General features: G+C 36.6%; 1 protein-coding gene and 1 pseudogene across 1 annotated transcript; one reads left to right on the plus strand and one right to left on the minus strand.

Annotated features, from left to right (window-relative positions):
- Window positions 1-15,968: 15,968 nt before the first annotated feature.
- Window positions 15,969-17,560, minus strand: LOC148192176 (uncharacterized; annotated as a pseudogene).
- Window positions 17,561-65,205: 47,645 nt separating this feature from the next.
- Window positions 65,206-67,931, plus strand: LOC148192177 (putative membrane protein At4g09580). The gene is made up of 4 exons (XM_088100988.1): window positions 65,206-65,505; window positions 66,699-66,969; window positions 67,048-67,218; window positions 67,476-67,931. The coding sequence occupies exons 1-4, from the start codon at window positions 65,306-65,308 to the stop codon at window positions 67,599-67,601; spliced, it is 768 nt and encodes a 255-aa protein (XP_087957114.1). The 5' UTR covers window positions 65,206-65,305; the 3' UTR covers window positions 67,602-67,931.
- Window positions 67,932-72,089: the final 4,158 nt, after the last annotated feature.

Consider the following 72,089-nt stretch of genomic DNA (forward strand, 5'->3'; position numbering starts at 1 on the left):
ATTGAAGGACTTTTGCTGCTGTTCTTTCTCCATTAAAATGTCCTCCATAAGGTGAATCATGACAATGCCAGAGAATTCCTTCTGCTTCTTCATTTGTAACACATCTCCTTAGAAGATTATCCGCTCCAATTTTGAACAAATACGGATCATCCCATACAAACTGCTTGGCATCATGTAGAAATTTCTTTCTCTGTTGCCAAGTTAAATCTTCTGGCATGACTCTTGCAGCTTTGAAATTGGCCATATCAGCAAACCAGGGCCTCTGCTGAATATACATGAGTGATTCATCTGAAAAAGATTCCCAGATTGCAGACTCCTTGCTAGTGACCTCATTGTTGACTAACCGTGACAAATGATCAGCAATTAAGTTCTCACTTCCTTTCTTATCACGGATTTCTACATCAAATTCTTGTAATAGTAGTACCCATCTAATCAGCCGTGGCTTAGAATCTGGTTTTGTCAACAAATATTTGATAGCTGCATGATCTGTATAGACAATCACCTTAGACCCAATAAGATAGGGTCTAAATTTCTCTAGAGCATATACAATGGCAAGAAACTCTTTCTCTGTAGTAGCATAATTCAATTGAGCATCATTCAGCACCTTGCTAGCATAATAGATTGGATGAAACTTTTGTTCCTTTCTTTGGCCGAGAACAACTCCCAATGCATAATCACTTGCATCACACATCAATTCAAAATTTTGATTCCAATCTGGTGCTACAATTACTGGAGCTGACACTAGCTTCTTCTTCAATATATCAAAAGCTTTCAGACAATCTTCGTTCATCACAAAAGGCGCATCCTTCATCAAAAGATTACTCAATGGTTTAGCAATTTTTGAGAAATCTTTGATGAATCTTCTATAGAACCCAGCATGACCAAGAAAACTCCTAATCCCCCTTACATCTGTTGGGGGAGGCAGTTTCTCAATGACTTCTACTTTGGCTTTATCCACCTCAATTCCTTTAGCAGAGATTTTATGCCCCAGTACAATCCCTTCAGTTACCATGAAATGACATTTCTCCCAATTCAGAACCAGATTTGTCTGAACACATCTTTTGAGGACAGTGTTCAAATTAGCTAAACATCTTTGGAAAGAATTTCCAAAAACTGAGAAGTCATCCATGAATACTTCAATGCATTTTTCTAAAAGATCAGAAAAGATTGCCTGCATACACCTCTGAAACGTAGCTGGAGCATTACATAATCCAAAAGGCATCTTTCTATATGCAAAGATACCAAAAGGACAAGTAAAAGCCGTCTTCTCCTGGTCTTTTGGATCTACCACAATTTGATTATATCCAGAATATCCATCCAGAAAACAATAGAAAGCCTGCCCTGATAACCTTTCTAGCATCTGATCCATGAAAGGAAGAGGAAAATGATCTTTCCTGGTAGCTTTATTCAGCTTCCTGTAATCAATGCACATGCGCCAGCCAGTAACTGTCCGAGTAGGAATAAGTTCATTCTTATCATTATAAATTACTGTCATCCCTCCTTTCTTTGGAACCACCTGTACTGGACTCACCCATTCACTGTCAGAGATTGGATAGATGATACCAGCTTCTAGCAGTTTCAACACTTCTTTTCTGACCACCTCCTTCATGACAGGATTTAACCTTCTCTGCGGTTGAGCACTTGGTTTATAGTCCTCTTCCATAAAAATCCTGTGCATACAATAAGTTGGGCTAATACCTTTGAGATCTGATATTGACCACCCAATTGCTTCTTTGTTGGCTTTCAGAATTTCTATCAACTGCTCTTCTTCTTGTAAAGATAAAGAGTTGTTGATGATGACTGGCTTTGTTCCACCCTCTTCTAGAAACACATATTTCAAATGTGATGGCAATCTTTTCAATTCTGGCGACTGTGCTTTGATTGTTTCTTCCTTATCAATTGTTTCAAATATTGTATCTTCCTCTGGACCCTTTTTCAATGTTTCCAAGTCCATCAGACATTCATTGATCAATTTCTCTTCTTCTTCATCCAAATCTTCACATGCATCAATGAGCGTTTTTTCCAATGGTGAAATATTACGCACCATTCTTTCTTGAACCATACAAACTTCATCAAATTCATCAAATTGAAAGCATGCTTTGTCATCATTTGGATACGTCATGGCCTTGGATACATCAAAAGTAACTTCCTCATCATCAACTCTCAGTTTAAGCTTACCATTCTCCACATCAATCAAAACTCTAGCAGTCTTCATAAAAGGTCTCCCCAGAATAAGAGGAACATCACTCGCTCCTTCCATCTCCATCACAATGAAATCTACTGGGAATACAAATTTGTCAACCTTCACTAGAACATCTTCAACCACTCCATATGGATATTTAAGAGACCTGTCTGCCAATTGAAGAGCCATTCTGGTTGGTTTAATTTCCAACCCCTGAATTGTTCTGCACATGGATAGCGGCATTAGATTAATGCTAGCTCCCAAATCAATCAATGCTCTTCCAACTTTCACATCTCCTATGGTACATGGAATGGTGAAGCTTCCTGGATCTTTAAGTTTAGGAGGTAGTTTCTATATGATTGCACTGCAATTGCCCTGTATATTGATAGTTTCCTTCTCAATGTACTTGTGTTTCTTTGTGAGAAGTTCCTTCAAAAATTTTGCATATGCTGGCATCTGTTGCAATGCTTCAGAGAATGGTATAGTGATCTCCAACTTCTTAAACAGTTCCATGAATCTTTCCAACTGCTTTTCTTTCTCCTTCCTTGAATAACTCTTTGGATAAGGAAGTGGCTTTTCATACTCTTTTTCTTTCTGTCTCTCTTCTCTCTCATTTTTTTCTCTCCTCTCCTCTTCTTCTTTTCTTTTTTTCTCTCTCTCACATGTTTCTTTTTCACTCTCACTCTCATTTTCTTTCTCCTCTCTCTCTTTTTGTCTCTCCTCTAACACTCTACCGCTTCTAGTCACAACAGTTTTGCACTCCTTTCCAAGATTATCCTGTTTAATTTCGTCAACTATTCTCTCAACATGAACCTCCATTTTTTTAAATGCAACATCCACATTATGACAATAGGACACATTTGTCTTCAAGAATCTCTGGAAAGTCTCTTCAAGCTTTGTTGTTTTCTCAATTGGAGTGACTTGCATCTGCCATTTTTGTCGTTCTTGAACCATTGAGACCTGTTGTATTCCCTGTGGTATTCGAGAAAGTTTCATGGTTACTTCCTCAAGCTGTTGAAAGAGAGTTTTATTTTGTTCTAGCAGAGCATCATGTAATGGTAACAACTCCCTCTGATGAAAGTCTCCTTTTTCAATATTGAGTTCGTTGTCACTAGTAGCCATATTTTCAATAATTTCAGTTGCTTCCTCTGGAGTCTTCCATTTGATATTGCCTCCAGCTGAAGCATTCAGTATCATCTTGGTTTGTGAACCAAGCCCTCCAAGGAAAGTTAGGACTACTTCTTCTTCTCTGAAACCATGCATAGGAGTTTTACGTAACAATCCTTTGTATTTGTCCCATGCATGTCCAAGTGATTCTTCCATGCCCTGCTTGAATAAAGATATCTCTTGCTTGCCCTTAGTCACCTTAGATTGTGGGAAGTATTTGTTTAAAAACTTTGTAACCACTGCTTCCCACTCTGTGCAACTTTCTGCTGGAAAAGAGTTCAACCAAAGCTTAGCATTGCCTCCCAATGAGAAAGGAAACAAGCTAAGTTTGATAGCTTCGTCTGGCACCCCATTAATCTTGACCGTATTGCAGATCTCATTAAAGGTTGTAAGGTGCTCATATGGGTTTTCATGTGATAACCCATTAAATTGATTACTCTTCACCAGTTGAATTAATGCTGGTTTGACCTCCATGTTGGTTGCATTGACTCTAGGTCGAGCTATGCTGTTAAAGTGTTGAGGTCCAACAAGATTAGTATAATCTGCAAGAGTTCTTCTAGCATTATTATTGTTCTCCATACTCCCTGTGCTGTGAACAGAACCTTGTGGTGATGATTGTAGGAGAGTTTCAGGAGAAGGGAAAAGTTCTCTGGACGTTCTGATTCTTCTCCTCCTTCTACTCTCGTCTAGTCCTTCAAGTAGTGGTTCTGTTGTTTTCTTACTTCTAGTTCGAATTGCCTTCTGCATGCACAAGAAAACAAAACCCTAGAAAAGATTTGTTAGCACAAAAAGATATAGAAGAAAGTAAAGATTGAAAAGATATAAGAAGATAAAAGATTTAGAAGATAGAATCAAATAAAATATAATAAAACCTAATCTAAAAAAATAAAATCTAATCTAAAAAGATAAAAATAAAATCTAACCTAAAAGATAAAAATAAAATCTAATAAAATCTAACCTAAAAAAAAATAAAATCTAATAAAAACCGAAAAATAAAAAACAGAAAACAGAAAAACAGAAAACAGAAAAATAAAATAAAAATTCGAAATTAAAATAAAATCTAATCTAAAAAGATAAAAATAAAATCTAACCTAAAAGATAAAAATCAAATCTAAAAAAAATAAAATCTAATAAAAATAGAAAAAATAAAAACAGAAATTCAAAATTAAAGTCAAAGGTAATCAATAATCACACAAATTAACCAGTTAAACCACGAATCCCCGGCAACGGCGCCAAAAACTTGATGGACAAATTTGTAAGCACCAAAATATGATGTCACAAACTTGTTTCACAATCGGCAAGTATGACCGAATCGTTCAAGTAATAAAACTTGGTAAGACCAAGTATCGTTCTTCCCAAAGGACTCACGGCCTAGTTTAGTTATGTGATTTCTTGATTAGCTAAGACTTAAGAAAACAATGATTGAAATTTTAATATGCAAGACGAAAATAAACATGTATGCATGAATTGATCAATGGCAAAGACATAAGATAAACACTTTCAATGGATTAAATGAATGAATATGTTGTTGGGGGTCAATTTCATCTCATCCACTCTCATATATTTTAGGAATTCCTCTTTCAAATCATCATTGTTAATGCCACTCTCTAATGTACCATTCTAGATGGCTTCTCCCTAATCAAATAGTTCATACAATTCCTAGCATTCCTAATGATTAGTTCATGAGTGCAGGAGCTTAAGGCAACCAATATAATGTTGTCAGTAAAATATTGGGAGAAATTCCCCGGATCTAGATTTCCCCGTACGTGTCCGTATCAACAAAACCAATAATCATGCATTAGAATGAGTTAAACAATGCAAGCATTGAGCAAAGAGGAAAAACCCTAACTAATGATGAAAAGAAAGCATATGTCTTAATTCAAAGATGTATTCAACAAATCCATATATGAGAGCTTCAAGAGATTACATTGATTCCCCAACAAACATACAAGGTTTAGTTCACCATATTCATGGTGAACCTAGATGAATAACAATGAAAGTATGAAAGAATAAACCCAATAAAGGTGAAGAGGTAGCCTGAGCATCCAAGATCCTCCTTCAAAGGGGTGAAAGAGAGAGTGTTTGCCTCGTTTCTGCCAAAGATCTCTAACTAAAGGACGTGCAAGCCCTTATATACTAATCTAGAGTTACAAAAGATTACAAAAGCCCAAGCCCAAAAAGTGCCGCTCAGCGCCATTTACCGCTCAGCGGTGATTACGCGTCTTCTTTCTTCCCCTCAGCGGCCATTTGCCCCTCAGCGGTTCCAACGCCACCTCTTGAGTGCCGCTCAGCGGTAGTTTGCCGCTGAGCGGTGCCTTCGACTTCTCTTTTTGCACTCTTTCTTGTCTTTTCTAATGTCCTCTCTCTCATTCTTCACTTCTTTCACCAAATTCACCTCAAAATCTGCACAAAAACACTCAAATCAAGCATAAACCTGTCCAGCTCTCTTATTTCTGAAAATATAAACAAAATGCATGATTTCAAGCTAGTTTCTAAGTCTAAAGGTTGCTTTTAGTATCACTTTTAAGCATGAAAATAACAGTTTTTCAACTGTTATCACCCGCTTACATTCCTTTTTCTTCCCAGTTTTTTTTGTTTGAAAGCTTCCATTGTCGTCGTAGTGTGAAGGAGTGTTGTCCAGAGCGTCGACCAACGTGAGGAAGTAAAAACACTTGGAACGAATTATATGGATGAGTATGTTGTTGGGGTTTATCAATTTCATCTTATCCACTCTCATATATTTAGGAATTCATCATTCTTTTCATCAATGTTAATGTCACTCTCTAAATTACCTTAAACTCGTTGTCTTAGTGAAGAAAGCCTAATCATAATCACTAGTTTACAATGTCTTGTTTTCCTAGCAATTAATCATGCATTATAATGAACAGAAGGTTAAAGGCAACCAACCATCATACTCCTATGTCTAGGTTTATACTACTGTTGGGAGAGTTTCCCCAGATCTAGATTTCCCCGTATGTGTCCATATCGACAAAACCAATAATCATGACATCGAATGAGTTAAACAATGCATGCTTTGAGCAAAGAGGAAAAACCCTAACTATTGATGAAAGAAAGCATGTATCAATTAAGATGTTTAAACACAAATTCCATATATGAGAGCTTCAAAAGATTACATTGATTCCCCAACAACAATACAAGTTTAGTTCACCATATTCATGGTGAAACTAGATGAAAAATAATGAAAGAGTGAAGGATAAAACCCTATAAAGTTGAGTAGGTAGCCTTAACATCCAAAATCTTCCTCCAAGGGGTGGAGAGGTGTGTATTTGCTTCGTTCTCTGCCAAAGATACTAACCCTAGGTCACCTAAAACCTTATATAGAGTTCTAAAAATTATAGAAAAGTAGGCCCAAGCCCAAAATTATGGCGCTCAGCGGTAAATACCGCTCAGCGGCACCAGCGCGTCATCAATTCTTCCCCTCTGCTGCATTTTTACCCCTCAGCAGTGCCAACGGGTCTTCAGAAGTGTCGCTCAGCGGTAAATGACGCTGAGCGGTACTCGCGACTTCTCTTCTTTTGCACTTTTTAAGTTCTTTTCTGATTCCATCTTTGTCCTACTTCACTTCTTTCATCAAAATCATCCTAAAACCTGCATAAAACAAGGAAATCAAGCATAAACCTTTCCAACTCTCTTATTTCCAAAAATATAAGCAAAAGCATGATTCCAAGCTAGTTTCTAAGTCTTAAAGGTTGCTTTTGGTATCAATTTTAAGCATAAAAATAACAGTTTTTCAATTGTTATCAAGCGTCAAACTGAAGAATAACGCTTACCGCTAAGCGCCATTTTTATGGGCCTTGGGCCACTTTTCTGTAATCTTTAGGAAGCTATATAAGGCTTTAGTCGAATTAGGGTTAGTATCTTTTGGCAGAACGAAGCAAAATCACACTTTCTTCACCCCTTGGAGGAGGATTTTGGATGCTCAAGCTCCACTCTTCAAATTCTAGGGTTCTATCTTTCATTCTTTCATTATTTTTCATCTAGTTTCACCATGATTATGGTGAACTAAACCTTCATTGTTGTTGGGGAATCAATGTAATCCTTTGAAACTCTCATGTATTGAATTGGTTCTTTAATTCATATGCTTTCTTTCATTAATTGTTAGGGTTTTTCTTCCATACTCTATGCATGCTTTGTTTAATTCATTCAATTGCATGATCATTGATTTTATTTGTATGGACACATATAGATAAATCTATATTTAATTTTCAGTATTTGCATTTAAACCTACAAGAATTTATTCACAAATCTAATTTAATCAACAAATCACATAACTGTTTAGGCCGTTAGTCCTTTGGGAAACGATACTTGGTCTTACCATTTATTATTACTTGATACGATTCGGTTACACTTGCCGAGGGTTCCACAGGAGGCACGACCCCATTGTAGATCCTCTCCACCTTCACTATCTGGCGTCGTGGTATGTTATTTTTCATTGCTTATGTTATTAAATTTTCTTAACCATGTTTATTTATTTGTTTGATATAATTATAATGCAGGCTAGATTTAGGCGAATGGCGAGAATGTTACAATCGTTGGTATCGTGTCGTCATGTGACCGAGGGTACTGTTGCACATCAGGTGCCGATGGACCTGCTTCAAATTGCTAATGAGGCCATCGACGAATATTCTCCAACTAGGAGAGGGTAGAGGCATGTGCGTGGTAGACAGTCGACGTCTAACTAATAGGACTTTGTATTTCATTTTTTTAACAAATTATGACTCACGAGATTATGTGTTATTTTGGATACACTAATGTTCTTTAAATATTTTTCTTTTCCAAAATTTGGCCTTAAGTAAATTACTACATTTTGTATGTTTTTCATTTCTTAAAATTTTTTGTATTTCCTCAATATGCAACTAATATTATGAGAGTAGAAGTCTTTTGTGCATCGTTGTTACTGGGTTGTGCATGCTTAATGAATGTTGGAAGGTTCCTTTTGGACAAGTTGTAATATATTATGTCATTGACCCTATTTTCATTTAATATAATTTTCGTTTTATAAATATGGTGTAGAGGTTTATTTCAACTAATGGCTGATAAAAGTTGAAAAACTATTATTTTCATGCTTGAAATTGACACAAAAAGCAACCTTTACACTTAGAAACTAGCTTGAAATCATGCTTTTATCCATATTTTCAGAAATAAGAGAGTTGGACAGGTTTATGCTTGATTTTAGTGTTTTTGTGCAGGTTTTAAGGTGAATTTAGTGAAAGAAGTGAAGAAGGAGAGAGATGGAATCAGAAAAGTCAACCAGAAACCAGAAAAGTCAACCAGTCAACCAGAAAAGTCAACCAGTCAACCAAAAAAGTCAACCAGTCAACCAGAATACGGAAAAAGTCAACCATACGAGTTTTGAGCCAGTTTTCTGCGATTTTTATGATCTGTTTGGGCTTGGACCCGTTTTCTGTTATTTTTATGTCCTATTTAAAGACCTAGATGTCTTAGGGTTTGGTATCTTTGGCAGAAACGAAGCAAACACTCTCTCTTCCACCCTTTTGAAGGAGGATCTTGGATGCTCAGGCTACCTCTTCACCTTTCTAGGGTTTTATCCTTCATTCTTTCATTATTGTTCATCTAGGTTCACCATGAATATGGTGAACTAAACCTTGTATGTTTGTTGGGGAATCAATGTAATCTTTTGAAGCTCTCATATATGGAATTTGTGCTTGCATCTTAATATAAGATTTATGCTTTCTTTCATCATTAGTTAGGGTTTTTCCTCTTTGCTTAATGCTTGCTTTGTTTAACTATTTCTTTGCATGATTATTGATTTTGTCGATATGGGAACGTACGGGGAAGTCTAGATCCGGGGAATCTCTCCCAATATTATATTGGTTGTCGTTAAGCTCCTGCACTTGATGAACTAATTATTAGGAATGCTAGGAATTGTATGAACTCGTAATTAGGGAGAAGCCTTCTTGAAAGGTACTTTAGAGAGTGGCATTAACAATGATGATTTGAATGTTGAATTCCTAAAATATATGAGAGTGGATAAGATGAAATTGACCCCCAACAACATATTCATATATATATTTCATTGAAAGTGTTTGTCTTTTGCTTTTGCCATTGATCAAAACCTCATGCATACATGTTTATTTTCTGTTTTGCATATTAAACTTCAAATATTTCGTTCTTAAGTCTTAGCTAATCAACGAACCACATAACTAAACTAGGCCATGAGTCCTTTGGGAGAACGATACTTGGTCTTACCGAGTTTATTACTTGAAACGATTCGGTCATACTTGCCGATTGTTAAACAAGTTTGTGACATCATATTTTGGTGATCATAAATTTGTCCATCAAGTTTTTGGCGCCGTTGCCGGGGACTCTGGTTTAACTGGTTAATTTGTGTGATTATTGATTATCTTTCACTTTAATTTTGAATTTCTGTTTTTATTTTCTGTTTTTATTTTTTCGGTTTTTATTTGATTTGGTTTTATTTTATTTGATTTTATTTGATTTTATTTTATTTGATTTGATTTGATTTTATTTTATTTTATCTTATTTGATTTGATTTTATTTTATTTTATTTTATTTTATTAGATTAGATTTTATTTTATTTGATTTGATTTGATTAGATTAGATTTTATTTTATTTTATTTTATTTTATATTATTTTATCTTATCCTCTGAATCTTTTATCTTCTGAATCTATATCTTCTCCTATATCTTTTTGTGCTAACAAATCTTTTCTAGGGTTTTGTTTTCTTGTGCATGCAGGAAGCAATTAGAACAAGGAGCAAGAAAACAACAGAACCTCTGCTTGAAGGTCTAGACGAGAGTAGACGGAGGAGAAGAATCCGAACATCTAGAGAACTTTTCCCTTCTCCAGAAACTCTCTTACAATCATCACCACAAGGTTCTGTTCATAGCACAGAAAATATGGAGAACAACAATGTTAGAAGAACTCTTGCTGACTACACCAATATAGCTGGACCTCAGCACTTTAACAGTATAGCTAGACCTAGAGTCAATGCAGCTAATATGGAGGTCAAACCAGCACTGATTCAACTGGTGAAAAGCAACCAATTTAATGGGTTATCTCATGAAAGCCCATATGAGCACCTCACTACCTTCAATGAGATTTGCAACACAGTCAAAATTAATGGGGTGCCAGACGAAGCTATCAAACTTAGCTTGTTTCCTTTCTCATTGGGAGGCAATGCTAAGCTTTGGTTGAATTCTTTCCCAGAAGAAAGTTTCATAGAGTGGGAAGCAGTGGTCACAAAATTTTTAAACAAGTACTTCCCACAATCTAAGGTGACAAAAGGCAAGCAAGAGATTTCTTCATTTAAGCAGGGTATGGAAGAATCACTGGGGCATGCATGGGACAAATACAAAAGCTTGCTAAGAAAAACACCCACGCATGGCTTTGAAGATCAGGAAGTAGTCTTAACTTTCCTTGGAGGGCTTGGTTCACAAACCAAGATGATGCTGGACGCCTCAGCAGGAGGCAATATTAAATGGAAAACTCTAGAGGAAGCAACAGAGATCATAGAAAACATGGCTACTAGTGATAATGAGCTACACAATGAGAGAGGAGCTCCTATGCAAAAAGGAGTCCTCCAATTACAGACACATGATGCCCTGCTATCTCAAAACAAAATTCTAACTCAACAGCTGGAGACTCTGACCAAAACTCTTGCACAATTACCCAAAGAGTTGAAAACTGTTGCACAGGTACAAACCCAGTTGTGCGAATTGTGTGGAGGCGACCATATCAATGGTCAATGTGCCTTTCCAGTTGAAGCCGTAGAGGATGTAAACTACATGACCAACTAGACTTCACAGAATTATTCAAAATGGTGGATAATGATGCACCTTGGGAACAGATTCTACAACAGATTACGGTTTACACTAAATCTAATGAAGAAATCTCTACAAAGAAAAGACGTAGAGATGATGAGGCAAAGGAGTGTATAACTGTTAAAAAAGAGTCATTCCCTCCTAAAGCAACAAATCCAGGCAGTTTTTCTATCCCTTGTACCATAGGGAAGAAAAAGGTGAAGAAAGCTCTCCTTGATTTAGGTTCAAGTGTTAACTTGATACCTTATTCTTTACTGGAGCAAATCGGCAATGTAAAAGTGAAACCTGTAAAGGTTAATCTAGTAATGGCCGATGGATCTTCAAAGGAGCCATGTGGGATTGCAGAGGACATTATAGTTTGTGTTGGCAAACTTCAGTTCTTGGCAGACTTTGTGGTGATGAAGATGGAGACAAAGAAGATACCTATCATACTTGGAAGACCGTTTATGAAAACGGCCAGAGCTATCATTGATGTAAATGAAGGTATAGTAGTGCTCCAGGACAGAGAGGAGAGAGTGGTTGTAGACGTCTTCAAAAATGAGACGCAAGCACAGGAGGAAGAAGCTAGTTATAAAGCTGCATTTCAAGATGCACACATGACTAGCCATAAAGATGAAAATCTCAAGGTTGCAGGTAACCATTGTTTGTTGTTTCAGGTACACAAGGAAGAAAAGATTAGAAGAGGAGGAGAAATTCCTGGTGACTGGGAGAAAAGAAGACTCCAACTTGGCACACCTGTAAGAATTAAGAACAAGTTGTGGGTTGTGAAGGGCTTTAAAGAGAAGGAGATGATAGAGATAGAGTCTCCACATTCTAGAAGGACCAAAACAATTCACAGGAAACAGCTGAGGAGTTGGTGGGATGACAACATCAACTATAAAGAAGGAACTTGAGCTTTACTGGGTCAAGCTAATGACGTTAAAAGAGCGCTTGCTGGAAGGCAACCCAGTGATTTAAAAACTTTTAATTTTATTTTGGTTTGTAATTTTTAATCTGTTGAACATGATTTTGTGAATATTTTGTTGAACATAGCATCTACTGAAGGATGTTAGTTGGATATAGCATCTACTGAAGGATGCTAAGTATATAACACCTACTGATGGGTGTTGGTGAGAAAATTTTGCACCTACTGATGGGTGTTGGTAAGTTTTTAACACCTACTGATGGGTGTTGGTAAGTGTGTAACACCTACTGATGGGTGTTGGTGGATTTTGGGTCAGGCTCGTGACGTTAAACAAGCGCTACTTGGGAGGCAACCCGGTTGATTGATTGTTTTTGTTTGTTTCATTTTAGCTGCATAATAGGGTTTGCATAAGTATTCTAAACATTGAATTACAGGGAACCAGTGAGGGGCATGTCTAGGAGGCACTTAGGTTAAGCAAAGAAGGAGAAGAGCACATCACGAAAGTGCCGCTGAGCAGCAAATTACCGCTGAGCGGTACTATCGCAGAGTGGGCTTTGGTTACCCTTTAGCGGAACCCGAGCCCATTAGGGTATTTTTATACCCTAAGCTGCGCAAATGCTTTTATTTTCAGGCTCTTCTCTGCACACACACTCCTACATACCTTTTCAAAGGTTCTCTACAACTTTTCCCTCATCCCTCTTTAGAAAATCTCCCTTCCACTCACTTGCTCACTAGTTTTCCATCTAAGTTTGGGGTTGGGAGAGAGCATCATTGAAGGGGATGATTTCTTCATTGTGGTTTACTAATGCTTAACAATGTATCTTTTGGTTTTGTGAATTATGTTTGATGTAGGGATGGCCTCCTCATCGGGCAAAAAGAATCAAGACTATAAGATCCAAGAAGAGGAAGATACAGAGGACAGCTCAGATTGATGAGGAGCTGAGATAGCATTTACGGATGAATGCTATCATATGCTTATGCTTTTGTTGGTTTAAGTTTTCTAAACTTATTTATTTTTTGTTTTAGATTAGGGTTTGATGTACTCTATTGGAAACATGGTTTGTTATGATGGTTTGCTATTAACTGTGATTGTGTGATAAGTAATGCTTGATGATGATTAGTGATTGATTGATGTTGAGATAGATGTGCACATTAAAATGCTTATACAGGTGATTCACAAGGTTTGTGAACAAATGCAGGATATTATGATTGTGATTGTGAAATTAAGCAGGATGTGTATGTCAAATGTGAATGAGCTTATATGTGAGGTTTTGAGCTCCAGAGTTGTTATTGATTGAATGCTATTACTTTGAAAGCATGAATGATTTTGCCCAGGTTTTCTATGATTGAATTAATTGCTTGTATTGCATCATATGATCAAGGTCATTTGTTGGAACCCTTTTTATTGGCCAGATTCATAAAGTTAGCCCACTAAAAGAGAACACTTTGTGTTCTAACCTTTGAACCCTTAGCCTTGAACATACACTGACCCTTGATTGAAAATCTTTACCTCGAGTTAAGTAGAAGATCTTGTGTGGTATTGTTAAATGTTCAAGTTTGGGGTTGTTGGGAAAACATGAAAAAGGAAAAGCATTGAGCTAAGAGCTAAAAAGTAAGAATATGCAAAGAAAAAAAAGAAAAAGAAGCAAAGCTCAATGCAAATGCAAAGGCAAGTTGGGAAGAATAAGAATAATTGTGTTGTTATGATTCTCTTAACTCAAGGATTTTGTGATCCAGAAAAACCAATTTTCTTGTTAGCCCAGCCACATTATAAGCCATTGAAAAGTCCTTGTGATGATGCATGCTTGTGAATGTTTTTGATTGTGGTAAAATGAAAGGCAAAGTTGATTCATGTAACATTGTGATAGTGGAGTGAATGAGTGAAACACTTTACCTCTTATACACTTGTGTGTTGAGTGAAACACTTTACCTAGTGAGGAAATATTCCATAAGCACATGAACATCCATGCTTAATTGGTTGATCATTCATGAAAAATAGCATTTGTTGGAATTTAAATGACTTTGTGAACACTAAAGCATGTGCACATCTTGATTGAACTCTTGGTCATAAGTTTGAGTGAAGTTGTTACTTATCTTGAAAAAGAGGATTTTTGAATGAGTGAACCATCATATGAATTGGTTGAAGATTGAGTTACATCTTGTTTGCTTGAGGACAAGCAAAGTTCTAAGTTTGGGGTTGTGATAACAGTTGAAAAACTGTTATTTTCATGCTTGAAATTGACACAAAAAGCAACCTTTACACTTAGAAACTAGCTTGAAATCATGCTTTTATCCATATTTTCAGAAATAAGAGAGCTGGACAGGTTTATGCTTGATTTCAGTGTTTTTGTGCAGGTTTTAAGGTGAATTTAGTGAAAGAAGTGAAGAAGGAGAGAGATGGAATCAGAAAAGTCAACCAGAAACCAGAAAAGTCAACCAGTCAACCAAAAAAGTCAACCAGTCAACCAGAATACGGAAAAACTCAACCATACGAGTTTTGGGCCAGTTTTCTGCGATTTTTATGATCTGTTTGGGCTTGGACCCGTTTTCTATTATTTTTATGTCCTATTTAAAGACCTAGATGTCTTAGGGTTTGTTATCTTTGGCAGAAACGAAGCAAACACTCTCTCTTCCACCCCTTTGAAGGAGGATCTTGGATGCTCAGGCTACCTCTTCACCTTTCTAGGGTTTTATCCTTCATTCTTTCATTATTGTTCATCTAGGTTCACCATGAATATGGTGAACTAAACCTTGTATGTTTGTTGGGGAATCAATGTAATCTTTTGAAGCTCTCATATATGGAATTTGTGCTTGCATCTTAATCTAAGATTTATGCTTTCTTTCATCATTAGTTAGGGTTTTTCCTCTTTGCTTAATGCTTGCTTTGTTTAACTCATTCAATGCATGATTATTGATTTTGTCGATACGGGAACGTACGGGGAAGTCTAGATCCGGGGAATCTCTCCCAATATTATATTGGTTGTCGTTAAGCTCCTGCACTTGATGAACTAATTATTAGGAATGCTAGGAATTGTATGAACTCGTAATTAGGGAGAAGCCTTCTTGAAAGGTACTTTAGAGAGTGGCATTAACAATGATGATTTGAATGTTGAATTCCTAAAATATATGAGAGTGGATAAGATGAAATTGACCCCCAACAACATATTCATATATATATTTCATTGAAAGTGTTTGTCTTTTGCTTTTGCCATTGATCAAAACCTCATGCATACATGTTTATTTTCTGTTTTGCATATTAAACTTCAAATATTTCGTTCTTAAGTCTTAGCTAATCAACGAACCACATAACTAAACTAGGCCGTGAGTCCTTTGGGAGAACGATACTTGGTCTTACTGAGTTTATTACTTGAAACGATTCGGTCATACTTGCCGATTGTTAAACAAGTTTGTGACATCATATTTTGGTGATCATAAATTTGTCCATCAATGGCTTAGAGTTGTAATTTAATTTTTATAAAACTTGCATTATTAAATGTGGTATAGTACTACGATTTTCTACAAAGATTATATTATTCATTTTTATTTTGTATTAATCTAAATATACACCATTAATCATACTTTATATGGAATCCTTGCATGTAGTACTTATTTCAAGGTAAATATATGTATATATAAATATATAATATATTATATTAGGTGTTATATTTATATTAGGTGTTATATATATATATATATATATATTATATATATATATATATATATATAATATTATATTAGGAGTTACGTAAAGGAAGATATACGTCCGGCAACACTTTAACAAAAAGTAAATGTTTAGTATTTTAGTTGAATGAATTGTGTGAGTCCATCAAAAAGCTTAAAATACACTTATACAAAAAGTAATAGTGTATTTTACATATCTTTATAAATATCACGAATCACCCAAGTCAACATAAGATGTCGTTATGCTCATCAACTGTGCAAATGTTTGCATCCTACTAGTATAAATAGATGACCATGCTCGTGCCTCAGGATAACAGTGGGTTGAGGAGATGGTATTCACCATGGGCAAAGGACAATCTTCTTGTAACTTAACCTGCCATAATACAAATTACAATAGTTAATTGAGTTATAAGTAATTTTCAAATGAAATCACAAAATAATACAATTACCTGCACGAAATGACATCCATGAAAATGTCCTATACAAATTAACTGATGTTGAGTTATATCAAAAGGTGGTGTGGAACATAGTGGGAAGATAGTATAATTTTGAGATGATGACATACACACTAAGATGACATTATATCGGTTAGCAATTGCATAACCAATGTCTGGTAATGTCATCCACTTATTCATGTTAGCCTATTATGAATAAAACAAGTTGTTAGATAAAATAAATATAATAAATAAAATACATAAAACAAGAAACACTTACCGTTGACTGTGACTACACCAACAAAGAGTTCCTCAATTCTTCTAGTCTATCATACCCTCCTACTAGGCTTGCGTATTCATCGCCTCATTGACTGAGTTCTTTGTACAAATCATTTCTGATAATGGGCCATGAATCTTCTCCGAGTCCCAACGACGCAGCAATGCATCTATATCCACAGTGACCACCAGCAACAACATCAACAACGTCCACAATGAAAGGGTGAGTAATAGAATGAAACTAGTCTATCATTGGAACTTTCTTTTTCTTCACTACATTTGGCTTTGATTGTAATTTACTTTTCACAGTTGAAGATTTTATGGTTGAATGAAAGGCATCGACATACTCAAAATATGATGGATCCCGCGTAGTAGACCTTTCTCTTCGTTGAACTTTACTTTTTTTAGCACCCTTTGTCTTGACTTTATGTAATGGAGGGACCATTGATGTCAATGTAGGACAAGTAATTTCAAGTAACTTTTGCTTGATGGTGACTTTACCTCCAATGTCAACCTCATTGAATCGTTCTTGTACTTGTTTCAACTCATCTTTAATGGATAACTCGGGCTCGGTTTCATTTAATTCAACATTTGAGAAATGCAATCTTCGCCACATGATATGAAATTCACCCAGAGGGATCAATCCAACATCATACCATGCTAATTCACATGCACATGGGACACCAAATGTACGTCTCAATATGCATCCACACTTTGATGAGTCTAATCCTATCTGTTGCACTTTTTCCAATTCCTTAGCAATGAGATCTAATGCATATTGAGAGACACGCCCAATAAGTTTTTTTATATATGTATCCTTTAAAAAGGTCACTCATGAGCAACAAACTTCTTTCAAATGACGCCTTAATCTTGTTGTGTTGTAGGATAACGACGTTATGAATACTATCCCAACAAGAACACAAATCACCCATACTATTGCCTAGAACTTTCTTCAGACTCCAATGAGCATACTCAACCCTAAAATAAATAAATAAATCATCAACAAGTGCAAATAAATATTTATCTACAAAACAAATAAATAAAATAACATTACAACATACCTATTTGTGGTTGTGTTCCCTAAATGCATTACTTTGTTCGTCCAAAACTTTACAAATTATGTACTGTACGGAATAATCCAAGTTTGATTCACATATTCAAAGAACAAAGGCCATGATTTGCTCGCATATTGAAAACCATTCACATACTCAGCAAACAAGCTATCATCATTACAATACATCACATTTTGCCATGCATCCATCAACACACCCCAAACCTCAGTAGAATGAACTAACATTTTGCATTTAGCTTTAACATTTTTAAGGATGTGGAACTCACATAACATCTTATATGACTCAGGGAATACATTTGCAATGGCATTCATCAAAGCCAAGTCTCGGTCAGTGACAATAACTTTAGGACCACCCTCAAATGTTAAAAATAAACATTTCAGCTTTTCCAAAGCCCATGTGAAATTACTCTGTCGTTCAGTAGACAAGAAAGCAAATGCTATAGAGAATTTTAACCCTATAGACGTCATGCCCACAATATCAAGCAATGGAAGTCTATATTTGTTTGTTTTATATGTGGAATCCATCAAAAATACAACATTAAATGAGTTTAACAATTTCACCGCTTCAGGATGTGTCCAAAACAGGTCAGTAACAACCCTTGAATCGTCGGCACACCTACTCCAATGAATGTACTTATCCCGATCCAACAACATCATAAGTTGTTTTAGTTCAGTTCTGGACCCTCTCAATGATCGTTTATACGCTTGTCTTGCGTTGTAGATTTGTTTAATCGTTGTGACATTTCGATCATTATTTTGTTTAAGGGTTAATAAAATATTTGCAGGTGTAACTTTACTCTTTGTCATATCAATCAGTAATGACTGCTCACTCATATTTAACCTGCCATCATAAGGATGTCCAACTAAAGTTTCAGCCAACTCATGGTTGTGATGTCCACACATCACCTTCAACACCCATCCATCATCGTCTGAACATTTGTTTACCCTTTAATCTAAACGGTCACTCACATTTACAAGTGTCGCATACAATAGGCACCGCATGGACTTTGTATTTCCGATATTTCCATCCTCTTTCACATCCAAGTATGACGAACGTTTTTCTTCCCCGTACATCAGTAGCTATATCAGATCTTACTATTACCACAACAAATCCTAAATCATAAGTCATCCCTCTTACCCAATCAATTAAGTGCTCCTGTGAACGAAATATTTCATTTGTGGTAAATTTATTTGTCAAATCTCCCTCTCCAACTTTGCCAACGAATGAAGAGAAATCAGATATCAAACTAGAACCAACTTGAGAATCCATATGAAGATATTCATCCATTTTAAACAATAATCACCTATAAAATTATAATAAGTCTTATTAATATAATTAATAATTAATCAAACAAATATAAAAAAATTAATATAATAAAATTATATATTTCATATAATTAAACTAATAAATAATTTTTTATATAATTATAAAATTGTTAAAGAATACAAAAATCATAAATAAAAAATATATATTATACAAAAACCCTAACTATATATAACGTGCAAAATAAAAAAATCTAAATATATACTAATAACAGATCTTCAAAAATACATTATTAAAATACATCAAAATATATTCAAAAACAATATATCAAAAAATATAAATTACATTATTCAAATATCTCCAAAATTAATATAAAAAACTGTAAAATATAAACGTATAATCTTTAAACGGATGTGAGCATCCATCAACGGATGTTAACATCCGTTTAAGGAGAAACGGATATCGACATCCGTTTTCCCTTAAACAGATGTTGACATCCATTGACGAATGCTCACATCCTTCTAAAGATTATATGTTTATATTTTAGGGTTTATTACGCACCTTCACGCCCAATATCTGAACCTGCACCTTCAAGCACCACCACACTGCACGACTGAGGATGAATTGCTTCTGCCACTTCCAATCTCACTAAGCACAAAGTCCACCACACTCTCACGTCACAATTCTATAAAAGAGAAGAAGTGGAACGTGAGAGACAATCGAGGGACGAGACGAAGAAGTGGAACGTTAGAGACAACGAGGGAAGAATGATCAAGAGAAAGAATGCGCTTCACGTAGAGAGAGTTTAAAAAATATTAATCCTAAAATTTTAATAAGGGTAAAATAGGAATGGGAAAATAAAGAAAAGGGTAAAAGAGGAATGGGGTGGTGGAGGGAGAAAGTGGTGGTGGAGGGAGCAACACCCAATTCTATATGGGAGAAATAATGATAAATATTAGAATTAAAATTTTTAATAACTAATACTTTTACTCTCTATTTATTTCTTAATTTTAATTAAGAAATTCTAATTAAAATATTTGATGTAGTTGTAATTAACCGATATGATGTCTGATTGATATTGAGTAACTAATTGGAGGACAAAATATCGTTCTAGTTACTTGAGATCATCTTAATACAAACTAAATTGATGTAATTATTTCAAGAAAACATTTTCTCCATATATGTGGTACACTTATATTTATAGACAAAAATATATTCTAGATATACTTTGTTATTTTTGAAGTATATTTTCTAGTTCACCACCGTCATTAAATATTAATAACTATTTTAGGTTCAAGAGTAAAATGTTTTTAAATTACAATAATAAAGCTCGTACACCAAATATTTGAAATCAAAATCATTTTTAAAAAAAAAAATACAGGTGCCAAAAATTATTTAACACTAAATTTTTCTTCAAAACTTTAGCAGTTTAAAAATGTAGAAATCAATAGTTGTGAGATCCTGAAAAATTAACTCTGTAAATTACCTGTCATATCACCATTAATGCACGCCACGTCACTTCTCAAGCCATTAAAAACCCACTCCCAACTCTGATTTTCACCTCTCTGCTGTGCACGGAAAGCTGAGCCAAATCATTTCTCTGGAAACATTAAAAACGCACCAATCTTTGCATGCAAGCACGCCACGTGTTGCGGAAGAAGTTTCCAAATCAGAGTTTGGGTGCAGGTGTCGGCTTGAGACACGTTCGTTCAAACGAACACGAGTTTAACAAAACCAGATTTTTCTGAAAAACTCTCTCACCTGCATCACTCATCTTCTTCCTCACGAAACACACCCATTCATCTTCTCCAACTTCTCTCTGAAACCAGTCACCTTCCCTCTACTGCAACTTCTCATTTTCTTCTCCGATTTCAATTTCAGAACCATAGGAACGTTTCTGGAGACACGAACGTTAGTTTGGACCGAACAGAATTTGATTTTTAAACTGGTAAGTTCCTTTCTCTAGAAGTCCGTCCATTAGGGTTTTGTTCGAAACCATACTCTCGGTTCATGCATGGACTGTATCTGAGAATTTTCTGGTTTTGGTGTTTAGATCAAGTGAGAGTGTTGAGTGAAACTGAGGGTAGAAAGCTGTAAGAGACGAACCCAACTTTTGCATTAGGGCGTACACTGCTATCCAGGTAAGGGAAGCTTATATGTTTAATTTATATTTGCATGTTGTGTAATCTGGATTGCATGTATTAAAAGCATGATGTTGAAGCTGTATGGATGACCACTGTTATGGAATATGATTTTTGATTTTGATTTATCCGTCATGAACGAGCACTGCTTGTATGTATTATATATGTTGTGGTGGTTTGAAATGTATGTTGATTTGATTATGTATGAACGGAGTATGGTTATTGTATAGTTGGAATGATTAAAATGTTGAGATCTGTATGATGATGATGTTTAAGGTGAATTAAATCTGGAATGAAAGTTATAAAGTTTATAAATTTGAAATCTGGAAAATTCTGCTAAGGTTGAGAAATCTGAAATTTAAAACACTTCCCTATGATAAAAGACGCTCGTCATCGTACGGTCTTATACCGTTCGGTTTTCCTGGAAAATAACTTAGAATGGAATTCTTTCATTTGGAAAGCACTCTGCTCGAAAACGAGCGTCCCCATTTGAATGTTTGAGCGTTCGGTTCAGCTCAACTGTATATAAATATTTGAAACTTTATAAATACGTAAAGTTCGGCCTTATGTCGAGCGTTCGTCTTTGATAGCGTTCGGCCTTATGTCGAACGTTCGTTCTTAATAGCGTTCGGCCTTATGTCGAACGTTCGTCTTAAACGGCGCACGGTATTCTACCAAGCGTTCGTCCGAAATAGCGCTCGGTCTTATAACGAGCGTCCGTTCTAAATCGCGCAAGGTCTCATATCAAGCGCTCGTACTAATTGAATAATTATTTGATAAAATAGCGTTCGTTCTAAAGTATTAGACATTCATTCTCCGTACGTCCGTTAAATCTCTGGCCTTAGTTTTCATTATGCAACCATTTTTAAATATGATTCTAAGTATTCTTGACACTCCATTGTGTATTAAATCTGGTTCATGTTTTTATCACAAATATTTTCTAAGTACCAGTACACTTCAAGTCGAGTCAGTTCATCTAACTGGCCAAATAGAAAATTACGTTTGTTGTATATTTCCCTGAGTATCCAGTAACTTTATTTGGACGTTCGTCCTACTTCTTCAATGGATTGAGCGTTCGTCATTTTTGACTCCTGAACCTAATAATGTAAAAGATGATGGAATATGATGAATTAAAGTGTGAACACTATGAGAACTGAATTTATGATGTTGGATTTTGGACGAGCGTTCCAGGGAGGAACGTCTCATATATATATATATATATTGAAAGATTGAATTGGTAAAGTATGACTATGGATAGCTAATGCTGGCTTGGTCCATCCTGATATTCCGTGATGCTCATCTTCACGTAGAAGGGAGTAGTCATGTGTGGGAATGGCAGGAGGTTCTATTCCTTAGGGGTACTTTGGATAGAGCTAACCTCGAGTGGCAGCTGTTGAGGGTATCCCAGTTACTACATCACTCGGGTGCAAGGACGCCTGTAGCTACACGGTTCATACAGTCCGGACGGTCGTCTATTATACTTATAAATTACTATGATGAATTATGTTAAATTGTATGTTGTGCGTGTGCATTGAAATGTTTAATGTGTATGTTGGATGTATGAATTAAATATTATAAGCTTACCCTTTCGTTTTCCTTGTGTTGTCAATTGTCCATGTACGTTCGTCCTGTCTTGCAATGATCATCCGTTGTGGATGTGAGCAGATGGTGGTGCGTCTCTTGAAGAAATACTGGAAGAAGAAAATTTGGAAGACGTAAATTTGATTGAAGTAGAAGTAAAGGCCGAGTGATGAGTCAATATTTTCTCAATTTCACTTAGCTTATTGTACCGAATTTAATCAGGGAATTGTGCTTAAATGTCCAGTATTTTCCCATTTTTCTTAATTGTGTTTAATTTGATCGGAAATTCAAATTTTAATTAATTTGAATTATTTGAGCTAATTATTTGCATTATTAATTGTAGGGAAATTGTTGGATAAATATTTGGGACATTTGGAGGTGAAAAGAAATGCCACATCAAATATATTTTGAAATAAAATGAAAGAGAGGTGTGGATTTAAGAAAGGAGGGGGTGCAGGAAGAAAAAAAAGAAAGAAGCACTTTGGAGGTGGCATCTAGCAAAATGAAAGCACGCGGATTAGGATGTCCAGCAGCTTGGAAGTGGTGTGAGTATTGGAGAATGACAAAGAAGCCACGCTGGCAGCACATGACCTAGAGCAACACGGCCCACATTTTCATTTTTTCCAGCAAATTGGAAGTATCCAGCAGCACGAAAAAGAGGAGGGCATTCATTCTTCATAAAAAGGCATCAGCCGCCACCTGCAAAAGGAGCTGGATGGTGTAGGAGGTGCTGCACGTTGAGCTGGATGCAGCAGTGGTGCTGTTTCAAGAAGGGCAGAGAGAAATATAGTGCACAAGAAGCTCACGGTGGGGGCTGGAAGAAGAACTGGAACGGTGATTCATGATGGGAAACAATTTTAATTTTTGAAGCTCTGCACGCTGTTTTTAATTTCCTTATCGTTTTCTTTTTAGAAGCACACAACTTACTTTCAGCATTGGTGTTACAGTGGGATTTCTTTTAATCACATTTAGCTTGAATTTTCCTTTAAGAAAAAAATGGTGATTGATTTTAAGAGGGCATACGCAGACATGAAAATTTGCACTCTGCACATGCGGGATTTATTTAAGAGGTGTTCGGTTCTTACTTTTTCACGCTTGAGTCATCTTATTTTCATATCTTATATATTAAAGTGGATTTAGGTTGAAACAGCTAGCTCATTTCATTCTCATCTTCTTCAATTTCACGTTTGCATTCAATAAGTATAAATTATATTCTATATATGCATTCAAGAAGCAGCATGTTTATTTAAATCACTTTATTTCTTACGTATTTTTAATTCATTGAATTTTGTGATGAAATGCATTTAATAGCAAGTTAAAAGTTCATATTCAATTGGTTCATGAATACGTGCATTGAATTTTCGTTCTTGCTGCACGTGATTTAATGCTTTGCAATCAATGGTTTATGGATGTCCATTTCTTCAACAATTTACTTCACTGCTCCAATTGCTTTAGCTGGAATGTGGCCGTTTTATTTTTTTTTTTGTTTTTTTTGTTTTTTTTTTAATATAATTTTAATATTTACTTCAATGCTTTCAATTATTTTCGGTTGTCTTTAATTTCCAGATTTTAATTTAGTTCATTTCGAATCACAAAAACATTTTCAAAACCCCCCAACTACGTGTTGACCTGAGACTGAACCGCATTTGGTCCTTGAGAGACGACCTAGGAGTCACTTCCTAGTCTATACTGCATTCTTTTATGCACAACTTTTGTGGGAGGTGCGACCCTCTCATCAAAATGGCGCCGTTGCCGGGGACCAATGGTTCGGTCTTAGGTCTTTCTGTTGTGTTAGTATGTGTTGTGTTTTGTCTTGTGTTGTGATGTGACGTGACGTGATGTTCTGTTGTGTGTGTGTGTGTTGCATGTATAAATGTGTTGTGTTTTATTTGTTTCGTGATTTTTAGTATTATTCTTTTTCCATGTCTACCTATTTTGATTTCGTGAATACTGCTTGTTTTGCTAGTGCCTCTGATTATGATTCTCCTTCTGCATGTTACTCTGATTGTAATTCATATTCTGCTGATTTCTATGTTGAGAACAATATGACTCATCCTCTAATTTATGAGAGTGCTCTTTGTGAGCCGGTTTCACTTAAGGAGGATGATCTTCATTGCGATCTCACCCCTGGACTGATACATTTGCTGCCTAAGTTTCATGGTTCTGCAGGAGAATGCCCACACAGACATTTGGAGGAGCTCCACATCATGTGCTCTTCAATGAAGCCTCCAGATGTCCCTCTTGATTACATTTTCCTGAGCGCATTTCCGCATTCATTACAAGGAGCAGCTAAGGATTGGAAAGACTCTCTTCCTCTGAGATCCGTTACCGATTGGGGATATCTTGAGCACCAGTTTCTGAGCAAATTTTCCCCTGTGCAATATGCTTACAGCAACGGTCTTGGATGGAATGACCCTACATTGGGATGGTATGATGCTCCACAGCATCAATATCAAGAACCACCATTCCAGAGTACTTTTATGCCTCCACCAGTCCAGCAATACCAAAGTCAGCAATATGATGCTCCTGCCCAAATAACTCCTCAGCCTTCTACTTCTGAGCCTACATTGCAGGAGTTGTTGGAGCAGATGACCATGCAAAACCTTCAGTTTCGGCAAGAGAACATGCAGTTCCAGCAAGAAATAGGAGCTGCCATTCAGAGTATGACTGATCAGATAGGGCAGATGGCCACTCAACTCACTGAGGAACAGTCTCAAGATTCAGAGTTACCATTTCAGACTGTTCAGATTCCAGATGATGATGATAGTGGCATCAACATAGAAGATGGGGAGAAGAGTCATGAACTTACTATGGTGCCATCTACTTTCCCATCATCCTATGTCCCTACTCTTGCACCTGAGGAGAGTGATGAGTATTTTGAGGAGCAGGCAGGTATAAGCAGCAATTTTGAGCCAGGTAGACCATTTTCATCCTCCACCACTATTCCAATCTTTAGGGAAGTGGAGGTAAACATACCTCAAATTGATTATTCTGTTGATGATTGTGCGATGCATGATTATGATGTTGATAGGTGTGTTGATGATTATATTGTTGATGAGTCTGTTCTTAATTGTCCTTCTCTGCATGATGAGAACCACTTTTTGCTATCACATCCAAATGTTTATTCTCCATGCACTGAACATGAATCTGAGTCTGTTGTTGATATTCCTTTTGAATTTGAAATTGATTCATGTTCTGAGAGTATATCTGTTGTTCAGCCTGTTACACTGGGATTGGGTGTTATACCCCTGCATATCATTTCTTTGGAAACACATCGCACTAACCATGTTGCAGGAGGTACACATGAATTTGATAGACAAACACCCACAGTGGAAAATAAAGGTGCTAACACTGACAAAAGCTTCAAGATCAATAGGCACCAGCTGAACCTGCTCATCAACAATCTTTGCTTCTTAAATCCAGCTGTGGATGATATCTCCCTGCTAGATCAAATCTGGAGGATGAAGCAGTTCGTCCTCAAAACCTTCTTGCTGGATACTGTGGTGGAAGACATCTCCCTGAAAGTCCAAAATTGGCAACTGCCACCATGATCAGGGGAGTTTTCTTTTTCTCTTCTCCCCCTTTCCCTACTTTTATTGCACTTGTCCATGATCTGTTGACTGTTCTGATTGTTTGATCTGCTGATTGTGACACATTGAGGACACTGTGTAGTTTAAGTGTGGTCTATTGGGGGAGATTCTGATTTTTCTTTGATAGTTTTTGTTTTCCGTGTTAAATTTTTTCTTTTCTAGGTAGTTTTTGTTTTGTTTTGTGTACAGTTTTACATGTTTCTCTTGATTTCTGGACTTTGTTTGGGTTGTAAATATGTCTTCCACTTCATTGATACTCTGATTGGTTGGAAATCCTTGCTTTTCTCTGCTTGGAAGATGATTATGATTTTTGAGAGTTGAATTGATTGTGACAGAATTACCCTGTGTGAGATTTGAGCCACTTTATGTTCTTTCTTGTGTGTGATATGTCTCTTGATTGCTTGCGCATATGCCTTGGCTTGACTCTTGTTGATAACTCTTGATTGATATGCATGTTTGGAAGTGATAAAGGCAGTTTTGTTTTTTAGCCTCTCTAGCCGAATAAGCTTACCCTGCTCTGATTCTTTGAAAACCCTTTTTGAGCCTATACTTTCCTCATTTCTTTGTTTTGAAGCTCATACACTGGCCCTAAGTGAAAAACCATGATTACCTTAACCTTAGGGAATTTTGGAGCTTTGGAAGTGTTTTGGGAACAAGTGTGGTCTCCTTAGGGATTCTTATGAGTTGGCTAGTTGGTCCCTCTTCTTGTGTTGTTGTTGTAAATATATGTGTATCTTGTCTCTTGAAATTGTGTGCTGAATAGAGAAAAGAAAAGAGACAAGATGAAAAAAAAAAAAAAGAGAGCAGAAAAATAGTGAAAAAAAAAATGTGAATAATTGTGAATAATGGAGTCAAGAAGAGGATGGAGTTAGAGGTTGTGGGTGTGTTTGAATGTGTTTACACTTGTTCCCCATTGCTCCTCTGTTCCTTATGGTTTGTAGCTTCTTATCCAGATATACCATGCCTTGTCCTTGGCCCCATTACAACCATGAAAAGACCTTTTGATTTAAACATGCGTATGTGCTTGAGTGTTGATATTAGAGGCTTGCCAAGTCTGTTTGTGATTGCTTTCTTGAGTGCATTGAGTGACATTGATTTACCTTAAACACTTGAGAGAAACACTGATTGTGTGCACCTGTGAGGCTCTGTTGCTTTTGATTCATCTCTTGAACTGATTGATAATTTTGCCATGCTTGGAAGTGCTTGGATGATTTCATGAGTATCTGATTTCCTTGATTTTGTGTTGGATATTGTCTACTTCCCTTCTTGGTCCAGATTCATTGAGAATTGTGTAATTTTGTTCTTGTCATAGTTAGTGTTTGTTTTCTGTGTGCTGAGTTTGTGTCACTTCCCTAATGTCCTTTGAACTATTCCTTGATCTGCGTCTTGATTTTGCCCGGGAGTGCAAAAGACTAAGTGTGGTCTATTTTGATGAGTCAATATTTTCTCAATTTCACTTAGCTTATTGTACCGAATTTAATCAGGGAATTGTGCTTAAATGTCCAGTATTTTCCCATTTTTCTTAATTGTGTTTAATTTGATCGGAAATTCAAATTTTAATTAATTTGAATTATTTGAGCTAATTATTTGCATTATTAATTGTAGGGAAATTGTTGGATAAATATTTGGGACATTTGGAGGTGAAAAGAAATGCCACATCAAATATATTTTGAAATAAAATGAAAGAGAGGTGTGGATTTAAGAAAGGAGGGGGTGCAGGAAGAAAAAAAAGAAAGAAGCACTTTGGAGGTGGCATCTAGCAAAATGAAAGCACGCGGATTAGGATGTCCAGCAGCTTGGAAGTGGTGTGAGTATTGGAGAATGACAAAGAAGCCACGCTGGCAGCACATGACCTAGAGCAACACGGCCCACATTTTCATTTTTTCCAGCAAATTGGAAGTATCCAGCAGCACGAAAAAGAGGAGGGCATTCATTCTTCATAAAAAGGCATCAGCCGCCACCTGCAAAAGGAGCTGGATGGTGTAGGAGGTGCTGCACGTTGAGCTGGATGCAGCAGTGGTGCTGTTTCAAGAAGGGCAGAGAGAAATATAGTGCACAAGAAGCTCACGGTGGGGGCTGGAAGAAGAACTGGAACGGTGATTCATGATGGGAAACAATTTTAATTTTTGAAGCTCTGCACGCTGTTTTTAATTTCCTTATCGTTTTCTTTTTAGAAGCACACAACTTACTTTCAGCATTGGTGTTACAGTGGGATTTCTTTTAATCACATTTAGCTTGAATTTTCCTTTAAGAAAAAAATGGTGATTGATTTTAAGAGGGCATACGCAGACATGAAAATTTGCACTCTGCACATGCGGGATTTATTTAAGAGGTGTTCGGTTCTTACTTTTTCACGCTTGAGTCATCTTATTTTCATATCTTATATATTAAAGTGGATTTAGGTTGAAACAGCTAGCTCATTTCATTCTCATCTTCTTCAATTTCACGTTTGCATTCAATAAGTATAAATTATATTCTATATATGCATTCAAGAAGCAGCATGTTTATTTAAATCACTTTATTTCTTACGTATTTTTAATTCATTGAATTTTGTGATGAAATGCATTTAATAGCAAGTTAAAAGTTCATATTCAATTGGTTCATGAATACGTGCATTGAATTTTCGTTCTTGCTGCACGTGATTTAATGCTTTGCAATCAATGGTTTATGGATGTCCATTTCTTCAACAATTTACTTCACTGCTCCAATTGCTTTAGCTGGAATGTGGCCGTTTTATTTTTTTTTTTGTTTTTTTTGTTTTTTTTTTAATATAATTTTAATATTTACTTCAATGCTTTCAATTATTTTCGGTTGTCTTTAATTTCCAGATTTTAATTTAGTTCATTTCGAATCACAAAAACATTTTCAAAACCCCCCAACTACGTGTTGACCTGAGACTGAACCGCATTTGGTCCTTGAGAGACGACCTAGGAGTCACTTCCTAGTCTATACTGCATTCTTTTATGCACAACTTTTGTGGGAGGTGCGACCCTCTCATCACCGAGCCTTAGAGTGCTCATTATATTAGGTTGTAAATGTTTAGTTTATTTTTGGACGTTCGGTTAAATGCTTTGTATTATCGTTCGTTATTTTAGTGTTCGTTATTCGAGCTGTAAAATGAAACGCTGCAGCTTAAGCCGTTCGGCTTTTGTACTCTGTTAATTTTAAAGACTGCACGGTTTACTGTTAATCGTAATTAATTCTAATTTATGGTAATTACTGTATTTTGGGATGTTACATTAGTGGTATGAGAGCAGTTTTGTTCTATTAAGGGACACTATAGGGTTATGAGTGCACTGTGTTTTTGCTTTGTGCTTATTGAATGTTTAATGAGTTATTATTGTTTTAACTCTTGGACATAACTAACGCTCGTTTGTTTTTCTCTGCATCCAGAGAACAAATGGCACCTAGGCTACCTCCTCCTCCTCAACCGAACGAGTCTGATACGTCCAGCAACACTAGGTTGTTGGAAACCGTGGTTGAAAGGCTGCATCAACAGAACACAACGTTACTGGAGCAGAACGCCACGTTGATGCAGCAAAACCAGGCTGCTATGCAAGGTTTGGAGGCTTCACGTGTCAATTCTGAAAACACGCAAAGGCAATTGATGGAGATTCTTGCTGCAACCAGAGGTACACCTGGAGCATCCTCTTCAAACGCTGCATAACCTACTGCCGAGTGGAGTTTGGAGAGCTTCCTACAGCATCACCCAGCTAAGTTCAGTAGAAAGTGCCTCCCTGATGAGGCTGATCAGTGGCTGGGAGATATTGAGAGAATTTTCAACGCCAAACGCTGCCCAGATGTGAACAGGTTGGCGTACGCTGAGTATTTGTTGACTGATGAAGCGAACCACTGGTGGACGAGCGTGAAAGCTCTCTTGACAGACGCTCAAACTCCTATTACTTGGGAAGTGTTTAGGAGTAAATTCTATGAAGAATATTTTCCTGATAGCGTCCGGTTTGCAAAAGAGGTGGAGTTTCTTCAACTGGTCCAAGGCGGGATGTCTATTTCTGAGTATACGAACAAGTTCAAACACTTGGTTCGTTTCAACACGATGGCCACAAACGAAGAATGGCAGTGCCGTAAGTTTGAAAACGGACTGCGGAGTGACTTGAAGGTTTTGATCTCCAGCTTGTGTATACGGACGTTACCTGCCATGGTTGAAAGGGCCAAGGTTTTAGAGAAGAACATGGCAAAAGCGGAAAGGCACAAGAAGCAACAGCAACTGAGTAGAGGACCTATAGTTTCCAGGGGCAATGTTACTCCAAGAAGAGCCCCGTACGCTCGTCCAAATCAGCCATCTAGCACGAGCAGTTCTCAAGCTTTAGTTCCTGCTGGACGAGCTGGACAGTATGGGAATGTTACGTGTTTCCAGTGTGGAGGACCACACTACCGTTCGTCCTGTCCTCAACTGGTGGGAGTGAAGCACTGTACTCGTTGTGGGCGAAACGGACACTTGGAAAATGAGTGTAACATGGGTGGACGGGCAGTGATGAGGCCACCAAACGCTGGCAGGAATCAGCCTAGAGGAGGACGAGCCCAAGCAGCTGGACGCGTGTATGCTGTTACTGGTGCAGAGGCAGCTAATTCAGGTACACTCATCATCAGTACATGCCTTGTGTTTGGTACATCTTGCTGCGTGTTATTTGATTCGGGAGCAACGCATTCCTTCATCTCGAAGGCGTGCGTTTGCAAACTGGGATTAGAAGTGAGTGAGATGCCATTTGATCTGGTGGTGTCAACACCAGCGGCTGGAGAAGTTAGGACGTCCACTATGTGCGTCAAATGTTCCATAGAAGTGGAGGGGCGTAAATTTAAAGTGAATCTCATCTGCTTACCTCTTCAAGGTTTGGAGGTGATTTTGGGGATGGATTGGTTGGCTACCAATCGCATCCTTATAGATTGCGGTAGGAAGGAATTGATTTTTCCGGATGAAGAAGAGGTAGTGTTATCAGTAACGCTCGGCCAACTTAAAGAAGATATTATGGAAGGCGCCAGCTGTTTTCTCATCATGACGCACGACGACAGTGGAATTGGGAATGCGGATGAAGGACGATCGTCCAAGGTAGTGGACGAATTCCCTGATGTTTTTCCAGAGGAAATACCTGGGTTACCTCCTACTCGGGAAGTTGAATTCACCATCGATTTGGTGACGACAGCCGCGCCTATCTCAGTTCAACCATACCGGATGGCGCCTGCAGAGTTGGGTGAACTTAAAAAGCAGATTGAAGAGTTGATGGAGAAGCAGTTTATTAGACCGAGCGTATCACCGTGGGGAGCGCCCGTGCTTTTAGTGAAAAAGAAGGATGGCAGCTCAAGGTTGTGTATAGACTACAGACAGTTAAACAAGCTGACCATCAAGAACAAATACCCATTGCCGAGGATAGATGACTTGCTAGATCAACTGCATGGAGCTGCAGTATTTTCAAAGATTGATTTGAGATCCGGATATCATCAAATCAGAGTTAAGGAGGATGATATTCATAAGACAGCGTTCAGGTCTCGGTATGGGCATTATGAATACGTGGTGATGCCATTTGGAGTGACGAACGCTCCAGCCGTGTTCATGGAGTATATGAATCGCATCTTCAGGCCTTATTTGGATAAGTTTGTAGTCGTCTTCATAGATGATATTCTCATCTATTCCAAGACAGAAGACGAGCATGAGGAACATCTTAGACTTGTACTTGGAGTATTACGTGAGAAGGAATTATATGCAAAGTTGTCCAAATGCGAATTCTGGATGAAGGAAATTCAGTTTTTGGGACATGTGGTGTCGGCTGGAGGCATCGCAGTAGACCCAGCAAAAGTGCGAGCGGTACTGGAATGGGAGAGTCCGCGTTCGGTCACGGAGGTGCGTAGCTTTGTTGGACTTGCGGGCTACTACAGACGCTTCATAGAGGGATTCGCTAAGATAGTAGCTCCGCTTACCAAATTGACCAGAAAAGATCAGCCGTTCGCTTGGACGAATCTGTGTGAGGAGCGTTTCCATGAGCTGAAAGTGAAATTGACGAGCGCTCCAGTGCTGATAATTCCAGACACGTCCAAACCCTTTGAAGTTTACTGTGACGCGTCTCATCAAGGGTTGGGCTGTGTGCTTATGCAAGAGAGAAGGGCAGTAGCGTACGCGTCTCGCCAATTAAAGATTCATGAACGCAACTATCCAACGCACGACCTGGAGTTGGCAGCGGTCGTTTTTGCACTGAAAATTTGGAGGCATTATCTATACGGATCAACATTTCAAGTCTTCAGTGATCACAAGAGCCTCAAGTATCTATTTGATCAAAAGGAGCTGAACATGAGGCAGAGGCGTTGGTTGGAATTTCTGAAGGACTATGAATTTGAGTTGCTCTATCATCCTGGAAAGGCTAATGTAGTGGCGGACGCTCTAAGCAGGAAGGCAGTACATGTGTCGGTGATGATGGTGAAAGAGCTCGGTTTGGTTGAGAGTTTTAGAGATCTAAGGTTGCAGTTTGAGTTGGAACCGAACAGTATTAAGTGCTGTAACCTTAGAATATCTAGCAATATCTTTGATCGGATTAGAATGAAGCAACGAGAGGATGAAGAGTTGGTGAAGATTCTAAGCGCGCTCGGTTCGGATCAGGCCAAACACTTCAATACAGGAACGGACGGCCTACTGCGTTACATGGGTAGGACGTGCGTTCCCAATGATGGCGAGTTGAAGCGGATCATACTGGAGGAAGCACATCACAGTCGTCTTAGCATACACCCCGGTATGACTAAGATGTACCAAGATCTTAGAAGCTCGTTCTGGTGGCCTGGAATGAAGAATGATGTCGCTCGGTTTGTGGCATCTTGCTTGACCTGTCAACGTGCAAAGGCTGAACACCAACGACCAGGCGGCTTACTTCAACAATTGGAGATTCCTGAATGGAAGTGGGACAGCATCTCCATGGACTTTGTAACTCATCTACCACGCACGGTCAGGAATCATGATTCAATCTGGGTGATCGTGGACAGATTAACGAAGAGCGCCCACTTCCTGCCCGTTAACTTGAAGATGTCAATGACGAATTTGGCTAAGTTATATATCAAGGAGATCGTTCGTCTTCATGGAGTGCCTTCAAGCATAATTTCTGACCGAGACACGAGATTCACATCTCGGTTTTGGCAATCGTTACAAGGCGAGTTGGGAAGCAAACTGCAGATGAGTTCAGCGTATCATCCTCAAACGGACGGTCAGTCCGAACGTACCATCCAGACGCTGGAAGATTTACTGAGGACGTGCGTCCTAGATCACTTGGGCGCCTGGGATGAAATACTGCCGCTAGTGGAATTTACTTACAACAACAGCTTTCAAACTAGCATTGGGATGGCGCCGTTTGAAGCTCTCTATGGAAGGAAGTGCCGAACGCCACTTTGCTGGTTCCAGGAAGGAGAGAACGTGCTAACTGGACCTGAGCTCATCCAGCAAACGACTGACAAAGTGAAGTTGATCCAGGAGAGGTTGAAGACGTCCCTGAGCAGGCAGAAATCCTATGCGGATAGAAGGAGAAGACCCTTGGAGTTTGCTGCAGGAGATCACGTATTTTTGAGACTCAATCCTATCACTGGAGTAGGGAGAGTCGTTCGTCCAAAGAAGCTATCTCCCAAGTTCATAGGACCGTATCAGATTTTGAAGAAGATTGGACCAGTAGCCTATGAACTTGCGTTGCCTCCTCAATTATTAAATCTTCATCCGGTATTCCACGTCTCCCAACTCCGGAAGTACATAGCCAATCCTTCTAATGTTTTGGAGTTGGAGGACATCCAATTGCGCCCAGACCGAACATTGGAGTTACAACCAGTCCGCATTGAAGACGTTCGCACCAAGCTACACAAGAGAAAAGACGATCGTTTGGTGAAGGTAGTGTGGGACGCTAAGACTGGAGATTCAACGTGGGAGGTGGAGAGTGCCATGAGGGACTTGTATCCACACTTATTCACGGGTAAGTTCTAAATTTTCGAGGACGAAAATTTTTGTAGTTAGGGAGAATGTGAGATCCTGAAAAAATAACTCTGTAAATTACCTGTCATATCACCATTAATGCACGCCACGTCACTTCTCAAGCCATTAAAAACCCACTCCCAACTCTGATTTTCACCTCTCTGCTGTGCACGGAAAGCTGAGCCAAATCATTTCTCTGGAAACATTAAAAACGCACCAATCTTTGCATGCAAGCACGCCACGTGTTGCGGAAGAAGTTTCCAAATCAGAGTTTGGGTGCAGGTGTCGGCTTGAGACACGTTCGTTCAAACGAACACGAGTTTAACAAAACCAGATTTTTCTGAAAAACTCTCTCACCTGCATCACTCATCTTCTTCCTCACGAAACACACCCATTCATCTTCTCCAACTTCTCTCTGAAACCAGTCACCTTCCCTCTACTGCAACTTCTCATTTTCTTCTCCAGATTTCAATTTCAGAACCATAGGAACGTTTCTGGAGACACGAACGTTAGTTTGGACCGAACAGAATTTGATTTTTAAACTGGTAAGTTCCTTTCTCTAGAAGTCCGTCCATTAGGGTTTTGTTCGAAACCATACTCTCGGTTCATGCATGGACTGTATCTGAGAATTTTCTGGTTTTGGTGTTTAGATCAAGTGAGAGTGTTGAGTGAAACTGAGGGTAGAAAGCTGTAAGAGACGAACCCAACTTTTGCATTAGGGCGTACACTGCTATCCAGGTAAGGGAAGCTTATATGTTTAATTTATATTTGCATGTTGTGTAATCTGGATTGCATGTATTAAAAGCATGATGTTGAAGCTGTATGGATGACCACTGTTATGGAATATGATTTTTGATTTTGATTTATCCGTCATGAACGAGCACTGCTTGTATGTATTATATATGTTGTGGTGGTTTGAAATGTATGTTGATTTGATTATGTATGAACGGAGTATGGTTATTGTATAGTTGGAATGATTAAAATGTTGAGATCTGTATGATGATGATGTTTAAGGTGAATTAAATCTGGAATGAAAGTTATAAAGTTTATAAATTTGAAATCTGGAAAATTCTGCTAAGGTTGAGAAATCTGAAATTTAAAACACTTCCCTATGATAAAAGACGCTCGTCATCGTACGGTCTTATACCGTTCGGTTTTCCTGGAAAATAACTTAGAATGGAATTCTTTCATTTGGAAAGAACTCTGCTCGAAAACGAGCGTCCCCATTTGAATGTTTGAGCGTTCGGTTCAGCTCAACTGTATATAAATATTTGAAACTTTATAAATACGTAAAGTTCGGCCTTATGTCGAGCGTTCGTCTTTGATAGCGTTCGGCCTTATGTCGAACGTTCGTTCTTAATAGCGTTCGGCCTTATGTCGAACGTTCGTCTTAAACGGCGCACGGTATTCTACCAAGCGTTCGTCCGAAATAGCGCTCGGTCTTATAACGAGCGTCCGCTCTAAATCGCGCAAGGTCTCATATCAAGCGCTCGTACTAATTGAATAATTATTTGATAAAATAACGTTCGTTCTAAAGTATTAGACATTCATTCTCCGTACGTCCGTTAAATCTCTGGCCTTAGTTTTCATTATGCAACCATTTTTAAATATGATTCTAAGTATTCTTGACACTCCATTGTGTATTAAATCTGGTTCATGTTTTTATCACAAATATTTTCTAAGTACCAGTACACTTCAAGTCGAGTCAGTTCATCTAACTGGCCAAATAGAAAATTACGTTTGTTGTATATTTCCCTGAGTATCCAGTAACTTTATTTGGACATTCGTCCTACTTCTTCAATGGATTGAGCGTTCGTCATTTTTGACTCCTGAACCTAATAATGTAAAAGATGATGGAATATGATGAATTAAAGTGTGAACACTATGAGAACTGAATTTATGATGTTGGATTTTGGACGAGCGTTCCAGGGAGGAACGTCTCATATATATATATATATATATTGAAAGATTGAATTGGTAAAGTATGACTATGGATAGCTAATGCTGGCTTGGTCCATCCTGATATTCCGTGATGCTCATCTTCACGTAGAAGGGAGTAGTCATGTGTGGGAATGGCAGGAGGTTCTATTCCTTAGGGGTACTTTGGATAGAGCTAACGTCGAGTGGCAGCTGTTGAGGGTATCCCAGTTACTACATCACTCGGGTGCAAGGACGCCTGTAGCTACACAGTTCATACAGTCCGGACGGTCGTCTATTATACTTATAAATTACTATGATGAATTATGTTAAATTGTATGTTGTGCATGTGCATTGAAATGTTTAATGTGTATGTTGGATGTATGAATTAAATATTATAAGCTTACCCTTTCGTTTTCCTTGTGTTGTCAATTGTCCATGTACGTTCGTCCTGTCTTGCAATGATCATCCGTTGTGGATGTGAGCAGATGGTGGTGCGTCTCTTGAAGAAATACTGGAAGAAGAAAATTTGGAAGACGCAAATTTGATTGAAGTAGAAGTAAAGGCCGAGCCTTAGAGTGCTCATTATATTAGGTTGTAAATGTTTAGTTTATTTTTGGACGTTCGGTTAAATGCTTTGTATTATCGTTCGTTATTTTAGTGTTCGTTATTCGAGCTGTAAAATGAAACGCTGCAGCTTAAGCCGTTCGGCTTTTGTACTCTGTTAATTTTAAAGACTGCACGGTTTACTGTTAATCGTAATTAATTCTAATTTATGGTAATTACTGTATTTTGGGATGTTACAATAGTAGTTGACTGAAAGACAAACTGATATAATTTTCTTTTTCTTCTGTTCCTTTCCAGGTATACCATATTGCACTTTATGTTGCATCGTTGTTTCGTTTAACCACTAAATCAGACAAGCTTTGACATCATAAGCGCGTCTTACTATACATGTTTTCATTATTATCATTACCTTTAACCCAATCGTTGTAAATGAAGCAAACTTTACTTATTCTATGTGAAAGTACAGGATAATCCTCAATCATAATTTAAAATACCTCAATAGATATTTTCTTTCAAAATTAGTTATAAAGTTATTTTCAAATGTTGTGGATACTATATGTACTTACGAAGTCAAACATATACTATGAAGATAAGTTTTATAGATTTTTTTTGTTTTTATATGTCAAGTGACTTTTTTTTCCGTCACTCGTTTATAGTAAATGAATGATATTGTATTTACAAAAGACACTTGATGATGTAAATTTGAATCTAAATTATTTACTTCGATGATAACAATTGATGATATAAAATTGAACGTAAATTATTTACCTCGATGTATGTATTATTTATAGGATAATTATAGATTTCTGGGTTCTCATTTTATGGGTCTCGGTGTGACCCATTTACCTTTGGTTCAAATTATGCTAAGTTAAAAAGTAATACGATAGTAGAGTTTGACATACTAATTTATAATCGAAATAGTAAGAGGTCAGCTTGTGGTCAGGTTAGAAGAGGTTGGCTGAGTTATGGCCATGTAGCTTAGGTCGTGTATAGTACACCAACTCCATAGTCCTTTCATGACTTGAGGGCATGAAAAAGACTTTTAGTAAAATAGTTATAGTTGGCTATCGGTTTACAAAACATGATACCAATAACAAATAAAAAAAAAGCGCTTGCAACGAAGCCTAAGATATTATTATTCACAAGTTGCATTTCACTTAAGTGACAAGTATATTGTTCAAGTGAAATAGATTATATATGTTTAAAAGGTGACATGTTTCTATTTTTGTACATGTGATATGTCATGGATAAAATGTTAGACTAATTATATATGCTTTGAAAAATATAGACTTAATGATGAGATACATGTTAGGTTTATCGCGGAGAAGGTTTACCAGGAAGATACAAACACCAATAAGACTTGAACTCAACCATATAAGGGATTGACACCACTTTCTACCTAAAACCTTAAGGCAATAGGTTAATGGGTCTTTCACCTTTATATAGTGCTATACTTTTTCATTTCTATCCAATATGGGACTTAGACTCATACTTGTATTCCCAACAATCTCTCCTCAAGGGTGAGTCCCTTCCACATCGGTACACTCCCCCTCAACGATTGACACCACTCTTTACCCAAAACCTTAAGGCAATGGGTTAATGGGTCTTTCACCTTTATATAGTGCTATACTTTCTCATTTCTATCCAATATGGGACTTAGACTCATACTTGTATTCCCAACAATCTCTCCCTCAAGGGTGAGTCCCTTCCACATCGGTACACTCCCCCTCCAACGGAAGCATTCCAACCAACTACAATGACAAGTAGTCATTTCCAACCGTCGTTCATCTTAACGGGACTTGCTTACCTGAATACCCTTTCCTATGAAGACTTTCAGTATAAGGATCATTATACTCATCTGAGCCTGTCACCAAGACAAACCTAGCCCTAATACCACTGTTACCGGGGAGACACAAATACCAATGACATTTGAGACTAACCATATAAAGGATTGACACCACTCTTTACCCAAAACCTTAAGGCAATGGGTTAATGGGTCTTTCACATTTTTATAGTGCTCTAGTTTCTCATTTTTATCCAATGTGAGGCTTAGACTCACAATTGAATTCCCAACAATACATGATGTGGTGTATGCATAACAAATTTTCTTTTTGAGTGATTATTCGTGGGTTATGGATAGTAAATGGATAACCTGTATAATGTATATCTATGATGTTATATATATATATATATATATATATATATATATATATATATGATCTGCTAACTTATGTAATTTCTTAAAGTGTACAAAATTTTAGTTGAAAAAAAATTTTCATTCACAAAAAAATACATACTTTAAACATAGGAGTATTTTAATAATTTTTAATTTTAATTTAAAAAAAATAAAAAATAAATCATAAATTATTCAGATACCTTTAACCTTAAAACTTAGAATCCATAATATATGAGGGTATTTTTGTCAACTTAAATTTGGTACACTTTAAAAGGTTACATATATTAGAAAACCCATATATATATATATATATATATATATATATATATATATATATATATATATATATATATATATATATATAAGTTGAACAGAAAATCACCAGATACATATAAACAATACCGAACACCCTGTGAATGTTGGTGACCGAACGGTCTCTCACTACCTAAAGAACAGAACCGAACGTCTATAACAGACAAGACCTAACAATTGACCGAGTACTGGCAAAGGCCGACTACTAGAGAAAGTATAACACTATATTAAAGTGGAGTACTAAAACTAGGTTGAATACCAAGACTAAACTGAATGGTAGTATAAGACCGAACGCTAACTCTAGCATAACTGCTAGTCTAAGACCGAGCGCTAGTACGAGACTGAGCACTACCAAGAAACCACCCACGCACCTAAGACCGAACGGTCATGAACGGGTAAGACTAAAGAGACCAAACCCAGTTAATGACAGAGTACCTGAAAATGGCCGAGCGGCCAATCAGCATATGACTGAGCGGGCCGATCGCTATGACTATCGAATACTAGTGTATGACCAAACGCTAGTATAAGACCTAATCGTTAATGTATGACCGAATGCTATATTCAGTCAAATACTACTAAAACCGAACGCTAATACATAGTACTACTAATAACGAACGCTAAACGTAGTACGACTAACAACGAACGATAATACCAACCCAAAGACTGCCGAGGTCGCAAACGAGTACTTTTAAAACTGCACATCAATACTAAACCGAAAAACACTAAGCCAGAATATCACTACGAAACTGAATACCGCTAAGCCCGATTACCTGACCTGATCGAGCGTTCAACAATGAGCGCTCGACTTTCTACATAATTCTACAGAACTTCTGCATAATGAAATACACACTAGAATTTACCAAAACTGAAAATTTTTCAACCCAGAATATTCCTTCCAAGATAGATATAATCTACAACTCAACAATCACAACATTTAACATGTAAACATCACACACCAACAATGTCAAATACCAAATCATTCAATTTTACACACATGCATAATCATCAAACAACATTTTCATACATAGTAAATCATAATTAAATTAACTAGCTTCCCTTACCTCTTAACTAGATCGAAAGCTCACAGTTGCAAAAACTCGCTCACCACCAAAAATCCTAGAAATATATGGTTCACCGATTTATGAAAATAAACCAACCACAAGACCATAAATGTGATCAGAATTTAAGAGAAGAAGATGATAAACACATGCAATCAGAAACTTGGCTTGCATGTGCCAGAAAACAGAATTTCTATGAAGTAGAAGAACTTACCAGCTCAAACAACCACTTGATCGGTTCGAAAGAAAGTTCTTGACACTAAGAAAGATCAATCACGGCCTGATTGATGATCAGATGAACAAAAAGTAAGAATTTCTAGAGAGAATTTAGAGAGAAGGAGGAGAAAAGAGGATTTCAGAAAGTTGGAGAAGAGATAGTGCATGCAGAAAGTGGAACGTTATTTGAAATTTTCATTTAAATTCTACCGTCAAAATCGAACAGTCCACTCTCTTGCAGACACCTGTCTTCCACTAACCTACTTAAATTTTCTGAGTTCACACATTCTCCCCATCAACAAAAATTTTCGTCCTCGAAAATTATGTTTACCATAGAACAGATGAGAGAACAATTCCCTCATGACATTTTCAAATTTCCAGGTAGAGGTACCTGTTCTCCTATCCCAAACAACCTTAACTAGACTGATGGATTTTCCTCTAAGTTACTTAGGTAGGCTCTTCACTAAGTTGATCGTCTACATCTCGACTGAATGATCATGTTGGAGTAAGGGTCGAATGGTGATGGGAAATAAGGAAATCGAATGATAATGCTTAAATAAAGGGGTCATAAGGCTAAAGGGAGGACCAAAAGGTAATGTTAATACCGAACGGTGTAAAGTTAATATTAGAGGGTCACAAGTCTGTTAGGAGAGAATGAAATCGTGGAAAAGTTTGTTAGTTGTTTAGGGAAGAGAGAGAATATAAATAATTGTTGAGTGGGTCGAAGAAAAGTATCAGATATTTTAGGTTTAGGGTAAAGACTGGACCTCTTGCACAATGGAAGAAACGAGGTTGATGACAAATTTATGAACACCGAAATACGGCGCCAAAAACTTGTTTAACCCTCGGCAAGTGTGACCAAATCGTATCAAGTAATAAACTCGGTAAGACCAAGTATCTTTCTCCGAAAGGACTCACGGCCTAGTTAGTTATATGATTTCTTGATTATTTAAGACTTGAGAACAAATTGTTATAAGTTTCAAATGCAAAAGACAAAAAGTAAACATGTATGCATGTGATGATCAATGGGAAAGAAGAACACAAACACTGAACGAATTATATGGATGAGTATGTGATGAGAGCATATTTATGCCCACATTTATGCTTTAAAATTCAAACTTTTGATAGAATAATTGTGCTTAAATGATTGATTTTAAGTGAATTTGTGATGATTGGAATTGTTGGGTTTGGGAATTAAAGAGACGTAAAAAGTGAGTTTTAGTGCATAAATTATTCTTGGATGTTCTTACGTTTATTTGTGCAGCTGAAATTATAAGTTATGTTGGTCCAAATGGCAATTCAAGGCCCAAAATCAGATTTTATTTGGAAAATAATGTACAGATGGGCCAAACAGGCAACTTTTACCCTTGCACCTCCCAATTTCCTTACATACATCCCTTTTCTCTTAAACAGGCCCAATACTAAGCCAAACAGTAACCCTATTCTAAATACACCTCCTAAATTTTCCTACCCATACCCCTCCTAAGCTAGACTCCACCAGATCATGCCACGTGTCCAAATCCTCCCCACACATATCTAGCCAACCATGTGACGCCACGTCAGCCCTAACCCATGAGCATCATCTTCCACCTTCTCCACAGAAACCCTAGCCACCAATATCGTCAGCCGTCGTTCCGCTTCCGCCGCTCCCGCCAATGCCGCAAGTCGCTGCCACGGCCAGAACATCATCTCCTTCCTTTCTCACTGGCGCATCAACGGACCACCACGGTGCCTCAACCAAGACGCCGCGACATCACCGTGAAACCGCGAGCCGCCTCTCCATCCGCGCCGCCACCATCTCCAACCTTGCCGTCAACCTCCACCGCGACCATCGCCACACGAAGTCGCGCATCTCCTCCATTGACGCAAGCTCTGCACCGCATCATCCGCAACCTCCGTTCATCTTCTCCGTTCTCGGAACCCAATCGCGATTCTGCCATGGATGTCGCGTCGCTGGTCATCACTCCGCCACCATCTTCATCATGCAAAGCTCCTCTGAAATCATCACCATCACGCCGCTGCAAAATGCCACCCAAAGCCGCCACCACTTCGCGATCCTCGCCACTGCAGAATGCCACCCAAAGCCGCCACCACTTCGCGATCCTCGCCGCTGCCATGACCGCAACCACGCCGCAAGAACGCCACCTTCCTTCTCCTTCGCGCAAGGGTTTTAAGCCGCCGCAACATTCATCGTCATCGCGCCTCTGTGAGTTCTTCCCGCCATCAACCACCTTCTTCCACGGCCAATAACCACATGTCACACTGCCATCAAACCTAGCATAGTCACCGTCAACCATGGCAGCACGTCAAACCAAACCTGCACTCAGAAAAACCAGAAACAGTAGGAACCCCAAATCAACCCCAAGCGTCTACGTCGTTCAACCTCAACCAGTCGCGACATCTTTTCCTTCTTCGAATCAATGCAAAACCTGCAAGGAAATCACATAAAAGAACCAAGCTGAGCTTCCAATTTGTCAAGTAGCGCCGTAATAGGGAAGAAGAGTTTGCGCTGATATCGGAACCCTCTCGCATCTTCGCTCGTGACAGCGCAGGCAGAGGCGGAGGGGGAAGCCCTTTCCCCAATTCTGAACCCTAATTTTGGGTAGGGAGGAGCCTGACACATGTCAAGCTCCCATTGGGCGCGTCCACCTCTAGTCAAAGCTAGTCAATAAGCCTTCTCTGGTCAAAGTCTGGTCAACTGAGGGGCTTTCTTGCAATTTCAACAATTAAAAAGGGGGTTAAAGTGCAGATAGAGGAAATTTCAGGGCATTTGTGTAATTTTAGAAAGTCAGGAAAGATAAAAAAATAAAATTCAGTTGTTGAATTAATTTAAATTGGGAATATCAACAGAAAATATCTTCCAAATAATGTTATAATTATTTAAATCTTTTAGTTATTTGGAAGATATAAGATAAAAGATTCTATCAACTGATATTCAGAGTCTGATGGACAAATTTATGAACACCAAAATATGATGTCACAAACTTGTTTTCAATCGGCAAGTATGACCGAATCGTTCAAGTAATAAACTTGGTAAGACCACGTATCGTTCTTCCCAAAGGACTCACGGCCTAGTTTAGTTGTGTGGTTTATTGATTAGCTAAGACTTAAAGACGAAATATTTGGATTTTTATATGCAAAAGACGAAAATTAAATATGTATGCATGAATGTTTTGATCAATGGCAAAAAGCAAAAGATAAACACTTTCAATGAAATATATGTATGAATATGTTGTTGGGGGTCAATTTCGTCTTATCCACTCTCATATATTTTAGGAATTCAACATTCAAATCATCATTGTTAATGCCACTCTCTAAAGTACCTTTCAAGAAGGCTTCTCCCTAATCACGAGTTCATACAATTCCTAGCATTCCTAATAATTAGGTCATAAGTACAGGAGCTTAACGACAACCAATATAATATTGGGAGAAATTCCCCGGATCTAGACTTCCCCGTACGCGCCCGTATCGACAAAACCAATAATCATGCATCGAATGAGTTAAACAATGCAAGCATTAAGCAAAGAGGAAAAACCCTAACTAATGATGAAAGAAAGCATAGATCTTAAATAAAAGATGTAAAAACAAATTCCATATATGAGAGCTTCAAAAGATTACATTGATTCCCCAACAAACATACAAGGTTTAGTTCACCATATTCATGGTGAACCTAGATGAATAACAATGAAAGAATGAAAGATAAAACCCTAAAAAGGTGAAGAGGAAGCCTCAGCATCCAAGATCCTCCTTCAAAGGGGTTGAAGAGAGAGTGTTTGCTTCGTTCCAGCCAAAGATACCTAACCCTAGGAAACCGTAAAGCTTATATATTATTCGTAAATTACAGAAAATTAGGTCCAAGCCCATAAAAGTGCCGCTCAGCGGTAAAGTACCGCTCAGCGGTAAGTGCGTGAGTCGTTTCTTCCCCTCAGCGGCCATTTTGCCCCTTAGCGGACCTCCCGTAAGCTCCTGAGTGTCGCTCAGCGGTAAACTGCCGCTGAGCGGTGACTTCGGCTTCTCCTTTTGCACTTTTTGATGTCTTTTCTGATTTCATCTCTCTCCTTCTTCACTTCTTTCACTAAATTCACCTTAAAACCTGCACAAAAATACTGAAATCAAGCATAAACCTATCCAGCTCTCTTATTTATGAAAATATGAAGAAAAGCATGATTTCAAGCTAGTTTCTAAGTGTAAAGGTTGCTTTTAGTGTCAATTTTAATCATGAAAATAACAGTTTTTCAACTGTTATCACAACCCCAAACTTAGAACTTTGCTTGTCCTCAAGCAAACAAGATGTAACTCACTCTTCAACCTATTCATATGATGGTTCACTCATTCAAAAATCCTCTTTTTAGATAAGTAAAAACTTCAATCAAACTTATGACCAAGAGTTCAATCAAGATGTGCACATGCTTTAGTGTTTCACAAAGTCAGTTAATACCCAACAAATGCTCTTTTTCATGAATGACCAATCAATTAAGCATGGATGTTCATGTGCTAATGGAATATTTGCTCACTAGGTAAAGTATTTAACTCAACACACAAGTGTATAAAAGGTGATCACTCATTCACTCTACTATCACAATGTCACATGAATTAACTTTGCCTTTCATTTTACCACAATTAAAAACATTCACAAGCATGCATCATCACAAAGACTTTTCAATGGCTTATAATGTGGCTGGGCTAACAAGAAAATTGGTTTTTCTGGATCACAAAATCCTTGAGTTAAGAGAATCATAACAACACAATCATCTTATTCATTCCCAACTTTCTTTTGCCTTTGCATTGAGCTTTGCTTCTTTTTCTTTTCTTTTCTTTTTCTTTGTATATTCTTACTTTTTAACTCTTAGCTCAATGCTTTTCATGTTTTCCCAACAACCCCAAACTTGAACATTTAACAATATCACACAAGATCTTCTACTTAACTCAAGGTAAAGATTTTCAATCAAGGGTTTCAGTGTATGTTCAAGGCTAAGGGTTCAAAAGGATAGAACACAAAGTGTTCTCTTTTAGTGGGCTAATTTTACGAATTTGGCCAATAAAAAGGTTTCCAACAAACGGCCTTGATCATATGATGCAAAACAAGCAATTGATTCAATCATAGAAAACCTGGGCAAAATCATTCATACTTTCAAAGTAATAACATTCAACAATAACAACTCTGGAGCTCAAAACCTCACATATAAGCTCATTCACATTTGACATACACATCCTGCTTAATTTCACAATCACAATCATGATATCATGCATTTGTTCACAAAGCTTGTGAATCACCTGTATAAGCATTTTAATGTGCACATCATCTCAACATCAATCAATCAATAAGCATCATTCAGTATTACTTATCACACAATCATAGTTAATAGCAAACCATCATCAAACCAGGTGTTCAATAGAGTACATCAAACCCTAATCTAAAAACAAAAACAAATAAGTTCAGAAAACTTAAACCACAAAAGCATAATCATATGATAGCATTTATCAGTAAATGCTATCTCAGCTCCTTCTTCAGTCTGAGCTGTCCTCTGTATCTTCCTCTTCCTCCTCATCTTCATCATCTTCAAATGCATCATCATCATCAGCTTCATCTTCTTCCACCTCTCTAGCTGAAGCTTCAGCTGCTCTAGCTGAAGCTTCAGCTGCTCTAGCTCCTCCTCCATGCACTGGTTCCTCTGGCCAAGCTACCACATTATGGAATTCATCCATAGTCCACCTGTGGGCTGGAGGTGTATCATACATCCCCACAATCATCTCAGCAGTAGCCACCTGCCCTCTGTGAATGGACTGCAACTGAGCACCTATAAGAGACATATACATATCCCTCATCTGGAATGGTTCTGCTTCATGTGCATCAGCAGATGTCTGGCTCTGTGCTAGCCCTCTCTCTCTACGAGCCCGGCGTGGTGGAACTGGCTGAGCTGCTTCCTCACCTCCCCAGTACTGTGTGTAATAGGCCTCATCAATAGCTTTTCTTGGCCTCTCAAATGGTGGAGCAGAAGTGTCCACCCCAGCTATCTTGCAAAGGTGCGTGATCAAAGAGGGATGTCCTAGTGGTGCTTTGTTGTTTGAAGTATTGGCGCACACATTAATCTCATCAGCTATCACCTGCCCAATATTAACATTCAAGTTTCTGATAGCATAGTAGATGAAGAATGCCCTACTTAGAGTAATATCTGAAACATGTGAACATGGCTGAATGTTGGCATGAGAAAACGTCATCCAATACTTTGCAAGAGGAGTCAAATCTGTCCTCCTAATGTTAACCACTGAGCCAGATCTATTCCTTTGGAAGTGTCCTCCAGGTATACACAATACTCTCTCCACATCCTCATAATCAGCACCTTCCTCCATGCAAAGAGCAAACTGGCACTGCTCACCAGCCCATACAGTGTCCAGGAAGTTATTAATAGAATCAGGATCATACCTGATAGCATGGCCTCTGACATAGCCCAAATAATTCTCAGCTGGATAATCACCAATCTTCTTTGCATTGGTGTAAAATTCCTTTACCACAGCTATGTTGGCAGGTGCAGGATAAGTGGCTAGCTTTCCCCAGTCATTCCCTAAAACTTGCTCTCCAAATTGAGGAGCAAAGTTAAGTATCATTCCAACCTTTCTCTCCATCAGAAGTCTCCTGTCCTGAACCACTTAAAAGTGCTTCTCATGTTTCCTAGAGAGGAACCTGCTAGAGTGGGGTTGCTCTGGTTCCTTTTCCTTTCTCTTGGTTGCCATGGTTTTCAATCTTTTTCCTGAAGAGGATGCCATTCCTACATTCAAAACACAAATACAAAACCACAGAACATGATGTTAATCATTAGTAAAACACAGAACATAACTCCTTTCGAAGCTAAACCACCGCTGAGGGCCAGAATTTCTCCTCAGCGCCACCAGTGCCACATTCCAACACGCAAAAATTCAGAAAAACCAAATCTGGCAGAGTGCCGCTCAGCGGCAATTTACCCCTCAGCGGTAACTCTGCAAATTTTTGAAAATCTTGTTTTAAAGCTGTCCTAACTCCACCCAAATGCAATTTTCAGTTTTCCAGTTCATAATCATGCAGTTTAATCGGTTCAAATATCAAATATATCATCAAATCATGCATAGAAATCAAAACCCCTAAATATTCCTGCTTTGACAATCACATTCAAATTCAAGAACCCTAGAATGAACAAAAAGCATTTTACTTACTTGGGTGGAGATACTAGATGCAATAAGAATGCTTCCAAGCTAGAATGCTCTCTTCCAACCCCAAACTTGAATGAAACACTAGTGAGCGAGTGAGTGGAAGAGAAATTTTCCAAAGGAAAGAATAAAAAGATGTGGAAAACCTTGGAGAAGGTATGTGGGAGTGTTTGTGCAGAGAAAAATCTGAAAGTGTGAGCAAGTGCGCAGCTTAGGGTTTAAAAATACCCTAATGGGCTCGGGTCCCGCTAAGGGGAACTTAAAACCCATTCTGCGAGAGTACCGCTCAGCGGTAAATTACCGCTCAGCGGCACTTTCGTGATGTGTCTTCTCCTTCTTTTCTTAACCTACGTGCCTCCCATACATGCCCCTCACTGGTTCCCTGCAATTCAATGTTTAAAATGCTTATGCAAACCCTAACTAAAATAAACAAACAGAAATATTCAATCAACTGGGTTGCCTCCCAGGTAGCGCTTGTTTAACGTCACGAGCCTGACCCAAAATCCACCAACACCCATTAGTAGGTGCAAAATTTTCTTACCAACACCCATCAGTAGGTGTTACAAACATAGTATCCTTCAGTAGATACTTAACCACCTTAGCATCCTTCAGTAGATGCTATTTCCAACAAAATAATTACAAAAATAATGTTCACAATTTAAAAATTACAAAACCAAATCAAAAGTCTTTAAATCCACTGGGTTGCCTCCCAGCAAGCGCTCTTTTAACGTCATTAGCTTGACCCAATAAAGTTCAAGTTCCATCTTCTTTATAGTTGATGTTATCATTCCACCAACTCCTCATCTGTTTCCTTTGAACTGTTTTGGTCCTTCTAGAATATGGAGACTCTATCTCTATCATCTCCTTCTCTTTAAAGCCCTTCACAACCCACAACTTGTTCTTGATTCTTACAGGTGTGCCAAGTTGGAGTTTTCTTTTCTCCCAGTCACTAGGAATTTTTTCTCCTCTTCCAGTCTCTTCTTCCTTGGGTACCTGAAACAACAAACAATGGTTACCTGCAATCTTGAGATTTTCATCTTTATGGCTAGTCATGGGTGCATCTCGAAATGCAGCTTTATAACTAGCCTCTTCCTCCTTTGCTTGCGTCTCATCTTTGAAGACGTCCACCACCACTCTCTCCTCTCTGTCCTGGAGCACCACTATACCTTCATTTACATCAATGATAGCCCTGGCCGTTTTCATAAACGGTCTTCCAAGTATGATAGGTATTTTCTCTGTCTCCATCTTCATCACCACAAAGTCTGCCAAGAACTGAAGTTTGCCAACACACACTATAATGTCCTCTACAATCCCACATGGCTCCTTTGAAGATCCATCGGCCATTACTATTTTAACCTTTGCAGGTTTCACTTTAGCATTGTCGATTTGCTCCAGTAAAGAGTAAGGTATCAAGTTAACACTTGAACCTAAATCAAGGAGAGCTTTCTTTACCTTTTTATTCCCTATGGTACAAGGGATAGAAAAACTGCCTGGATCTGATGCTTTAGGAGGGAATGGCTCTTTTTTAACAGTTATACATTTCTTTGCTTCATCACCTCTACGTCTTTTCTTTGTAGAGATGTTCTCATCAGATTTTGTGTAAACTGTGATTTTCTGTAGAATCTGCTCCCAAGGTGCATCATTATCCAACATCTTGAATAATTCTGTGAAATCCAATTGTTTCTCTTGATTTATTGGAAAAGGAAAAATATTTTCGCTCTCTATTTCTCTTCTTTCTTCTGTTTCTCCTTCTTCTAACTCAATTATCTCTTCATTCACACTCTTTACCACCTTGCACTCTTCTTTGGGGTTAACCTCAGTATTAGCCCCAAAATTTCTATTTGGTCTTTCTTCCAATTGCTTGGTAATCTGACCCATTTGAATCTCCAAATTCTTTATAGCAGCTTCAGTGCTCTTTTGAGAAGATTCAGTTTTCTGTATGAATTGCTGAAGAGTTTCTTCCAACCTTGTTGATCTTTCATTAAGCATAGATAACTGTTGCCAAAAGGTTGGTTGTTGTTGCTGCTTATTATATTGATTAGCTTGCCCAGTTTGTCCTTGACCAATGCTTGGATGTGGTTTCCACCCTTGATTGTAATTCCCTTGATGATATGGAAATTGATTAGCCATGAAATTAACATCCTCCACGGCTTCCACTGGAAAAGCACATTGACCATTGATATGATCACCTCCACATAATTCACACAACTGGGTTTGTACCTGTGCAGCAGTTTTCAACTCTTTAGGTAATTGTGCAAGAGTTTTAGTCAGAGTCTCCAGCTGTTCAGTTAGAATTTTATTTTGAGCTAGCAAGGCATCATGTGTTTGTAATTGAAGAACCCTTTTTTGTTGCAGAGGCTCCTCTCTCACTGTGCAGCTCATTATCACTAGTAGCCATGTTGTCAATGATTTCTATAGCTTCCTCTGGAGTTTTCCATTTGATATTTCCTCCTGCTGAGGCGTCAAGCATCATCTTGGTTTGTGAACCAAGACCTCCAAGGAAAGTTAAGACTACTTCCTGTTCTTCAAAGCCATGCGTGGGTGTTTTTCTTAGCAGACTTTTGTATCTATCCCATGCATGCCCTAGTGATTCTTCCATGCCCTGCTTAAATGAAGATATCTCTTGCTTTCCTTTTGTCACCTTTGATTGTGGAAAGTACTTGTTCAAAAACTTTGTTACCACTGCTTCCCACTCTGTGAAACTTCCTTCTGGGAAGAATTCAACCAAAGCTTAGCATTGCCTCCCAATGAGAAAGGAAACAAACTAAGTTTGATCGCTTCATCTGGCACCCCATTAATTTTGACTGTGTTGCAAATTTCATTGAATGTAGTAAGGTGCTCATATGGGCTTTCATGAGATAACCCATTAAATTGATTACTTTTCACCAGTTGGATCAGTGCTGGTTTGACCTCCATGTTAGCTGCATTGACTCTTGGTCTAGCTATGCTGTTAAAGTGCTGAGGTCCAGCTATATTGGTGTAATCAGCAAGAGTTCTTCTGATATTATTGTTCTTCATATTTTCTGTGCTATGAACAGAACCTTGTGGTGATGGTTGCAACAGAGTTTCCGGAGGAGGAAAAAGTTCTCTAGATGTTCGGATTCTTCTCCTCCGTCTACTGTCTTCTAATCCTTCAAGCAGAGGTTCTGTTGTTTTCTTGCTCCTAGTTCGAATTGCCTCCTGCATACACAAGAACACAAAACCCTAGAAAAGATTTGGGTAGCACAAAAAGATATAAGAGAAGATATAAGATTCAGAAAATAAAAACAGAAAACAGAAAAACAGAGAACAGAAAAATAAAATAAAATCAAATAAAATACAAACTGAAAAATATAAACAGAAAAATAAAATAAAATAAAATAAATTCGAAATTTAAATTAAAAATAAAAAAAATACGTCAAAGATAATCAATAATCACACAAATTAACCAGTTAAACCATGAGTCCCCGGCAACGGCGCCAAAAACTTGATGGACAAATTTATGAACACAAAAATATCATGTCACAAACTTGTTTTTCAATCGGCAAGTGTGATCGAATCGTTCAAGTAATAAACTTGGTAAGACCAAGTATCGTTCTTCCCAAAGGACTCACGGCCTAGTTTAGTTGTGTGGTTTCTTGATTAGCTAAGACTTAAAGATGAAATATTTAGATTTTTATATGCAAAAGACGAAAATTAAATATGTATGCATGAAGTTTTTGATCAATGGCAAAAAGCAAAAGATAAACACTTTCAATGAAATATATGTATGAATATGTTGTTGGGGGTCAATTTCCTCGTATCCACTCTCATATATTTTAGGAATTCAACATTCAAATCATCATTGTTAATGCCACTCTCTAAAGTACCTTTCAAGAAGGCTTCTCCCTAATCACGAGTTCATACAATTCCTAGCATTCCTAATGATCAGTTCATAAGTGCAGGAGCTTAACGACAACCAATATAATATTGGGAGAAATTCCCCGGATCTAGACTTCCCCGTACGCGCTCGTATCGACAAAACCAATAATCATGCATCGAATGAGTTAAACAATGCAAGCATTACGCAAAGAGGAAAAACCCTAACTAATGATGAAAGAAAGCATAAGTCTTAATTAAAAGATGTAAAAACAGATTCCATATATGAGAGCTTCAAAAGATTACATTGATTCCCCAACAAACATACAGAGTTTAGTTCACCATATTCATGGTGAACCTAGATGAATTACGATGAAAGAATGAAAGATAAAACCCTAAAAAGGTGAAGGGGAAGCCTGAGCATCCAAGATCCTCCTTCAAAGGGGTGGAAGAGAGAGTGTTTGCTTTGTTTGATCTTGTATTCAACTCCATTCATGGAGAGCTAAGCATCTAGGGTATTCTGCTGTAATTCCATGACGGATTCTGAGGTTACGTTCAGTTAATGCAATTGTTTACTTTGATTATTGATTTAAGTTGTTCTCTCCATGTCTTTCATCTCTCTATCTTGTTAAAAGCAAAGATTTTTGCATCATAATATGTTTGAATCTACATGCATATTGATTATATGAGTTTTAAGGTTTCTAGGTTTAAATTGAGAATCTACTTTGATTTAATTTAGGAACTTTCATATGATTAAATGGTTTTTACTATCAATTGAGAATGTACTTTGATTGATTAGTAATAATTTCAACTATAATCAATTGAGAATTTACTTTGATTGATTAGCTTTTAATTTGGTTAGGAGATTTAAGAATAGACATGATTAAACACAATAGAATTTGATTGAGAATGTACTTTGGTTGAATTTATTGTGAATAATCTAGAAAGGTTTTGCATTTGATTGAGAATTTACTTTGGTTAAATGCATGATCGCCCTCAAATTAATTAAGAATGTACTTTAATTAATTTGAAACTTAAACAATAATCAATTGAACAATTATCCGTGAATAACCGATGATGAATCTATCTTGGAAAAGCAGTGGAATTAGCCTATTTCATCGTAACTATTTTTAAGTTTCTTATTTATTCTTTAAGCACTCTTCAACCATTACTTTTATTCATAAGCATTGCATAGCATTCGTAAGAGTCACAGATATGCAAAAGCAATTCCGTGTTCGTTGGGAGACGACTCAGGGTTACTTCAACCCTGTCTACTTTCTTGAATACTACTTGGCAATACTGAAGTTGCCTTGAAAAGTAGTATTAATTTGATAGCTTCAACGACAACCTATCAGTATGTTGTTGGGGTAATCAATTTCATCTTATCCACTTTCATATATTTTAGGCATTCATCATTATTTTCATCAATGTTAATGTCACTCTCTAAATTACCTTAAACCCGATGTCTCAGCGAAGAAAGCCTATCCTTAATTATGAGTTCATACAATTCCTAGCATCCCTAATAATTAATTCTGAAGCACAGAAGCTTAAAGGCAACCAACCCTCATATCCCTATGTTTGGGCAATACTGCTTTTGGGAGAATTTCCCCAGATCTAGATTTTACTGTATGTGTCCGTATCAATAAAACCAATAATCATGACATCGAATGAGTTAAACAATGCATGCTTTGAGCAAAGAGGAAAAACCCTAACTAATGATGAAAGAAAGCATGTATCATAAATATGATGTTTAAACACAAAATTCCATATATGAGAGCTTCAAAAGATTACATTGATTCCCCAACAACAATACAAAGTTTAGTTCACCATATTCATGGTGAAACTAGATGAACAATAATGAAAGAATAGAAGAGATAGAAAAACCCTAGAAAAAGAAGAGGAGAGCCGTCACCATCTCCAATTCTACCGCCAAGGGGTGAGAAGTGTGTTTTGCATCTTCTCCAGCCAAAGATCCATACCCTAGGACGTCCTAAAGCTTATATATTATTCTAAAAAATACAGAAAATTAGACCCAAGCCCATAAAAGTAACAGAAAACCGGTCCAAGCCCATTTAGAATGGCGCTCAGCGGTATTTTACATCTAAGCGGTACCAGCGCATGATCCATTTTGCCCCCCAACTGCTATTTTGCCCCTCAGCGGTGATTTCGGCACCTGAAAACTACCGCTCAGCGCAAAATTACCGCTCAGCGCCACTCGGTCGCAACTTTTTCTACATTCTGGTTCACTTTTCAGCATTCAGGTTGACTAGTTGACATTTCTAGTTGACTGGTTGACTTTTCTGGTTTTTGGTTGACTTTTCAGCATTCCAATCATTCGGTACTTCATTTCTTCTTTCAAATCATTCATTTAGCCTACAAAATCAAGAGAATCTTGCACAAAACCATTAAATTCACCTTCAACTCTCTTATTCACAAAACTAAAGCAAAAATATGAGTTCAAGCTAGTTTCTAAGTCTTAAAGGTTGCTTTTGGTATCAATTTTAAGCATAAAAATAACGGTTTTTCAATCGTTATTAAAGGCTACCTAGGGATCGTTAACTAGCATTCTCTTCTTTTCTTTACACTACAGATTCAATAAAATACATATACATACAGTATATTTTACTACTGTTGAGTGAGTGAGTGCGTAGAGAATTCACAATATAGATTTCCTGAGTAAAGAAACCTAAAAGGTAGTACCTCATCCCTGACTCCTAAATGATCCAATACACACGTCCGTACAGATCTTCAAGTGTCTGGATCGTCCTCTCATTATTAGTCGTTCCTCTGGTAATGATAAGCTGAACAAATCTGCAACTGGCTGCCCAATTCATTCTAAAGTGATTGCCAAAACCAAAAGGTGAACCTGGAATCCCTGTTTGAAATGCTACTAGACAGCCCTCCAAGCAATCAAACCAGTTCTCTGTTGTAGAATTGAACCAATCTTTGGCATTGGCTTCTCAAACTAATAACCACAAAGTAAGCATTCTTGGTCAACCTGTTCTTAACAACTCAAATAACATTATGGCCTTTTGACCGAACGGGAGAGGTGAGTGACTAAGTTCCTGGTAATTTGATAACGGTTGAAAAACCGTTATTTTTATACTTAATTTTGATATTAAAAACAACCTTTATGACTTAGAAATTAGCCTAGAATCATGTTTTTACTTAAGTTTTGGAAATAAGAGAGTTGGATGGGTTTTATGCTTGGTTTTCCTTGTTTTGGCAAGAATTAAGAGGAATTAGATGAAAGAAGTTGAAGTAGTAAGGAGCTGGACTCAGGAAAGGAAGTAAAAGTCCACAAAAAAAGAGTTGCATTCACCGCTAAGCGCCACTTTTACCGTTGAGCGGCATTCTGAAGTACCACAGTCACCGTTGAGGGCTAAAGCTGCAGCTGAGCGTCAATTTGAAGAGCCGCACTTACCGCTGAGCGCCAAAACTGCCGTTGAGCGCCATTTAATTGGGCTTGGGCCTATTTTCTATAATTTTTAATAAACTATATAAGGGTTTAGTCGACCTAGGATTAGTATCTTTGGATAGAAAGAGGCTAAATCACACTTTCTTCACCCCTTGAAGGCGGATTTTGGATGCGGAAGCACCTTTCTTCAAATTATAGGGTTCTATCTTTCATTCTTTTCATTATTTTCATCTAGTTTCACCATGTTTATGGTGAACTAAACCTCCATTGTTGTTGGGGAACCGATGTAATCCTTTGAAACTCTCATGTATTGAATTGGTTCTATATTTTGTATGCTTTGCTTCATTAATTGTTAGGGCTTTTCCTCTTTACTCTATGCATGATTTGTTTAACTCATTCAATTGCATGATCATTGGTGTTATCTATATGGACACATATAGGTAAATCTAGAACTGGGGAAATTCTCCCGGAAGCAATATTACCTAAACATAGGAATAGGAGAATCGGTTGCCTTTAAGCTTCTGTGTGAATGTAATGTATGAATAATTACTAGGGAGACAAGACATTGTAAACTAGTGATTAGGAGTAGGCTTTCTTCACCGAGAATCAGGTTTAAGGTAAATTAGAAAGTGGCATTAACATTAATGAAGAAAGATGAATTCATGAATACATGAGAGTGGATAGGACAAATCGGAAACCCCAACAACATCATCATTCTATATTTTACATCAATCTCTTTTGCTTCTTTCAATCCAATTGATCAAAAACTTGCATTCATGTTTATTTTCCGCAATCCAAACACAATAATTTTGTTTACAAGTCTAATTTAATCAAGAAATCATATAAATGTCTAGGCCGTGAGTCCTTTAGGAAACAATACTTGGTCTTACCATTTTATTATTACTTGATATGATTCGGTACACTTGCCGAGTGTTAACATAATTCTATCCCATTTCCGTTTGGTCTCTGATGCTCTACCTTCACCTTTTGACATGTTAAACAATAACACATAAATCGAGCGACGTCTACTTTCATACCCGACCACCAAAAATGATTTTCTTGAGATCCTGATACATTTTAGTTATACCTTGATTCATACTAAAATGATTATGATGTCCTTTCTCAAGAATCACTCTCTTAATTTCCCTATTATCAAGAACACAAATCCTTTGGCTAAATCATCAAAATATTGTCCATTCCTAACGCAAAAATCATTCCTTTGCTCACTACCGATCGGTTCTTTGAACATCTGCAACTCAAAATTTGCCGACTGCCTATCTTAGGTCTTCTTGAACAGTTCGCTTCCTATCATCAAGCTGATGCATCTAATACCGTTCGATTTTAACCTCACTTGTAGTCTTAAGTCCCTGAAACTCTCAATTAAACCCGACTCTCAGATCATCATTGCCTACACATGTCCTAGAATTTGTACTTCATTCATCCAGAATTCACACTTGAACAATTTTAGCATACAACTCCTTTTTCCTTAACACGCCGAGCACTGCCCTCAGATGTTTCTCATGCTTCACTCTGATTCATCCTTCTTCTTCACTAGCAAAACTGGCGTACTCCATGGTGAAACGCTCAATTCTGATAAACTATTTCTTCAGTTCCATCCACCCTACTGAAGGTACTCTGTAAGAAACTACTAATACTGATCCAACAACTAGCACTAGTTCAAAAGAGAACTCAACTTCACTCTAAGGAGGCAACCTAGGCACTTCTTCAAGAAACACTTCCCAAATGTCTTATTACCATTCGGTCTACACCACTTGCTACCAAACGGTCTACACCGATAAATACCGAGCGGTCTACACCACACTCTCTTGGAATAACTTCCAAGTGAGGCAACACCAGAAAGTAACACGCTCACTCAACCACTACTGAACATCTATCTCACATGATAGATGTCCGAACTAAACCAATTGTTGGTGTGGACATCACTACATCAAGAAACAAACAATTACTGGGAATAAAATTACCTGAATCGGTCGCTTCTACACTTGACAAGGTGTAAACTCTTCCTTGAGCTTAAGATTTGGCACCTCCTCTCGGTTGAAACCTTCCTACTGAACGGTTTTGAGTAATTTCTCGCCTACCTAAACGACAATCTTTCTCCAAATGACTTTCACTCCTGCATCGATAACATCTCTTGTTTTCTCTTGATTGCGGACAAACTGATTTCAAACCGACCACTTTACTCTGACTGTCCGGACTAGTATGAATATGTAGTTATGGTCGTTCTTGCACTCGTGGAAAGGTAAACTAGAAACCTCACGAATACCATAGCTGGAAACCCAAGCCGCCACACAAGGTTAGCCCTTCATCCCTCACTGTAGCTAGAAACCCAAGCTACAACATGAGTTTAGTCCGTTAGCTGGAACCCCAAGCTATAACGCAACCAGGCCTCTTGCTATTCTCACCACATGCGTCACCATTCTCTACTTGAGACTCGGTGACCATCAGAATGTCAAGATGAAAGCCAAAACTGAGCTTCCCATATTCATACTTAACAAAATCAATAACCATCCACGAGATATTCCTCCTTGGAATACTCTTACACATCCATATTAGAAATATCATATCCTACTCTCAAATTGACACTGTTATGATAATGCATACATAAGCCATCAAAGCAACTGAAATATATATATATATATATATATATATATATATATATATATATATATATATATATATATATATATATATATATATATATAAATATAAGCTGAACAAAAAATCACCAAATACATATAAAAATTATCGAACACCCTGTGAATGTTGGTGACCGAACGGTCTCTCACTACCTAAAAAACAGAATCGAACGTCTATAATAGACAAGGCCTAACAATTGACCGAGTATTGGCAAAGGCCGACTACTAGGGAAAGTCTAACACTATATTAAAGTTGAGTACTTAAACTAGGTTGAATACCAAGACTAAACCGAATGCTAGTATAAGACCGAACGCTAACTCTAGCATAACTACTAGTATAAGACCGAACGTTAACTATAACATAACTGCTAGTATAAGACCAAGCGCTACCAAGAACGAGCGCTAGTACGAGACCGAGCACTACCAAGAAACCACCCACACACCTAAGACCGAACGGTCATGAACGGGTAAGACTAAAGAGACCAAACCCAATTAATGACCGAGTACCTGAACATGGTCGAGCGACCAATCAGCATATGACCGAGCGGGCCGATCGTTATGACTACCGAAAACTAGTGTATGACCAAACGTTGGTATAAGACCTAATCATTAATGTATGACCGAACGCTATATTCAATCGAATACTACTAAAATCGAACGCTAATACATTGTACAACTAATAACGAACACTAAACGTAGTACGACTAACAACGAACGATAATACCAACCCGAAGACTGTCGAGGTCGCAAACGAGTACTTTTAAAACTGAACATCAATACTAAACTGAACAACACTAAGGCAGAATATCACTACGAAACCGAATACCGCTAAGCCCGATTACCTAACCTGACCAAGCGTTCAACAACGAGCGCTCGACTTTCTACATAATTCTGCAGAACTTCTGCAGAATGAAATACACACTAGAATTTACCAAACTGAATGTTTTTCAACCCGGAATATTCCTTCCAAGATAGATATAATCTACAACTCAACAATCACAACATTTAACATGTAAATAGCACACACCAACAATGTCGAATACCAAATCATTCAATTTTACACACATGCATAATCATCAAACAACATTTTCATACATAGTAAATCATAATTAAATTAACTAGCTTCCCTTACCTCTTAACTAGACCGAAAGCTCATAAATGCAGAAACTCGCGCACCAGTAGAAATCCTAGATATCTATGGTTCACCGATTTATGAAAATAAACCAACCAAAAGACCAGAAATGTGATAATAATTTAAGAGAAGAAGATGATAAACACATGCAACCAGAAACTTGGCTTGCATGTGCAAGAAAACAAAATTTCTAAGAAGAAGAACTTACCAGCTTAAACAACCACTTGATCAGTTCGAAAGAAATTTCTTGACACTAAGAAATATCAATCACAGCCTGATTGATGATCAAATGAACAAAAAGTAAGAATTTCTAGAGAGAAGGAGGAGAAAAGAAGATTTCAGAAAGTTGGAGAAGAGATAGTGCATGCAGAAAGTGGAACGTGATTTGAAATTTTCATTTAAATACTACCCTCAAAACCGAATGGTCCACTCTCTTGCAGACACCTGTCTTCCACTAACCTACTTAAATTTTCTCAGTTCTCACATACATGATATGTAAAGCTACAGAAAATGACATTTAAAAAGTGGTGGTGGTATAAAAATAATGGACTTAATTATTTTAATATTAAATGGTTTTATTATAAATAGTTTTGTTATAAACGAGTTTTATTATTTTAAAACACATTATATCTCTAGAAATCACTTTCTAGAGTTCTCTAACTTCTTTGTAGGAGTTCTTCTCCTCTCCTCATCTGATGAAGAATCGAGATCGTAGGAGTAATCTTGGTGGTGAGCTCTTCAATTTAGACTGATCAGTTTCTCTGTCTGAGTAAGTTAAGTTTCGACCATTTTTCTCAAGTTGTTTCTTTCTTCGATTGCATGTGGGTCCCACTCATTTTTCATGTAAAGTCTGAGTCTTCTATAAGACTTTCTTTTAATCAATGGTATTAACGGTAATACCCTGATCGTGTTTCTGTAGTCTTTTAAAAGGAAAGGAAAGCTAGATGTTTAACTTTAAATTATGTTTGATGTGTAAGTTTGGTGCTTGTATGTATGTTAAGTTGTTGTAATTACGATCACAATATTTGTGTTATTATTATTTCCTTTAAATGTGTATGTTTGATTATTTAATGAGTGATTTATGATATGATGTGAATTTGTTGTTATTGTTTACATCAATAGTATGTTATGAAGTGATATTGATAATTGGAATTGGCGACAAGATTTATGGAGTCATTGATAACGGTTGAAAAATTGTTATTTTTATACTTAAGACATTAAAAACAATCTTCATGCCTTAGAAACTAGCTTGGAACCATGCTTTTGCTTATGTTTTAGAAATAAGAGAGTTGGATGGGTTTTATGTTTGGTTTTCCTTGTTTTTGCAAGTTTTAAGATGAATTGAATGAAAGAAGTGAAGTAGCCAAAAGTTGGACTCAGAAAAGGAAGAAAAAGTGCATAAAAGAAGAGCGCAAGTACCGCTCAGCGCTACTTTTACCGCTGCGCGACACTTTGAAGTCCTGCAGTCACCGTTGAGGGGCAAAACTATAGTTGAGCGTCAATTAGAAGAACCGCACTTATCGCTGAGCGGTAATTACCACTGAGCGCCATTTTAATGGGCCTTGTTTAGGAAGCTTTATAAGGTTTTAGTCGACCTAGGGTTAGTATCTTTTGGCAAAACGAAGCAAACTCACACTTTCTTCACCCCTTGGAGGAGGATTTTGGATGTTCAAGCTCCACTCTTCAAATTCTAGGGTTCTATCTTTCATTCTTTCATTATTTTTCATCTAGTTTCACCATGATTATGGTGAACTAAACCTTCATTGTTGTTGGGGAATCAATGTAATCCTTTGAAACTCTCATGTATTGAATTGGTTCTTTAATACATATGCTTTCTTTCATTAATTGTTAGGGTTTTTCTTTTATACTCTATGCATTCTTTGTTTAACTCATTCAATTGCATGATCATTGATTTTATTTGTATGGACACATATAGATAAATCTAGACATGAAGAAATTCTCCCAATAGTAATATTGCCTAGACATAGGGATAGGAGGATTGGTTGCCTTTAAGCTTCTGTGCGAAAGTAATGCATGAATAATTGCTAGGGAGACAAGACATTGTAAACTAGTGATTAGGAGTAGGATTTCTTCACCGAGACATCGGGTTTAAGGTAAATTAGAAAGTGGCATTAACATTAATGAAGAAGATGAATTCTTGAATACATGAGAGTAGATAGGATGAATTGAAAACCCAAACAACATCATTATTCCATATATTTCAATCACGTTTTGCTTCTTTTGTCCAATTTATCAATACATGTATTCATATTTACTTTTTAATATTTGCATTTAAATCTCAAAGAATTGGTTTTTCAAGTCTTATTTAATCAAGAAACCATACAACTGTTTAGGTCGTGAGTCCTTTGGGAAACGATACTTGGTCTTACCATTTTATTATTACTTGATACGATTTGGCTACACTTATCGAGGGTTAACAGTAATGAGTTATCAAAGCTTTTGGGTTTTGTAGTTAAAAAGGGAGGTTTTAATAGGCAAGTTTGTTAGATAAGGGTTGGTTTGAGAAGTTTGATATTTCAAGTCTGTGGTAATGTTAATTGAGACTTCTTGGAGTGTTAAACTGATTGGAATATGATCTAGAGCTAAGGGATAGTCCTTTGGTACTGTTTTAGATGGTTTTAAGTACAAATTGAGGATTTTGAGTAGTGAGATTTTGAAGTAGGAGGTTTATACTGAATTAGGGAATTTGGGGTTTTTTTTTAGTCATTTATGACTTTTTTTTAACTTCTTCTTTGCTGAAACTGGTGTTATAAGTAGTAGATTTGAGTTTGGGTAAGTTTATAGTAGTCAAGTTGGGTTTGAGGTAGCTATTTGGAGTTAGAGATGTGGTTTCAAATGTCTCTTAGTGTCTAGGAGGTCTTAGGAGCCAGTTAAACTACTATAGAGGGTAACAAAGGTCAGATTAGAGTTATATATATTTCTAGTGTGACGTTTAGCGCCCCCTTAGCACCCCTTTAGCACCCTATTTATGCAAGCTTTGGGCTTGAGCGCCCTGTTTGTGCAAGGTTTGGCGCCACTGTTCTTTTGGAGTTTGGGCACCCTTTTCCAATTGCTCCTGGCGCTTGGGCACCCTTTATCATATTTTTTTGGGTTTTCCAGTTTGAGTGTTTTATGATTTTTCTGATGCACTGTTTTGTATCTTTTAATGTATATTTAATGGTTTCATATGGATTTCGTTGTGATACATGAAGTCGAATGTGTATGTATATATATATATATATATATATATATATATATATATATTAAGTGGACAGTTATGGAAAATGGTTCCAAGGTGTAACTTCTTGTTTGTAATTCCAAGTATTGTAAGTATGAATGTAGGAATCTTAGTCTTGGGGTTCATCCTGACACTAATGATAATTTATTCTCACATAGAAAGGGTGAGACATGTGGTGAGAGTAGTAGAAGGTCCTAGTCTAGGGATCTTACCTTGGCCTAAGGCGTTGGTTAACGAACTAACCTTGTGTGGTAGCTTGGGGTGGGCCAGCTATTTCACCACTACAAGTGCATAAACCACCATAACTCGAGATTCATACTATATTTGGATAATACAGTATAGGTCTTGACATGTTTAAGATGAGTGGATTGTTTTATGATAAATATGATTCATGTGTTAAATATTAATGTATATTATGATTTGTTTTGTATCACTAGCGAGTAGTGAGGGTGAAACAATGACTCACTTAGATGAATATATAGAAGTAGAATTTTTTTGTGATAAATTTGTTTTATATAGTTATTATTGGTACCTTCATTTTGGTTGTTTTTATATTATTAAAATGAAATGAAAAATTAATATTAATTTTTATATGTGATAAGTAATGATAATGTATAAATGTATTTATCAAAATTTAATATATAAAATTTATATTTAATTATAAAAAATATATTACAAGATACGAATTCATTAATATTTTGATAAACAATAAGAATGTTTCAATAAATTTTTTAAATTTTAATTGAATTTAATATACAATTTTTTTATGCAAAACGTTGCACTACTACGGCGCCACTGTTCTTTTATCATATGAGGAAGACTTTATTCAACAAGGAACACAAACACCATAGGAAAGTAAACAAGAAAGTAAGCTGATTCTTTTTATTCATAATTTATTCCCATAAAATATAATTGAACCAAAATGAAAAGGTAGCCAAAACGACCATGAGCATCTTCATTAAAATTCATAATATATTTCTTCATTTATCGTATTTTAATTTGACAATTTTTGTTGTCCTATTATTCATTTGTATTTTTGAAATTCGTGCGTGCTTTTATATATATTCTGTTTCAGATAAGGATGTAAATGTTTTACTTTGCTGTGACGTGTTGCTTAATTTATTATGCATTAATGCAAATTTATTACTGATTAAATCGTTTGTCATGCATTTTAAAGCTCGTAAATATTGGACCAAAAATTTGCTGAGTCCAATCAATCTATCAGTTGAATTTCCGTAAGCAAAAACGAAATCATTTCTTACTTTCTTAAAGTGCTTTTTGTTTTACTAATTATAAAATATTATACAACAGAATTTTCGTTTGTAATTAATTTTAGGATATTATACCCAATTATTTTAAACTATATATAGAATTTCGTTAATTATGTAACAAAGTAAGTAGTTACTAGTGTATCTAAACTAAACTTAATAATTATATTGTAAAGATAATATTAAATGTATAAGTTCCTTGTTAACTTATTTTTAAGGAACACCTTATAAATATGTTTTTGATTTGATTTGGTTTATCTGGTATACTGAATATAGGGTCATTTAAGTTTAATTTAACTTTATGTAGACCAATAAGTCATTTTATTATATTTTTAAAAATAAATTTAAATATAATATAATATATTTTAAATTTAAATGATATTTATAAAATTCATTTTAGTTTCAAATATAACTTTGAATATATATATATATATATATATATATATATATATATATATATAATATGAATGCATATGCTTATTTTAGTAAAATACTTTTTTAAAAATGTTTACTATAGTACTTTTATTTTTCTATAATAGAATTATTATTTTTTGAAATAATTCAACTCAGTCACCCCCAAGATCAAAGAAAAATGATCCAATTCAAACTGTGTACTCTTTTAACAAGCATATTCTTTACATACAATTTTATATTCAACACGTAATGAATATAAATACATCTTTTAAAATAAAAAATCAAATATATCTATTTGTCTTCATGGGATAATATTAAAAAAAACAAGAAAAAAAGGTAAAATAAAATTTTCATATATTAAAATTAATTTATACTCAAACTAATACATTTTCATATGTTTTTTGAATATCTCATTTTAATAAAGAAATAAAACAAACCTTTCCATATGCTATTACATAATAGCGTAAAAGTATTTTAAGAGAATGATGTTGCAAACATTTATTTGTATCTGTTTTTAACTCTGACTTGGAATTTATATATATTAGTTAATTTTAGTTGATAATATTTCATTCTAATTTTTCTTTGTTTCTTTTTATATAATTGCTTATTGAAAGCTTGTAATATATATATTTTTTTCATGAAAAAAATCTCATGGATGAAGATAATAAAAAATTCTAAAGTAAATATGCTTTTGAAAGAAATAAGTTTGACCACAATAAATGAAACGGGAAAAGAAAAAGTGCTTCAACAAATATTAGGAAATGAAAAGGAAAAAACAAAAAGTTTGAGTAAAGAAACAGTGCACACAAAAACGACAAAACAGAAAACAACATAACGGGGGTGGCCATATGCTTGATACCGCATTGGACGTTATTCAATAATTAACTTTCCTGCAATACGACGTCGCCTTCTCCTCCTTCGTGTTCACACTCCCACGTGTTTATTGCGTGACACATCACCCCACAGTTTTAATGAAGAAACAAGTACCATGTTCCACTCCAACAACAAAAATGAAACAATAAATAAAACAGTACCATGTGGGGGTTAACTATATTTGGGTCGTTCTATGGGACCCACATTCACGCCATTCACCTGCACAATTTTTTTTTATATTTTTTTTAATCTCACTTACAAGTTACCATTATTATTCGATTAATCAATTAAATATTGTTTTTCTTGGAGAGATACGTACTAACCAATAATTCTGTTGGTTATTTCGAAATAGGAAACCTTTTTCAAACTTTCACCCTTATCTAAAACCTTTCATAAACAATCTTTTAAGCATTTTGTCGAAAATATTAATGATTTCTTAAAATGATCATTTTTAATTTGGTCACATTTTTATGTTATTATAGTAATATTTTTACTATGAATTTAATAGAATGAGATTAATAAAAAAACACCTTAGAATAAAGTGATTAAGCCTAAAAAATCCATATAAATATCAACTTAACTTAAATGAACCTGAGTGGTTTTATATTGAACAACGTGTTGTTGTCTCACTATTAAACAAGGAATAAATATATTTATCAAGTGTTTGAATTTGTATTTTTACGAAGCTAATTTGATCAAAGAGGATAAATTTGGATTTAATAATATTTTAAATGGAAATTCAACTTTGATCAAACTGTTAACTATCTGTTTCTCAGTTAAAATCATAAAATCAGATAATAATGTTACATATAAAAATATGATTAAAAAATACGAGTTAGTTGATTGGTTCCTTTGATATACATATACTCCTCCAACCACCAATATTCTTTGTCTGTGTTAAACTCTTGTCTTTCTCTCTCTCCTCAAGATAAGGCAGAGAAGAGAAGGAAAGAGAGAAGGAGAAGGAGAAGGAGATGGAGGGTGCAAACACGGTGGTGGAGCAATCCGTACCAACGCCGTCCAAGTTTCCGTTGAGCTTTTGGGAAACCACGGTGGCTTCAACGGTGGCTTTGATTTTCGCTGTGGGTCTAGCCGGCGTGTACCTCACCATGCCCGATTCCGATTATAGCTTTCTGAAGCTACCCCGCACCCTCCAAGACCTTAAACTCCTCCGGTAATGTTTCAACCAACATTCCCTTTTCTGTTATTTTACACGTGAATGTTGAAAAACAAAGAAAAGACCAACCTTTACTTCGTTTTCGTTGTTGGGGTTCCGCTTTCTTCTCTGTTTTCTTATTGGGTGTTTTCATTCTGGTGCAAGATGCGATTTTTATCAATTTGGTATGATTAATCTGTTGCAATTTTCATTGCTTTTTAAATGAATGTTCTGATTGTCAAATCTGGTTTATTCTGTTGAAAAGATCTGACCGGGAACCGTGATTTCGGTCCAATCATGATGATTAATTAAAATCGTGATTTGAGAATGCTGTTTATAAGGATTCTGCGTAAATAGGATTAGGCTATTTTAATTTTTTTTTTCTCTCTTCCCTTTCTCTATTTTATCCCTTTGAAAAGCAGATCTGGAAAGGGTGTTGGGGTCTTGAGGGATCCCGCCGCTTGGAGGTAGTACATGAGAATATTAGGTTTGTTATCGTTAATAAATTAATCGAGGCTTTTGCTTTGAGTCAACAAGCTGGCATGTTGCAAGTTGCGAGTATTTATTGGCTGAAGGTTCACGTGCTATTCTAGTAAGGGGTTCGGTTAACAAAACTTTGGTGCAGTTTGCAGTTAGTCCTAGGTTCTAACTTGTAATCATCTTATTTTATTTTCTGATAAACTTGTTTCCATATTTAAATAAAAAAAATTGCAAGTTGCAAGTTGTTGGACTTTGACTGAGATCAAGCAATATGTTTTCTTATTATTCCACTGTATGTGACTTAGGATGAACCTTGGTTCAACGTTATGGTTGTTGTTGTTGTTGATGATGCCCTGTAACTTGGAGGCACAGGGTCAAATCGTCATAGATTGACCACAAGTCATGCATATATAAGCTAAAATACCAACGCTTTTGGGTGGTTAGCTGGAGAAAGAAATAGACTACTTGACGTAAAACTGATGTATGTTTTCTCAATCATTTGGTCTGCAGTGGGAGCAGGCTAAATGATGGAATCTTCTTATGCTTTGAGATAGTCTATTGACTTTGCATTTCATTTCAATGAGTGGATAATATATATAATTCATCCTATGTTTTAAAAATGATTGTGCTTGTGTGGAAAAGGGAATTTGGTGGATCCTGAATGTAGAACGGGAAGTTGAATATAATACAAACTGTGTAATGCTTTATCTACCTTGTATTTATTTTTGTAGAGATAACCTTGAGAGCTATACAAGTGACTACACTGCACAAGTCTTGGTGGGATACTGCGTGGTATATATTTTCATGCAGACTTTCATGATTCCAGGGACTGTTTTCATGTCATTGCTTGCTGGAGCACTCTTTGGAGTCTTTAAAGGAATGGCACTGGTTGTGTTCACTGCTACTGCAGGAGCTTCTTCATGCTACTTCCTGTCTAAACTGATTGGACGTCCAATTCTCTCCTCCCTCTGGCCTGAAAAGTTGAAATTCTTCCAAACCCAGGTTTGTTTCAACTTCCCACCACATTGGTTTTGATCCAATCCACATGGAAGTGAAAAAGTTATTTGTATGTATCCACAGGTGGCTAGAAGAAGAAAGAGTTTGTTGAACTACATGCTTTTTCTGAGATTGACTCCAACCCTGCCCAACACATTTATTAATTTTGCTTCGCCAATTGTGGATGTGCCTTATCATATCTTCTTCTTGGCAACTGTTATTGGACTCATACCCGCAGCTTATGTCACTGTCAAGGTACGTAGCCTACCAAAAATAGGACAGAGAAGAGTGAAATGTTTTAATGATGTGATTCTAAGAGATAGAGAGAGAAAAAATGGTGTACAGATTGTACAAGTAAATACTTCACATCTTGAAAAGGGTACTGTTATCTCAATGAATCATATGCACTTTTATCATGAGTTTTTGTCTTTTTAATTATTAAACTATTGTATCTTGGAAAGAATATTTCAGCTGTCTCTGATTGCATTTGAGTTTCTCGTTTTCTTATGCAGGCTGGGTTAGCTCTTGGAGAGTTAAAATCCATGGGGGATCTCTACGATTTCAACTCAGTTGCTACCTTGTTCCTCATTGGTGTTGTGTCAGTTACACCCACATTAATGAACAAGAACGAATCATAGCATTTTATAGGCCAAGAATCATTGCTGTATGATGGCCTTGTTCTCCTGACAGCTAATATCAGTTCAGTATTTGTACAGATCTCCAAAAGAAAAGGAAAAAAAAAGCAATTTCATTGTGATTCTCTGCAAATAGATTATTCCAAATGCTGCAGTAGTTCAAGACAAGCATATGATTGGTTGGATCTATGCTAGTGGCAAGAAACGAAGATTGGCTGAATTAGTTATGTACATTATTCACGAGTTGATATGTGTAAAACATTCACATATTGAATGGTAGTTATTTTGTCATGTTTACATCAACAAAAGATGTTTTCTTCATCTTTCCCATCATTTGATTATTACACATCAATCACTCGTTCACTTTCCCCGTCTTTCGTATTACAATCAATATAAAGTACATGAAATCAGTGCATCATGTGCATTGGGGGGCAGGTAGGATATGGAACCTACTGCGCCAACCACGAATGTGAAGAAAAGTGTGTAAGCATGGGTTGCTATACTAAATATTTTAAAAGTTCACACTCTCAACTGAAATTAATCTTTATACTTGAACCAACTCATGTTCTTCTCAATCAAGAATCTTGAGTTTTGGAATGTATACTATGTTTTAAATAGAATATCATATGATGAATTGAAGAATGTGTTAAAAGTGTTATCTCTTTGTATTTTTTATAGTTAAAATTTAAACCTCAGTGTCCTTTGTTCATGAAGTTGAATCTACCTACGGCAAGTTGGCAACTGAGAATAGTATAAATGTGAACTGACAATGGCAATCTCCAGTCTCCAGTGTCGGATATGAAAAGTCAGTGATTGAAAAAGGCAATTGAGTAATGAGAGTTGTTCATTTTGATAGAAAATTGCATGTTTTAATGCTTCTTTACTTCCACTCATCCTCACAATACATTCTTCATTTCACATTTGCGTACAAGCATAATCTACAAGTCAGGGAATAACAAACTCAAATCCCACGAAGACATAACTTATAAATGAAGACATTCTAGAACACACTCTTATCAATATGAAATTGTGACATTTTATTGTCGCAGCCCGTAAGCTTTTTAGGGTTTCAATAGCTTCAAAAGAAAACAACTTTAGTGCGGCTCAATTTAGTACGGCAACATCCTATCAATTTTCTTCCTGTACCCTATTAAAGCTTTTCGATTTTTCTTTTTCAAAAATAGAAGTGGGTGAGTGTCTTCAAAAAATATCTTTCCAAAAGTAATTTAATGCATTCCAAAAAAGTAAAATCCGAAACAATGAGACACAGGAAGAAATTTGATGGGGTGCATGAAGTAACAGCCTCGTCTGCTATATAATATTCTTTCATCTTTATTCACAGATAAAGGGTTAGGGAAGACATTGGGTCAATGTCTTAATTCTATTTATTTTTCTTTGTATGATTAAAGTAAAAAATTAAGAATAAAGGCAGGTTAACTGAAGTACAAATTTAGCATTTGTTTGGATAAAAGTTAATAAAATTAAGGTTTAAATATAATTTTAATATTTGATTAATGTTAAAAAATTAATAAAGATAATTAAGATACAAATTATTTTAAGTTAAAATAGTTAGATATTTTAGCTGCTCAATTCAACTAAATACTATATTTATTTTTTAATATAAATAAATAACTATATTTACTATTTTTATTTTTCAATATTTTATTTTTAGGTTTAATCATTCGCAAAGACTTTTTTTTTCTTAGAATCTCAAATAAGTTCCTTACTTATTTTTCGTCTCAATTGAATCTTAATCTTTGCAAAATTGATACATTTAGAGCCATATTGATAGACTTCATTTTTCAAGAAGTCGATCAACGCTCTCCTCTCATCAAAACACATAGAGACAGAACTGAAAATATATTGTATTATTGATATTATCATAATAGGAATACAAGAATCACCCTTTCTAGGAAGCCTCTCTCCTCCACTAGAACAATGATCCCGTCTATACTCAAATGTACAAAAGAATTGATCCCCCTTACTCAAACAGACTCCTATTTTTATAGTAATACTTCCCCATGCCCTTTTCTAACTAATTGCCAACCATCTTTCCCGCTCTTAGTTGTCCTTCCTAAACCTTGCTTACTTCTTCTTTCTCTTATATACTTTTAGTTCTCTAACATTTAAATTGGAGTAACGCCATTAGACTGACGTATATGTGACATGCTGATGGTGTTTTTTTTAATGATGTAGCGCAAGAAATATAGTTAATAGGGGATTGTGACGTATAAATTAATATTTTTTAATTAAAAAAGTTAGAGAAATTGTAATTAAACGAAATTGAGAAAACAAATTAGGGAAAAGTGTGAGTGCTTCATCTTCTCTTATTCAGTTTTTCTTTGGCAGAGAGGGGAGACACTCTCTTCTTCCTTCTTTTCTGGTTCTGTTTCTGTTTCGATTTCGCAAGGAGGGGAAAACACCCTTCTTCTTCCTCTCTTTCAATTTCATTTGTGTTCGCTTCGTAGGGAGAATAGACTGTATTTCTCTTTCAAAATCAGCATTCTACCAACGGAGATGAAAGAATTGAAAGCTCATGAAAATAAAGTGAAAATACTAGTTAGTTATCCAGAGTAACTACTTCTTCAGCATGACCTTCATGGCATTAAGGTTGAATTCAAGTTTGTGGGAAGAAAAGATCAATAAAAAAATATGATAAAAAAAAAGCTCAAAATGAAAAAGAAGGTTGAGCTGGGAAAGAAAATGATATGTGATAAATGATATATTTTGGGATTTGAGTATTGGATTGGGAATTGAAGTTGTTCTCTTCTTAATAGGTGTCTTTGAATCCAAGAAAAACCATGATTCTTTTTCTAGCCAAGCCAAGCCTTAACCTGAAAAGACCTTTGGACTTAAGCAATAGTGTGTGAAGTGTGTGAATCAAATGAAATGCAAAAGCTGATGAAGTTTTATGTCAATTCTACTGTCATGTGAGGACAAACACTTGAGTGTGAGTAATGATAAATGCTGATTTGGTTGTTCATATTCTATGCACAGATGATTTTGTGAGTGATGCACCATGTCATACTTGTTTGAAATCTTTGGGAATGCATGTGATTATTCTGATGTGCAGAGTCATTTTATAAAAATGTCAAATGTCTGTTGTGATGTTCATTTTCTTATGTGATTTCATGAGGGCATGAAATAGTTCAAGTTTGGGGGAGTTGATAAGTGTGAAAAAGAGTTGTTTTTATACTTATAAATGAGCTCAATCTTGTAATTATTCATGTTGTTCCTCATTGAAAAGTTGTAATAGGTAGTAGATTGTTATGTAAAATATTATACAGGAAATGGTGTATTATTTAGACTCTATCAACCAATTTTCGCAAAGCGAAAGCCAAAATTTGCACTGCCAAAAGAAGGAAATTCGCATAGCGCACCAGTACCTGTGTGCCGAGCGAATAACATCAATTAAAGTGCAGCAGTTAAGAAAATTCGCATAGCGCACCAGTACATGTGCGCTAAGCGAATTAATGAAGTTAAATGGCTTTAAAAGACGTGACAGAAAGACAGAAACATTCTTCTGACAGAAGTTCTGGACAAAAGAAAGAAACGAAAACATCTCAGGAACTTCCGGAGACTACTTCAAGGCATCAAGACACCATTGTTGCAAGGGATTGCTTCAAATGTGTACGTTTTAGATGACTAGGAGTAGTTAAATTTCTCTTTCGTTGGGATTAGAGGTAATGAACTCACTGTTATTTAATTTTCATGCTCAATATATAGTTGTTCGTTCATATGCTCTTTCTTGAATTTATTATCATTGTATGAAAATATAATGTTATTTGAATGTCTTTGATTACTGAAAAGTAACTTTGAACATGAATGTAGATAGAGCACTTAAGTGATTAGGCTAGACTCAATAACTTGATCATTCTTAACATCGAACTTAATGCAAATGGTATGTTAAATTGACTAAGGGAATATCATTTTAATATATTAATTTAGAACTAGTTGCTAAGGGATTAGGACTAGTATGCCTTGATGTGAATGTTTGAATGAAGTAATGAAATATTGAATAGAGTTTGATATTCATATGATTCATGAAACCCAATTCCAACAAGTTTCTTTTAAATATAAATTCCTTGCACACCAACTGTTTGATAAAATCCCAAAAATAGTTTCTTGTGTTGTTTTGTGCATTTTGATGTCTAATTGAGTTATAAAAGGAAGAATTGTCATGTATTGCACAAGTCCCTTGGGAGACGATACTTTTACTTATTCACTATATTACTTGGAAAACGATTTGGTATACTTGCCAAAAAGTTAACAAGTCAAACCATGTTATGATACAATTAATTGGTGAAAAAATGTAGCATTCTAAATGGTGTAAAGGAAGAAAAAAAATGAATTGACAGGAACACCAAACCTACCTTATCTCTCTAAGTTTTATCCTTGTCCCTCCTCGTTGTTCCCGCGTTCCATAGTTTTGTAATGTTAAATGCAATATATATATACATATATGTATATATACATATATGTGTATATACA

The sequence above is a fragment of the Vigna umbellata genome, chromosome 10, assembly GCF_029865625.1.
Source record: "Vigna umbellata cultivar VRB3 chromosome 10, Vumbellata_1.0, whole genome shotgun sequence".
In the NCBI taxonomy this organism is placed as follows: Eukaryota; Viridiplantae; Streptophyta; class Magnoliopsida; order Fabales; family Fabaceae; genus Vigna; species Vigna umbellata.

What these genes read in the sequence shown, in the direction of transcription:
- LOC148192177 (XM_088100988.1), top strand. Translation starts at nt 65,306, where the DNA reads ATGGAGGGTGCAAACACGGTGGTGGAGCAATCCGTACCAACGCCGTCC. An exon ending in CAAGACCTTAAACTCCTCCG is followed by an intron (nt 65,506 to 66,698) that starts GTAATGTTTCAA and finishes TTATTTTTGTAG; the next exon opens with AGATAACCTTGAGAGCTATA. An exon ending in TGAAATTCTTCCAAACCCAG is followed by an intron (nt 66,970 to 67,047) that starts GTTTGTTTCAAC and finishes ATGTATCCACAG; the next exon opens with GTGGCTAGAAGAAGAAAGAG.